The 64,550-nt window shown below is 42.0% G+C and overlaps 1 protein-coding gene and 1 pseudogene across 2 annotated transcripts; one reads left to right on the top strand and one right to left on the bottom strand.

Annotated features, from left to right (window-relative positions):
- Positions 1–11,953: 11,953 nt before the first annotated feature.
- On the bottom strand, positions 11,954–28,709 carry LOC139461172 (transmembrane emp24 domain-containing protein 7-like). Of its 2 annotated transcripts, none has more exons than XM_071242751.1 (3): positions 28,458–28,709; positions 26,904–27,152; positions 11,954–14,360 (listed from the first exon to the last, which is right to left on the bottom strand). In XM_071242751.1, the coding sequence occupies exons 1-3, from the start codon at positions 28,608–28,610 to the stop codon at positions 14,124–14,126; spliced, it is 639 nt and encodes a 212-aa protein (XP_071098852.1). In that variant the 5' UTR covers positions 28,611–28,709; the 3' UTR covers positions 11,954–14,123. The 2 variants fall into 2 exon arrangements, with proteins under 2 accessions (XP_071098852.1, XP_071098853.1); XM_071242752.1 differs by lacking the exon at positions 11,954–14,360 and adding an exon at positions 19,122–20,183.
- A 9,510-nt stretch (positions 28,710–38,219) lies between these two features.
- LOC139460701 (pyruvate kinase PKM-like) lies at positions 38,220–62,247 on the top strand (annotated as a pseudogene).
- The last annotated feature ends 2,303 nt before the right edge of the window (positions 62,248–64,550 follow it).

The following is a 64,550-nucleotide window of genomic DNA, read 5'->3' as shown; positions in this document are numbered from 1 at the left end:
TGCGTAATTTTGTTGTTTTTCTGAGTGGTTGTTGTCAGCACGATGCTAAACAATGCCTGTGGAATCCCGTTAAAGCACATGTTTTTATACCCATTCTTGGGTAGTGAAATGCGTGGGGCTTGCATAAAAGTCACCTTATGCATGGAATGCATGCTTTTCTGTAGCAGTTGCGTTTTTGTGACTTGATTCCATACATGTACATGTACTACAATATTGAGAACCAAACTTTACTTGTTTGAAAAATACACTAAAATAGTGGTGTCACAGGAACTTTTGTTGTTGAATATACAAACAAACAAACAGACAAACAAAATACTCCGTTCAAAATCATATTACTCATGCTAATGATTTGTTTGTTTGTTGCAACGCCGCACTCAGGAATATTCCAGCGATATAACGGCGATCTGTAAATAATCGCCTCTTACGACATGCTTAGTCGCCTTTTCCGGCAAGCATGGGTCGCTGAAGACCTATTCTACCCCGGATGTTCACGGATCCTCATGTTTATGAATAGATATACTACTCAAAAGATGTTAAAGAACAGCCGTTTTTACATGACTTCAGTTGACCTGTCATGGCTAGTTTGTATTAAAAAACAGCCTTGAAGTTGGTGATCTTAGACTTGTTTTTAGTTGTAAGTGAACAGAACATTTACACACGTGCGTAACCGTTAAAATACTATGGGTTTCCATTATCACTGTTTAGCATAACAAGCAGAAATATTTTATTATGTATATGCCTCCGCACGGAGAGCGGAAGGTCCCCGGTCGCGTCATACCAAAAGACGTTAAAAGATGGTACTTGTTGTAACCCTGTCTGGCGCTCGGCATTAAGGGGCTAAAACAAGGACTGGTCGGCTCGGAGTCAGTATACTGTGTCTGTCGGGTATTCATGTTAAACTGTGGCATGGTATCTCAGTGAGCTAGCACTATACATCGGCATCAATCCTGACTAGTACAAGCAGCCACACAAACACACACACGTACATGCACGTCGGTATATAAGTGCAAAAATCTTGGACGCGACGCAAACCCCATTTCACCTCCCCTTACCTCACCTCACCTCACCTCACCTAGTGCATATGCCATGCAATATCAAGGCAGGGGGTTCGAATCCCGGTTCGCCCTGATCATGTTTCTAGGTTTATCTGCACCATATCCGTGCTCGTGGGTGTCACCAAAGTGGTAAACGTCTAATTTCTACACTGCGGTGGGGTAGCCTGGTGGTTAAAGCGTTCGCACGTCACGCCGAAGACCCGGGTTCGATTCCCCACATGGGTACAGTGTGTGAAGCCCACTTCTGGTGTCCCCTGTCGTGATATTGCTTGGACTATTGCTAAAAGCGGCGTAAAACCATAATCATTCATTCATTCACTCTAATTATCTACATCGTTCGTATTTACCTCCCATGCTGATACGCTGTGCCTGTCTAGGGCGGCGTTAAACCAAACTGGCTCAACGCAGGTTTGAAGTTTTTTCATAACTCTCTTCAGGTCATATGACAATATGGTAGCCCGATATTGTTTCAACGGGCGACCTAGGTGCTCATGCCATCATCCACTGGTTTGCCTGGCTCGGATTCGATCATAAACCTGAAATATTACTATCGCAGGGGCGGTGGGGTAGCCTAGTGGTTAAAGCGTTCGCTCGTCACGCCGAAGACCCGGGTTCGATTACCCACATGGGTACAATGTGTGAAGCCCATTTCTGGTGTCCAATGTCGTGATATTGCTGGAATATTGCTACAGGCGGCGCAAAACCCAAGTCACTCACTAACGACTTGTATAAGACTTGCAAGGACAGCTAATTGACCAAGACACATCTCCGCGTTTCACCAGATATTTCGCCTATACCGATATTGTTGGTACAACGAGAGGAGTAGGGTGACCTAGCGTCATGCGTGCAGCACGCATGTCTGACACACATTATGTAATTGTTATGAGACGTCAAATCATATGTTCTTCCACTGCACTGCAGGGTCTTGACGACGGTCGCAAAATTACACGATAATAATGAAGAGTAAGTGAGTTGGGTTTAACGCCGCTTTTAACAGTATTACAGTTATATCACGGCGTGTCAGCTTAATGTGGGAGGAAAGCCCAAAGTGATGCAGGCCTCAGACGTTTACCACTTAGGTGAAACTCACGAGCACGGGTATGGTGCTGACAAACCTAGAAACAATCGGGGTGAACCGGGATTCGAACCCACAATCATAGGTTTCTGGCGTGCCCAAGGGACGCAACTCTGCATACCGAATCGCGGCGCCTTTGACGAATGGGCCACCCATGCCTCCTAATAACGAAGAAAATATTGTTAGTGGGACATGCATTATCAAAAAACTGGTACTTGTAGTAAGGTGAAAGGTCATTATTAGACAATAACCAACTTTCGTCGATAACGGATCGTGTAATTAATGCTTAATTGAAAACATGTTTTTTTGTTTGGCAACACCGTACCTGTTAAGTTTTAAGTCACATCGGCAATATTTCAGCCATATCATGACTATCAAAGGTCAAAGATTATAAATAATTTGAAACGCATAAAAAAACTGCCAACGATGGGCAGTAAAACTAGACCTATCACACAGGAAAGTATGGAATCATATAATGGACATTACAATAAATGACAATATATACCTCGTCATAAATATCGCCTCACCCACTTTTTTTCACTAAGTAAAACTGGATCTTCAACCTCATAAATTGGTGCTTAGAAAAGCACATTAAACTGTTTATATGGCCTCATGTGAGCGCTCAGTCAGAAGATTGACAACACAAGACCGAATTTGAGCACTAATTGAGGGTTTAATTGTAGCAAACTAAAGTTCACTAAAATCACCGTGAAATAAGGTGAATTAAGAATGGCTGTCGGAGTCGTTACACAGACACACAACACAGTTCACATTTCATTAATGTCGAACACACTAGTAAGCTCCACAATGACTGGCTAACTCAGTATCTGGTGTAACCGACTCGCACTTGGATAACATGTTCTACACGCCGTCTCATGCTGGTCACCAGACGTCTGAATCTCTGTTGGGGGATCTGCTGCCACTCATCATGCAATGCATGGGCCAATTCCCGAAGGTTCTGAACTGGAGGATCCCTCCCTCTCACCCTACGTCCCAAAATGTCCCACAAATGCTCAATAGGATTAATGTCTGGACTTCTGGCAGGCCAGGGTAGTGTCTCAATGGCGTTGTGTTGGAGATGCTGAACAACAGCTCGATTACGATGTGGTCTGGCATTATCTTCCATGAAGACTGGACGTGTGTCGAGAACATGGTTATCGAAATGAGGCACGACAGCACCGTCCAGGATCAAGTTCTGGTACCTCTGTCCATTCAGTGTTCCGGGAACTGTGATGAGGTCAAGTTTACAATCGTAGGAACAACACCCCCACACCATGACGGATCCACCCCCAAATGGAACATCAGCTTGAATGTTCCTCTGATCATATGCTGTGCCTCTCTGCCTCCAAACTCGTGCACCCTGACTGTATGATGCAGCAAAAATCTGCTTTCATCGGACCAGTGGACCCTTCTCCATGTCCTCAGGTTCCAGCGAGCACGTTCTTGGCACCAGGCTAAACGGGCATGGCGGTGCTGATTTGAGGAGTGGACGTCTGATTGGTCTTTTTGCTCTCAATCCAGCAGAATTTAGGCGTCGTCTGATGGTGCTGATGGACACTCTGTTGTATGGATGCCATCCATGTCGCAGCTGTGTACAAGTAGACTTTGGGCTTCGTCTGGCTTGGCGTACGAGAGCACGATCTTCCCTGTCATTGTTTTTTCTGGGACGTCCAGACCTCGGTGCATCCTTCACTTCACCGGAAGCAGTATGCTTACGTATTAGCCTGCTGATGACAGTGTGATTAATGTTCAGTTGTGCTCCAATATCACGACATGACATACCAGTCTGTTGCATACCAAAAATTTGCCATCTTTGGTTCAGAGGCACTGGACGCTTGGGCATTTCACTAGTTGGTCAAAATAAAGCTTAATTTATGCCTAATACTAAATTTTAGCTGTGTCTGCCAACATAACATACGCCAAAAGAGGCTATGTGCATACTGCATGTTTAGCAAACCGACCCCCGGTACAAGCATGCTCAACGCAAGCATGCACGCGGAGCTCGGAAAAGGGTGTGTTTGTGATATTATGTTCATAGATGGTGTAGTATATGAAATATGTACTTGTTAATTTAGTTTTTAAAAAACGAAAATTATTTTCTAGTTTTACTTTAAAAAATGGGGTGGGATATTTATGACGAGGTGTATATTATAAAACAGGCTATTAATCTCCAACAACTGAAAGTAGATCACCATACTGGGGACCATGGGGACTTACAGTACTTTTGCTACCTGCATGGACCCAAGCCAGATTTACATAATCCCTTCAGGTGTTGGAGATTATCAACACAGTTAGCCTTATTAAAACAACATATATTCTACGGTTAAAGAATGCGGTAAGAATAAATCTACTTTGAATGACGTGGTCTTACATACCCTCACCAGGGGACAATAATTTTACACAACTTCATCCCCCTTTGAGGATACAGCCACTAACAATCTCAGTTATTGTATTTATTCTGCCAATTTTAAAAAACACTAGATTATATACACAACATATTAATAAAAAATTATGGAACAATTCAATTTATTTTAAAAACACCAATAACTAAATGAGAATTGATATTAAAAAAGATCTTTCATAGATGTTACCTTGAAATATTTATCCCTTGTGATGGAAAAATCAACACAGTCAAGCAGGACCGTGATTCTTTCATAATATCAGTCAACCTTAGTTTTGGAATCGTAAGGATACAACAGGAATTTGACAGCGTCATTCCTTCTCAGATTTTAAAGTCTTAAAGATAATCTTGGACTGGCAGTCACCTTTTATTCAAACAACAAATGCTAAACACATGAACATTTTAGGTGTATGCTTGATGTCGGGAAATGTTCATTTGATAACATTTTGATAGCTTAATTCAAATGCAGCAATATTTGTGAACTGACAATATAATATGCCATTGAACGAAAGACTGAATTCTGACTGAGGAAACACATGCATGTTATTAAACAGCAGGACAAAGGAAAATATAAACTTTCTAAAAGATAAAACAAACAAGAAATGGTTATGCGATAGTGTTGTATATGAAAAGGTATCTTATCATCCCAAACTGGTTCCCACGTGATATATCGCTTGGGTGAGATCAAGCGATATCTACATTGTTATAAATCACTGATTTTCTATCCCGCGTATTTCGATTTAAGAATGATATTGGATGATAAATATAATTTCACCAACACGTCGAGTTGATATCAAAAGACACTCGGGTGAGATTCTCTACATATAGTTGTGTTTTGGACCTCAAGGGTGAGCAGGGATTTTTGCGAATGTTTTTAGCATGAAAAACGTTTTGATAACGTTTGTAATGTTTTGATCAAATCCAATTTTCAAGTGTATACTTTCTTTTGGCCGGCAGTTTAGTTGATGACGATACGAGCCTTTACTCTGTTGCCAAATGAATCAGAAACAACTATGTTAGCCGACATTTAGCCGAAAATATTTCTGTGTCGTAAACAATATATAGTTAATTAGGAAAATATAAATTGTACTATGCGACCTTTTGGCAAGTATTATACATATTTATTAGACCCGTGAGGATCCGGGGTAGTATAGGTCTCCAGCAACCCATGCTTGCCGTAAAAGGCGACTATGCCTGTCGTAAGAGGCGACTAACGGGATCGGGTGGTTTGGCTCGCTGACTTGGTTGATGCATGTCATCGTATCCCAATTGCGTGGATCGATGCTCATGACGTCAATCACTGGATTGTCTGGTCCGGACTCAATTATTTACAGACCGCCATCATATAGCTGGAATATTGCTGAGTGCGGCGTTAAACAACAAACCAAACAAACAAAAAAGCATATATGTGAGGTTAACTGCTTTCCTTTCGTAAACGAAATCCGAATAATATGAAACAATGCTCAAAAGAAGATTAATAGTTAGTAATTTTCCTCAAAACAATATATGAAGAATACTTTTGTAAGCGTTACTTAGCTCACCTGGTCACACTTCACATGGCATTTGGGTTTGCATTATAAGATGTTGTTGCATGATAAGGTCAGCTTCAATGCCGCGACGAATTGGTTTGCGCACGATGGTGCAAATATCATTTTATTGTCATGTAGTCCATAAAATTCCAAGCACAAAACTGATTCAATAAAATGTACGAAAATAATCGCAATTCCAAATTGAATCGTATACTGGTTATTCAAAGCCATGCGTGCAAATATTTCAGATGAAAGCGACCTTTCACGCTTGTGAGTCATTGAGTTCGATCTTGTTGTTCTATTTATATGCAAGCCGTGAAGAAATGGTCGATACAGTCTTTATAGGTCGAGAGTCTCACCGATAAACAGTCCCACTGTGACTAAGCCACTAAGAGTACTCTCCCTTTAGCTATCCCGCTGTACACGATAGAATGCACAACCGTTCACAGACTGACATCTAGTCTCTGAGATGAAACTATTTTACAGAAAAAAACGTTATATTATCTAATACAAAATAACATAAAGGAGCCCAGAGACTCTCTTCATTTTCAGAAATTGCAGTAATCTAGACTTGCCAACTTTTACACACCCGTGAAGATCCGGGTACTATAGGTCTTCAGCAAACCATGCTTGCCGTAAAAGGCGACTATGCTTGTCGTAAAAGGCGACTAACGGGACCGGGTGGTCAGGCTCGCTGACTTGGTTGATGCATGTCATCGATCCCAATTGCATGGATCGATGCTCATGATATCAATCACTGTATTGTCTGCTCCAGACTTGATTAATTTACAGCTGGAATATTGCTGAGAGCGGCGTTAAACAACAAATAAACAAACCAAATATTATAGACTTGCATGAGCTGTATTGGATATATTTGTTTCAGGATTTGTATGGCAGACGAAATCGTTCATTCACCATGTATTGTAATTGGCGCCGCTGATCTCTAAATATGACGGCGGGCCGACCAGTCTTCGAATTTTCCCCTTAATGCCGAGCGCCAGACAGGGTAACAACAAGTACAATATCTTAACGTCTTTTGGTATGACACGGCTGGGGATCGAACCACTGGCCTTCCGTTCTACGGGCAGACACTCTATCCACTAGACCACGGAGGCGGTCACCCTCCATGTAAATTGGTGTTGTACTCAGTGTAATCTTCAGCCATCCAGTAAACAAAGGTTTATCGTTACAGGAAACAAGCCAATCTCATTAAAATCAAATCTTAGTTCTCGCTACCGCTAAACAAAGCTTTGTTTAGCGGTAGCGAGAACTTAGATCTGATTTTAATGAGATTGGAAACACCAAAATATACAATGAAGATGCAACACTTCATAGACACGTCCATGTGTATGTTTATAAACATACGTGTTAATGAAAATGCAGGTGCGCTTAAAATTAAATCCATGTTAAGACGTTAATGAATAAACACAAAAACATGTTTACAGATTTGAAGTCATTATTGACAGTAAGACATTCGGGATATATTCTCTACATCAAAATTTGTCCCCTTTTTGGTCCTGTTGAATAAACAAAAATAAAACTTGAAATTTCCAACTTATAGTTCTTTATCAAGAAACATCTAACCTTAAGAAATAGTTGCGTAAATTAAGCCAACACAAAGAAACACAAATTTACAAATTTTAAATTACCGGAGCAACAGTAGAAATTTATTGTCGTTGGTGGAACCATTATAGTTACCAATATTCAGAAATAAATATAATATTTCTGTCAGTGTTTATTTGAAAAACTAATACTTTCCTCTGCCAGAGAAAAACTCACTTGTAATTCCACCACGTTTTCTCTCTGTACCACTTAACCAAAATGATTAGTTTCGATATTATTTATTTCTTGAACATGGTCTTTGCACTTATTGAAAATCATGTATGCAGTGTGTGTTTATCTGAATTTGTTTTAAGAATTTCCTCTGGCAACACAGGACAAAACAGTTACACCAAAGACAAGGTGGTAACATCGAGAACATTACTCACCTCGGCTTTTCATTTCACGTCACAATAACCAGTCAGTAGGAAGTGAGGTGAAATGGGGTTTAACGTCGCGTCCAAGATTATTGCACTTATATAGCGACGTGCATGTACGTATGGGTGTTTGTGTGGCTGCTTGTACTAGTCCGGACTGATGCTGATTTATAGTGCTAGCTCACTGAGATACCATGCCGCAGTTTAACATGAATACCCCACTCAGACATAGTATACTGACTCCGAGCCGACCAGTCCTTGTTTTAGCCCCTTAATGCCGAGCGCCAGACAGGGTAACAACAAGTACCATCTGTTAACGTCTTTTGGTATGACGCGGCCGGGGATCGAACCCCGGACCTTCCGCTCTCAGGGCGGACGCTCTACCACTAGACCACAGAGGCGGTCTCAGTCAGTAGGAAATGATGCACTATGATTGGTGTAGCATAATTACAATGACACAAGGCAGCTGGGGGTGCAGCTGGGACTTTTTCGAAAACAATAAATTGTTCCAGAAAAGTATTGTCTGCCACAAAAATACCTTGTTTGAGGGCAGTGTCTGAAACTCTGCAGAGTTAACCGAGAGCCTTCAGGGCCAGCACATTTTAAAAACTGTGGAACTAGTGGAAAAACTGGCTTAAGCAATTTAGCTGAAGCAGGGAGACATGCCCTTGCAATGTATATTACAAAACACAACCAGTCAACCAGAAGCTTTTACTGCTATCAAACCGAGTTCCCAGAGATTCTGTGGCGATAGATGGAGCCTACATTTATCAGGGAATGACCAGCTTGTAAAACATCTTTGCGACTCCATGTTATTTGAAGGTCTAATCCTACTGATTATAAATTTGAAGGTTATGTTCATCTCATTACTTAAATAATACTTCATAAATAATTACTTAAACAAACTGCATGGGCCTGCTGAAATTTAAAATTATCAGCCCGAGAACAAATCTGTCGACCTCGGGCCTACGGGCCGATGTCTATTTCGAACACTGTTGGAGTGTGTTTAATGGGATCATAGTTTTTATTAAAAACATACCTGGTTTTGCAGCTGCAGCTGAAACATATCTCCATTTCCAGATTTTCACCCATAACTGAGATGATAATTGAAAACGGTAACAAGAACATTATTGCACTTCAGAATATTTTGTTGTTGTTAAAGTTCGATTGCAGGGATATGGTTGGCTGCTAGCATACAATCCTACCTGAACAATCTCCTTAGTAAGCTATTATGATCAATAGCATACCGTTCACATTATATGCTAGAACTAGATATCCTTCCGGCGTTAATTAAAACTCACTCACTCACTTACCCACTCACAAATAATAGTAAACCAGGCATGACGTATATTGCATTATCCCCGTGCATGAATGGGTAACTATTAGCATATGCAAATATCATTTTGTTATATTTCTTTTGTCTTAAAGAGCGCCGTTTTACACAATATATTCCCATTCTCGTCCTATGGAGGGTGTTTTATAGGCTCATGGTTTTGATTAAAAACATACCTGGTTTTGCACTTCCAGCATAACAATGGTCGGCTCCTTATGTAAACACGGATACTTACGTAATTTGTGCAGGCACACCAAGGACTCTACGGCGAGAGCCACTTCTGACAGGCGCGTCCTAATAGTTGTAAACACACCATCTTCCCGAGGCAAGGGAGATAACTGCTTATAACACCACCACCACCACCAGTTTCAACTGGAATTTTATAGTCAGTTAGGGACCGACTATTATCGGGGCGGAGGGGAGGGGGCATTTTTATTTATTTTTAACTATGAGCCTGTTTTTTTTTAAGCATAAATTTGTATTTCAAGAATTTTCGGGGACAATGCTTTTTGGGATAAAAATCCCAACACACAAACATAATCAGTTCGATCCGGGATTTGAACCCACTGTCATTGTTTTCTGGCATGACAAAGGGACGCAACTCTGCACGGCAAATTCCAGCGCCCAAGACAACTAGGCCAGCCATGCTCATGCAAAGATTAGGGGATACCCTTCCGCTGTCAAAACCTTATTAAATAGTTCATAGTCACGATCACCAGACACTATTATGTGATGCAATTATGCTGGATAAAAGCTTTGTTCTTATATAAACTATCAATTAGTGTGACGTCATAGAAGTGCTTTGGACAGAGCCATGAGAGTTTGCTGTAATAGGACAATTGTGTAGCGTGTTTCATGTTTCTTTCCAAACTGTTCTATTTTTGGTTGGCATCAATTCATTTTGTCTCATTCTACAGTTTCAACCAATCAGAACTATGACAGCACACTTGTCCACTACAGTGATGTGTGTCCCTCATAACTACAGGTGTAACACGTCCAAGCTGATGTGTCACTGATTACTACAGGTGTAACACGCCCAAGCTGATGTGTGTCACTGATTACTACAGGTGTAACACGTCCAAGCTAAAGTGTCACTGATTACTACAGGTGTAACACCTCCAAGCTGATGTGTCACTGATTACTACAGGTGTAACACGTCCAAGCTGATGTGTGTCACTGATAACTACAGGTGTAACACCTCTAAGCTGATGTGTGTCACTGATAACTACAGGTGTAACACATCCAAGCTGATGTGTCACTGATTACTACAGGTGTAACACCTCCAAGTTGATGTGTCACTGATTACTACAGGTGTAACACGTCCAAGCTGATGTGTCACTGATTACTTCGGGTGTAACACGTCCAAGCTGATGTGTCACTGATTACTTCGGGTGTAACACGTCCAAGCTGATGTGTGTCACTGATTACTAAAGGTGTAACACGTCCAAGCTGATGTGTGTCACTGATTACTACAGGTGTAACAGGCCCAAGATGATGTGTTACTGATTACTGCAGGTGTAACACGTCCAAGCTGATGCATGTCATTGATTACTACAGGTGTAACACGTCCAAGCTGATGTGTGTCACTGATTACTACAGGTGTAACACCTCCAAGCTGATGTGTCACTGATTACTTCGGGTGTAACACGCCCTAGCGGATGTGTCACTGATTACTACAGGTGTAACACGCCCTAGCGGATGTGTCACTGATTACTACAGGTGTAACACGCCCTAGCTGATGTGGCACTGATTACTACAGGTGTAACACGTCCAAGCTGCTGTGTATTGACATCAAGACTTTTCTGAAATCACTTCCCAACCATGTCCTTTAATCTATGTGATGGCGGTATGTAATCAAGTCTGGACCAGACAATCCAGTGATTGACATCATGAGCATCTATCCACACCATTGGGATACGATGACATGCATCAGCAAGCCTGACCATCCGATCCCGTTAGTCGCCTCTTAAACAAGCATAGTCGCCTTTAACGGCAAGCATGGTTGCTGAAGACCTATTCTACCCCGGATTGAACAGTATTCCAGTTGGTATATATATTCCAGCTTGAGGAGCGCTCAAGGTAGTGCAGGTTTCAGACAATTACCACTTTGGCGAAACTCATGAGCACTGGTGTGGAGATGACAAACCCAGAAACATAATCGAGCGAATCAGGATCATAGGTTTTGGGCGTGCCCAAGGGACACAACTCTGACAGTGAATTGAGGCGCACGAGACGACTGGGCTATCGATGACCCCCTGGAGGTGTAGATACAAGCTTTTTAATTGAACATTTTATTTCTCTTTGGTAGGGAGTTGACTTGATCTTTAATCAGACTGTTCAAAAGTTATCTCAAAAGGTATAGTTGGTCGTTTTAAGAAGAAAAATTCTTTTTCTTTGAAAGTCAAGGCATCACTTCTGTTAGAAAATGGCAAATCCACAAACCAAGAAATAAAAAACACCGGGATTTGAACCCACGATTAGAAGTTCCTGGTGTGCACAGGGCATGCAACTCTGCACGGAGAGGTGGCGCCTTAGATAACTGGCTACCTCCTCTCTCATGCAGAAAGAATTCGAAAACAAAATGGCCATGTTTATAATGTTTTATTTACAAGACATTTGATTGGATGGTTCTTTGTACAAAAACGTGACAGTGACAAACAAATGCTTGATCAATGACTCCAAACAAACTCCAGCATTCCAGAACGTTAAACTTGAACAGATCTCGTGCAGACAGGTCACACATGTTGCTGTGGGATGTTTTTCAAACATCGAACTGAAAGAAGCTGATGTGGTTCTGATTCTACTACTCTCCATATCACAGCTCGAATACATCTCTTTGGACATGTTGTAACTTCATTCTACAAATTCTGTTGAAATACATGACCAGGGCCCACTTGCACAAAGCGATCTTAGCACTACGACTATTGTAAGCCTATGTTAAAGTATGGGAGTTACGATCATCTTAGCGCTAAGATTACTTTGTACATGTGGGCCCAGGTCACTTGTTCAAGCCACACATGAGGCAAGGTCACATTTTATTAGATGGTGTATGGATTTTAGCTTGGGTTGGCCGAAATTAAAACAATTCGGTGCAGCTCAATGATTTCATATATAATAAATATAACAAATACTGATACTTTTGAAATTGTGAGTGAGTATGGTTTTACGCCGCTTTTAGCAATATTCCAGCAATATCACTGCGGGGGACACCAGAAATGGGCTTCACACATTGCACCCATGTCGGGAATGGAACCCGGGTCTTCGGCGTGACGAGCGAACGCTTCAACCACTAGGCTACCCAACTGCCCTTTGAAATAGTAAAATGTATACTACTCAAAACAAGTTAAAGAACACCCACAATTGGAAGGATGTGTGTTGTAGTGAGTGAGTGAGTAAGTGAGTGAGTGTTGTTTTACGCCGCTTTTAGCAATATTCCAGCAATATCACAATGGGGGACACCAGAAATGGGCTTCATACACTGTACCCATGTGAGGAATCAAACCAGGATCTTTGGCGCGAAATCTGGCCACTCGTCTACCCCGCAATGTGTTCCAATACCCACCAGACATCACAGATTAACTGTTGTCATATGAAAACTTCAGATGTTCTTGAAGGTGAAGTGAGGTGAAATTAACGTCGCGTCCAAGATTATTGCACTTATATAGCGACGTCGGATGTTCTTAAACATCTTTTAAGGAGTATATATGTATTTACTGAATCATTGTTCTCTTAACATGAGGACTGGAGTGGAATGAGAGTCTACATACTATGCTTCCTAAAGTTATTAAAAACAACCTTTATCGTTTCCTTAATTTTGTAATGATTTAAGTAGCATCTTTTTGTTTTTACTTTCCATCAAAGATTGCGCCACTAGGATTTATTTTTTTAATAAATATTTTATTCTGACTTCTGACTGTGATTTTTGGATCTGGTTGGTGGAATCTGTAAACCAAAAAATAAAAGCGTCCCGTTGGATACGAGAGTAGGAGAGCTACAGAACCTTCTGACAGGACTCAGAATATTGTACAATTTATGTCCGAACAGTATGTTTAATGCTTTTCAACAAAGTTGAAAATATATAACCCAACACATCAAAAGAAAACAACAGTCTAAAGAATATTATCCAAAATTATATACATCAAAAGAAATTTGGATTTACAACAGTACCATACTAAAGATATAATACCACTTTTGATTGAAAAGGTAGGATAGGGTTTTCCAAAATTAACAGGTGGCAAAACACATCTTTTCCATCAGAAATATATTCAGTTCGTAAATAGTGTCCAAATACTACTGCAATCCTTTTCATGTATACTGATGGAAATAAATAAGGGAACATTTAGCTTAAGACAGTAAAATGATATGCTATCGTGGGTTCCCAGCCTCGTCTACGAAAAAAGCCTTAGAAACAGTGCACACAAACACACCTCAACAATTGATTCTCACATGAGTGGAATTTGTACGCACGCTATTTCAAATGTACTGACAAAGCTTACTTTCCAATATTTTTCAATGTTCCCTTATTTGTTTCCATCAGTACACATAACTGAGATTTATGGCTTCACGGTATCAAAGTTATATCACAAAAATCTTTCTCCTCTGAAAACACTACCATTTCTACAGAGCAGACTCCCCTGAGAAAAAGGGAGACAACTGTGTTCAAGGGAGGTAATTTCCAAATGTTGTTTTCAGACTGATAGAAAATGAAGTTGTTTTGCCGCCCATTCAAACACCAACAATAATCTCAATTCCTATTATGACATCACAGACATTGAAGATGGCTTCTTGTCCGTGAAGAAGCTACGTAGGACGGCCACCTGTCCGACTCCTATAAGGAGAATAATGACAGCCTGTCCCACAGACCAATAGGAGACTCGATCGTTCAGAGACTCGGCGTACAGGCGACCCGTGGCTTCACGCAGCTTGAAGCGGTTCTGTTCGTTACTGATATATTTGAGAGACTCGTGGATAGAGTAAGCTGATGATTCCATCTAGAAGAAGAGAGTCCATGGCTTTAGTAGAAGTACATTTAGACCACAACACCCTCACCATATCATGCATGCTAGAACTATGGCAACTTGACGGATTAGTTTTACATCTCACTATTGGAAAAATTCAACAGGGTTGCAGACAGACATTGTCTTGATTATCTCTCATCACTCTCCTTTGATATTTTGATATTGAAATGTTTTCCACAATGGCTTTTGACAGGTTCTGAAGTCGGGTATTGGACACAAGTCCATTTTAAAGGAGTTGACTAAGTAAGGGAGACAACTCTAATGGCAATTGAGAAGGACAGCTTTAGCAAAACCCTTAAAAATGGCAAATTTCAACTAGTCCATATGATACCTCTTACTATTGGGCAGTATGGCAAGGATTCAGGTCTATTGCCAATTTCTAACGATGCTTAGAAATGCCTATCAGATAATTCGATTCTCAATGCTTCAGTTTTATAACAAACTGGAACTGAATTAAAATGCCTAAAACTGACAATACATGTAAACATGAGGAAGAGAATATATGGAGGTCAACTTCTTTAATATGAGGACTAAACATTTCGGAGTAGATGCTTACTCCTTCATCAGGTGAATGAATGCCATGAGGCAGAGAGCATGTATATGTACATGAAAGGACAACAAAATTAATAAGATAACAAAAGGTGGAAACTAACAAAAGTACAAGCTAACAAAGGAAGCCAACATATGATTGGCGCTGATAAGGTGATTAGCAATAGACAATGGAAGCCAACACTTAAGTAATCATAGCTAAGTAATCATAGCCTCATGGCATTAATTCACCTGATGAAGGAGTAAGTATATACTCTGAAATGTTGTGTTCCTCATAATAAAGAAGTTGACATCCATATATTCTCTTCCTTATGTGAATCACTTCTAAATGCCTTTCAAAGACAAGTAAACATGGTGAGTGAGTGAGTTGGGTTTAATGCCGCTTTTAACAGTTTTCCAGTTATATTGCGGCGTGTCAGCTTAATGTGGGAGGAAAGCCCGAAGTGATGCAGGTCTCAGATGTTTATCACTTCGGTGAAACCCACTAGCCCGGGTATGGTGCTGACAAACCTAGAAACATAATCGGGGCGAACCGGGATTCGGACCCACAATCATAGGTTTCTGTCATGCCCAAGGGACGTAACTCTGCATAGCGAATCAGGGCACCTTAGACGACTGGGCCACCCGTGCCCCCACAAATAAACATGGTAAACAGTTTTGTCTTTTCAAGCACTACCAGCTACAAACTCTGGGGACACCTGAAATAAACGGTTTACCTGGAACAGAGACTTGCTTTCTCACAAACTCCGGTTACCGAGTCTAACATAATCCATATCTCATTAAAATCAGGTCTTAGTTCTTGCTACCACTAAACAAAGATCTGAGGACATCCCATTACGGGTCACTTCAGAAATACCTTTTGCGAACTTTGACCAACCAATGGAATGGCCGACAAGAACATTCGTCACCACTCACCCCTTTCCGTAACCTGCAAGAAGACTTATCCTCCTATCGATGAATGTTATGTGCGAAGTTATGACAAACCAATCGGAATGTGCGTATGACTCTATTACTTCGGTCAAAGAATCCCTGAGGAATAATGTTTGATTTTACATGTCTTGCACCTAAAAATATACCAAAGATAAATTTAAATGCGTTCAACCATACTGTATGTATGAAAGTTATGATGTGTTTTCAATAGCATCTGGAATATGTATTTTATATGGGGGAAATATACCTGAATCATTACGCAACGATTATTTCACAATTATTTTACCTATGCCCATTTGCACTTAGATGGAACCCAGATGCAAAGATGGCCACAATAGGGGCACGAGTGGCTTTTTGGCTTGTCCCGGAATAACTCTAGTTAGGACACGATTGTGACTAGAAGTCGACATTAGCCAATCTGAAGGCAGCTTTCTTGTGCTTTAAGGCACTGGTTTCAAACTGGTGACTACACTTCGAAAACATTTTTTGACAAATTTTTGATTAAAACTTTGAAAACAGAACAAAAGAACATTCTAGAATGGCTAACAGATGGCCTTGATGGTATGGATTCAGTCAAAGCCTGCAACTGTCGTTAGGAATACCCGGGGTTGCATGATCAGAAAACTCATTCTGACTGTCACTTTCCTGATCTGGTAAGCAACTCTCTGATTGGTCAGGTCATTCTGTCGTGACCCGTAATGCAAGAACTGAGCTAGAACTAAGACCTGATTTGAATGAGATCGAAATGATCCACCTCTTGCTCTGTGTGACCATCTTGCACAAATCTGTATAATATATTATTCTAAACTGAGGGATAATCGGCAATGGAATAGGTTTTTTTTGCAAGTTTTTCCTATCCAAATAACACATTTAATACAAGTATAATTTAGCTGCATAACACACAAAACAAAATCCACTTTCAGTGGTGTTTAAATAATACAGTGATAGACTTGTTCATATGGATTTACTTCTCCATGATCAGCACAAACAGTAACACTAATATTCCCTAGAGAAAGAGTCCATGAACTTAAAGATGGAAAAAAAACACCAATAAATTATTCAACAAAATGTTTATAACCTTTCAAATACTTTGTACAAAATGACACAACTAATGAAAATTTTACAAATGAGGAGACAATTGCATTAGAAATAATGTTCTAAGCTTGGGAATGCTAATTCAGATCAGCTGATTCTTTGAGGGGGAGGTCTGTCTACATAGATCAGTCAACTCTGCTAGGGAGGTCTGTTCATTTAGATCAGCCCACTCAGTGAGGGAGGTCTGTTCATTTAGATCAGTCAACTCCGTGAGATTGAAGCGAGCAAGCACCTTTGATGCTGCACAGCCAAATCACTCCCTAAATCTCAATGATCTAATAAACATTGTTTGAAGTGCAGTTGAATATAATGCCAGATTTTACCAAGGCCAAATTTAATTACCGTATACGACGAATAAGCGCCCAGAGCGCTCTCAAAATTAGAAATAGTTGGCTCTTATTAGAATATTATTTTGGTGGAAAAAACAGAGTTGAAAGATAAATTTCGTGATTTATGCTGACAGCCTGAAATGTTTCATATGACAGATATATTTTTCCTGGACTTAATTGCCAATAATTAAGGGTGCATATAACACACGAGTGCGTATTATACACGAATAAATAAGTCTTGTATACATTGATCGATCAGAAGGGGTGCTAATTGAGATTGTTCAATAGCCAATATATTAGCAAATATCGCTGTGATCGCTTATTAGAACAGGGCGCTTATTACGTCCAATATGGTAGTTGTTTTGCAGATGCTTTTTCTTTTCCACATTGCATGAAAAACATCTGCACTTAACGATACGTAATGTTTCTTGACTACAAAATCCACATCTACCTTAATTTCAAACTGTCTCAACAAGTAATTGTTTCAGTGATAAGATCAGACATTATTTCTATCCGTGTATTACTCTACACTCTAACCATACAAACTCCATTCTAGAGTGCACACCTATATACAACGTTGAACTATCCATGGCAACTCACTTGTAGCAGGGGCAACTTAACCAATCTATAAAACCATGCACAGTTTAACGTGAACAAACCACTTAGATGCAGTATACAGTCCAGTCTCATCCTGCTAAATGCCGAGCGCCAGGCAGGGTAACAACAAGTACCATGTCTGAACATCTTTTGGCATGACTCAGACAGGGAACTGAACCATCTACCTTACGCTAGTGGGGTAAATTTGTTAAAACAGCCCTTTAATTTGAAAACACAGTAGTATTAACTCCTAAATAATGGATAGTGAGGTTCAACATGCCAAATTTATTTTTAGAGGGATAAATTTAACATTAGGCCTTTAATTTGAAAACAGAGGACCACCGTATTCGACGTAATAACCGCTCAGGGCGCTCTCAAAATTAGAAATAGGGGGCTCTTATTAGAATATAATTTTGGTGAAAAAAAACAACAGAGTTGAAAGACCGTAAATTTCTAGGTTTATGTACCTGAAATGATACACAAAAAAAGTCAGTGCGTATTATACACAAAAGATATATTTTTCCAGAATTTAGTTGCCCATAATTAAGGGTGCACATAAAACACGAGTGCATATTATACACAAATAAATAAGTCTTGTGTACATTGATCAATCGGAAGAGGTGCTAATTGGGATTAATTGCTAGCCAATATATTAGCAAATGTTGCTGTGGGCGTTTATTAGAGTGGGGCGCTTATTACATCGAATACGGTATCACCCAATTATTAACCTTTGTGTTTTTATTCTGCATTTACAATACTGTCATTTATATAGAGATATCATGAGTGACGATGGGAAGGTGGTTATACGTCATTTAGTCTCTGACCAAAATCTGCACTAACAGTAGTTGCCTCCATCACAATAATGAGTTGTCACAGAGCGAATGAAACAATCTGACCAAAATACACAACTAACATACAAAGTGTCAGCTCCCCCATAATACGCCATTGGTATATATACTACCCACTAGACCACACCTCCAATATGTGTGTGTGTGTGTGTGTGTGTGTGTGTGTGTGTGTGCGTGTGCGTGTGTGTGTGTGTGTGCGCGTGTGTGCGCGTGTGCGCGCGCAGGCATGCGTCCATATGCATGTGTGTGAAACACATGACAACAGATAACAGCTGACTGATCAAAGATCAGATTCAGACTGAAATAAGGGATTTGATTGTTTCCTGACAACAAAGGGACACAACTCTGCACTGCACTGCAAGTTGTGTTCACTACTTTGACGATGGGAAGGTGGTTATACGTCATTTAGTCTCTGACCAAAATCTGCACTAACAGTAGTTGCCTCCATCACAATAATGAGTTGTCACAGAGCGAATGAAACAATCTGACCAAAATACACAACTAACATACAAAGTGTCAGCTCCCCCATAATACGCCATTGGTATATATACTACCCACTAGACCACACCTCCAATATGTGTGTGTGTGTGTGTGCGTGTGCGTGTGTGTGTGTGTGTGTGTGTGCGTGTGCGTGTGTGTGTGTGTGTGCGCGTGTGCGCGCGCAGGCATGCGTCCATATGCATGTGTGTGAAACACATGACAACAGATAACAGCTGACTGATCAAAGATCAGATTCAGACTGAAATAAGGGATTTGATTGTTTCCTGACAACAAAGGGACACAACTCTGCACTGCACTGCAAGTTGTGTTCACTACCATCACCAGGTCACTCCACCCTAGGTAAGTCAGTACTCTTAGAAAGGTTTTCACAATACATGTAGTAACATTAGCAGTGCTACAGAACCCATACAAAAAGTAACAAATGTTTTAAATTAAATAAAACACTTTGAAATCTTCATATGACAAAGATCCAAACTTATCCTTCAAGCTGCTGCAAGAAAACGTGTTTAATCTTTAACGGTTGGAACATTTGTATTTCGTAAAATAGTTCCTGTATGTATATAATAAATAGCAGCAGGAACATCATTCTTAAAAGTCCAACGTAAGACGATCCGAAAGTCTTAAGGTAACCATGGCAACACCACCGTCGTATATTTCAATCAGATTGCAAAAGATGAGCGATGAAAATGTGTGAACATCCTAGCATCCATACAACATTATGTGGCTGTTGTCCCCCTGTGTTTGTCTGTAAAGAAACTCCGGAGAACAAGGATTTGTCCGATTCCGATAATAACAACAACAACCGACTCTCCGATCGACCAAAACATGACCCTTTCATTGAGGTCCTCGGCGAAAGCACGGCCCTGAGACTCTCGCAGACGGAAATGAGTTTGATAATCATCAATCGTTTTCAAGTCTTCGTGGATATTTACGGCCGAAGTTTCCATCTAGAAAAGGAAAAGAACGAAAGAGTTGTAACGACTATCACGACCAGATTCCAGGATCTTACTGGTATCTGGTGTGAGAAACGGTAATACAAGCAGAACATTAAAATAACAGCACCAAACCTCAATCACCAAAATGTCTCAACACCCTCTCCCTCTAAGACAAGCAAACCTGAGGACACAGATGTGATGCACGCGGGACGATTCCATGAAAAGATGGCGCCATGCAATCCTCGATTATCCAACATATTAATCTCTTTTCTGCTAGGACATATCTCCATTCTATTAGGACAAATCAACAAGTTAATTAAATACCGTAAAGCGAAATTTTGTAAATTGCACCCTAATTCTCCAAATTTGTGATTTGATTGGGAAAAACATGCATAAAAAATTTGTAGTCCACTGGCCATAACCCCTGTCGAATATTCAAAAGTGTTTTGTGTAATATATACTACTAAAAAGAAGTTAAGGACCAGGATGCTTTGATATCACCATACTTCATCTGTCATGGCATATCAAATTAACCATAGTAAGATGAGTGAGTTGAGTGAGTATGGTTTTTACGCCGCTTTTAGCAATATTCCAACAATATCACGGCAGGGGTCACCAGAAATGGGCTTCACACATTGTACCCATGTCGAGAATCGAACCCGGGTCTTGAGCGTGACGAGTGAACGTCTAGTGAACCACTAGGCGACCCAATCGCCCCCATAGTAATATGAAAGAATCAGGTGGTCCTTAACTTCTTTTGTGTAGTATAGTTAATGCAAAGGGTCATGTTCTACAGAGAAAGAGGGGGATCATTTTAGACTACGTAATTTTTGGGAAAAACATTTTTTACAATATGACCATGACCATTTTCGATAGCTTTTTGAGTCTGAATAGAATGATGGGAGGTAAAAAATAACTGAGAATTATCTCATGAGGGAAAACAATTCTGTGACATGGAGATGGTGGCGGTATTCTTGGACCAAAGTTGTGCATGGTGCCTGTAAGGGGTAATAATTACAGTGGGTGGGGTCGTTGTTTAACGCCGCACTCAGCAGTATTCCAGCTATATGACGGCGATCTGTAAATAATCGAGTCTGGACCAGACAATCCAGTGATTGACATCATGAGCATCGATCAGCCCAATTGGCATATAATTACATTCACCAACCAAGTCAGCAAGTTTGGCCACCCGATCCCGTTAGTCGCCTCTTACGACAAGCATGGGTTGCTGAAGACCTGTTCTACCCCGGATCTTCACGGGTGGCTCTCTTCATTGTCACCTCTTACAGCAAGAATGGGTTGCTGAAAACCTATGCATAATCAGGGCAAATCTGGGATTCAAACCAATGATTAGCAGATCCTGGCATGACTAAGGGACACAACTCCCACCACCCTTGTTATTTTACAGTTTTCCTTGAGCATAAGTTTGTATTTTTAACAGTACATAATTCAGACGAGTGTTGAGGAAAACGAGTCCTAATTCCTACAAAGTACTGGAATGTTTATAAGATTCTTGATACAGCCCTTCCACTGGAGTATTGACTGTTGTTGACGGGTGTCATTCCATAATGTGGGTTATTAGTAACTCTTTGGGGTTTTCCACATTGCCCTGAACAAGTATAATATTTATTATTCTGGATACAGCCCTTCCGCTGGAGCATTGACTGTTGTTTATGGGTGTCATTTCATAACATGTAGAACCCTGGGTTATTTATAACGCTTTGGGTTTTTCCACATTGCCCTGATCAAGTATTACAGGTGATCTGATAGTCATGCCTCTTCACTCCAAGGTTTTAAAGCTATTAATTTTCACACACACAAAATTTCAAAATTTGGAAAATTTTGAGTTAAACCATTTGGGCTATCAGGCTAAATAAATTAATTACAGTTTCTGATAATACTGGATATGAGAATCAAATACAGTGTGAATGTGACTTGTGAAGTCCTTTATTTGAAATTCTAATAATCCTGTACTTAGAGAGAGAGGTTCTCAGCAGAAAAGAGTAATAATATTTATAAATAAATGTTCTGAACATCAAATAATAGTCTAAAAATCAAAGAAATTAAATTATCAGAAATACATCATTGAACAGACATGCTAGCATGCAGTTGTAACATACACCTGTATTCTGTATAAACTATGTCCAAGTAAAATAGACAACAGCATGGTCTCATTTTTAACTCTGAAGCTAATATACAACATAATACAAGGCCAATTAAAATATATTTCTTGATTCTCAGCATGTTCAAGATTTCTTAAAAAGAACACGAGAATGGGGGAATTTTTATTTCATCATGTTCATACGGTTTGTGTATGAGAAAATCAAACCACTTAGCTCAAATCATATACACTCAATCACAGGGACATGTATTTGTAATTCTCAACATATCATGCCCAAAGATTACGGGGTACTGTACAATATTTGTTCCATGGATTTCTAACCAAACCAAAAGTCATCACATTATGTGGTAACTATGGCAACAGTAAAGCAAAGTAAATATGTCAAACTTGAACGGTGCTTTAATTTCAAAATTAAACAAAATACAGTAAACAGCCACAACTAGGTTGGGTTTCAACCAAAAACCAAAAAATTACTTGAATTGGCCTGAGAACACAAGCAGTTAATACAGTGGACAAACAAGGCAAGCATGTTAGATTAGATTAGTGGCAGTTATACATGCAGAGTTCACATACTAAACTAGAAGTAGAAGACAGTCTCACACCGCACATGCAGAAGAAGGCCGAGTGTTTTAAGCAATAGGTGTGAAGGTGTTTAATTTCAAAATCGCAGGGTACGTAGTTGAAATATAAGTGATCTCAATTGTTGGGTGTAACCATGGTAACCAGAAATAGATATGAATATGCTTTCTGAAAACCACAGAGGATTTTTCGGTTCCATTAGCATAGTTGTGGTTAACACATTCTACATGGACCAAACCAAGTTCTCAGAGTTTTAAATAATTCCAAATTTATCAAGTATCTGGTCAACAATTGGTAACCATGGTAACTAGGTTATGCTTAAACTTCAGACAGGAAAGAAATATCTACTTGCTATCTTAAATAAGGGATATGTGGACATGCTTGGGGGTACTGTATGCCAATGCATTGATTTGTTTACTTATTTGTTTTTTGTTTGACGCTGCACTCAGCAATATTCCAGCTATATGACGGCGGTCTGTAAATAATCAAGTCTGGACCAGACAATCCAGTGATTGACATCATGCACACCAATCCACACAATTGGGATACGATGACATGCATCAACCAAGTCAGCGAGTCTGACCACCCGATCCTGTTAGTCACCTCTTACGACAAGCATGGTCGCCTTTTACGGCAAGCATGGGTTGCTGAAGACCTATTCTACCCCGAGTCTTCACGGATCAGGTATGTATTCACTCAAGGAGGAAAGTACCAGTATAAACCTGGGATGTATTGACTAAGACAGATGGTGAACACAGTGATGAAGCCAGCATCAGGCAAGCTGAGATGAACAAGAGTTTGGTGAAGCATCCATGGTTGATTGATGAAGAGAAAGGAGGGCAAGGGGAGATAACTTCATGCCATTTTTAAATTTTCACCCATAATTTCAGATGCTGTTGTTACATCTGCTGGGACGATACACCAACTGTGTGATCCGTTACATTGTTCACGATCCGATATGTATCACGATACTTGCACATGCTCTTGCCAGTGGTGTGTAAGCCACCTTCTTCATAGAGAGGGTCGTCAAATACCTGGCACACTGACGATTTACAGTTGGCAGTGTCAAGTATGGCACAATGGATGAAAATATTTACTTTTTCACAACTAATTTTCACTACTAATTAGTGTTTGGTATGTATCCAAAATATTTTTTAGTGTGCCACTGTGATCGATACTTGTATCGGGAAATTAAATACCACGATCCACCAATGTATCGTCCCATCACCAGTTACTGTTATCACAAGGAACCTTTGACTTAATGTCAAACACTGCAAGACAAAATACTAGGAGACATTCACGACAATCAAATAATATCAGAATTTGCCCTAGTGCATAGCCATGACAGCAGTAGAGGTGTAACGATACAGTGGGGTTGAGTTACGATACGTATCCCAATACTATGTGTGCGATATGATTCTCATCCCAATACATTATTTCTTTTTGTAGGTGAATCACAACCCTGAATTATTTGATATCAATTTCAGAGATCGAAATAATAATAATGTAAGGCACAAACATATAGGCTAGAATCCACTGTAAATTGTCATCTATAGCCAAATGGGAAATACTTGAGAATCAGTGTAAACTAGTTGGTTAAAAGTTTCATTTAGCATATTAAATCTGTTAGTATTTATATGTCTTTACATCAATATAACTTGTAATGAAATGCATCATATGTACCATGATACAGGGGTTGTAAATTGATTTATCATACCTCAATGTCAGAATGAAGAGATCTGATTGGTCCATGTGATCTTGATAAAATACTGTGTAACCCGCCTTGGAGGGTAATAAATTCCTTAGTAGGGAAAATAATCTCTTATACCCCACCATGAGCAACGCAGGATATCTGAGAGGCTGAATAAATCCTGCTTCATTGCAAAAAACGCTTTTTCCAAAGTCAGTGGAAGTCAGGTGACACAGCACAAGTTAACCTCAGCTCAATCAAACAGCTGTTTGCTATCAATTTTGAATTTGTGTTAATTCTTTTACAATGTCACATTAAAACATATCGGTTAGATAAATTCGTTGTAGCAGCATCGCGAGAGGGTACATGGAGTTTTATGCATTCCGCGTTAGGTTTTGTGCCACGAGCCAGAGATTCCGTGTACCCCTTGTGGAATAAAACCTAATGTAGGACGCATAAAACCCCATGTACCCTTCATGACAACTTATAGTATTGACCGTGTATCGTTACACCACTAATAACTAAATATTAGTAGACACCATGCCCCACAAGCCACCAATCTATATTAATGTCCTGCCTGTATACGTAAACTAACACACTGCACGCGCATTCCTTGCTGAAGATAATTCTGTAACACAGCCAGCCCGTTACTAAACATGTAAACCAGGCGGCAGATGTAACCATGGCGAAGAGCCGGTAGCCATGGCAACTAGCTGCTAAACATGCAGTTGAAAACGCCACAAAATAAATCAAGAGAGAAGTTAGGTGTAGGTAAATGGTTTATGTCACTTTACAAATCAATCCTGAAAGAAATCATTAAATGTGAGTGAGTCTAATCATGCTAAGGAACCAGCCTTTTAATATTGTGGTTGGGGGGTTAGGGTGGGCAATGGACTTTTATTGCAGACAGAATAGTTGTTGTGTCACAGATTTTCTCTGAACATCTGCTGACAGGTGGGACCAAACACATTATTTTTCAGGACATCAATCTAGCTTGTCTAATAAATATTTATTGTTAGTATTTATTTATTATCCACAACATTACTTTGGGAAACAGTGCCAGTAGGGGTGTAACCATGGTAACAACCAAACAAGACAATAAAACTATTGCAACCATATTCACATAATAATCTGGTAATATTTTGTGAGAATATATTTTATGTGATGACATTGAAGACTCAGAAAATAGCTCCGTTGAGAGGCCTTTGGAAGTTGGAGTACCAAGTAATGATAAGAAATATGGATGAGTGAGTGAGTGAGTTGGGTTTAACGCCGCTTTTAACAGTATTCCAGTTACATCACAGCGTGTCAGCTTAATGTGGGAGGAAAGCCCAAAGTGATGCAGGTCTCAGACGTTTACCACTTCGGTGAAACACACGAGCACGGGTATGGAGCTGACAAACCTAGAAACATAATCGGGACGAATCAGGATTCAAACCCACAATCATAGGTTTCTGGAGTGCCCAAGGGACGCAACTCTGCACAGCGAATCGCAGTGCCTTAGACGACTTGGCCACCCGTGCCCCCAAGAAATATGGATGAACAACTTCTTTATTACAATTACGAGCAACGTTTTGGTGTAGGTTCTAACACTGTTATCAAGCAGTGTGATCTGAGGATGTACAGAGTATGGTTGACAAGTATTTGTACAGGTAGGAGGCAGTGTTTAGATAGAGTAGATATCAGATGTAGTTACACTTAAGTGGAGAAGCATGTTATGTGCACAAAAGGGTAAAACATACTGGCTGGTGAAGTCAGTAGTATAAGCAAAAGGGTGAAACCAGTAATATAAACAAAAGGATTCTGACTGATTGGGTTCTTTGATGAGTTGATGGTACACCGGGGTATGTAATAACCATGTATCTTATCCTTACTTAGGACTCAGAAAATATTCAAATAAAGAACCTGAAAAAAGGCTAGAGATTAGACACATGTTAACAATACAGTTTGTCAACAATTATTAGGAATACTGTATTCGACGTAATAAGTGCCCAGGGCGCTCTCAAAATTAGAAATAGGGGGCTCTTATTAGAATGTTATTTTGGTGAAAAAACATTTGAAAGATAAATTTCATGGTTTATGCTAACGACCTGACAGTTTATATACGACAGATATATTTTTCCAGAATTTAATTGCCCATAATTAAGGGTGCATATAACACACGAGTGCGTATTATACATGAATAAATTAGTCTTGTGTACATTGATCAATCGGAAGGGGTGCTAATTGGGATTGTTCACTAGCAAATATCTTAGCAAATGTCGCCGTGGGACTTATTAGAGCGGGGCGCTCATTACGTCGAATACGGTATATGATATAAGCATTGAGGAATTAAACTTACCAAAGTCATGGCAGTAGCATGAGCATTCGAGTCCTCAACAATGGGCTTCTCATCCCCGACCTCGAGGTCAAAGTATACAACTTTGTGCGAGAAGGTAGAGAATTCGTTACTGAAGCAGAACTTGTAGATGCCACCAAGGTCGGGGGTCCAGGTGAAGCTGTCATACTGTTTCTTCACATCCTTGTAGAGAATCTGACCGTTTGGGGCCGTTAGCTCCATGTCCACGTCATACTGACCACCTGTGATTACCTGTATAGGACAGTGGGTATCAAATTTAGATGTAATTAACATTTATATCATTTTGTTTGTTTGTTGTTTAACGCCTCACTCAGCAATATTCCAGCCATATAACAGTGGTCTGTAAAATAATGGAGTCTGGACCAGACAATCCAGTGACTGACATCATGAGCATCGAGCCACGCAATTGATATCCAAGTCAGCGACCCTGACCACCCAATCCTGTTAGTCACCTTTTACGACAAGCAAAGTCGCCTTTTACGGCAAGCATGGGTTGACGAAGACCTATTCTACCCCGGAATCTTCACGGGTCACATTTATAACAAGAAAGGATATAGACATTATTTAATTACAGTCTACAGGTATCACAATTGTTACACGATGATATGCATCAACCAAGTCACCGAGGCTGACCACTCTATCATGTTAGTCGCCTCTTACGACAAGCATGGTTTGCTGAAGACCTAGTCCAACCCGAAATTTTCACGGGTAGCATTTAATCTGAGAGTTGCATGATAGTGCAGATGATAGTTGGTTTGTGTCTTGTTTGACGTCGCATCTAGCTATGTTCCAGCCATGTGACTGCATCCTGTAAATATGGATCAGGTAATCCAGGGATTGATATCATGAGCAATGAACCACGCTGTCAGGGTACAAAGATATACAAGCAACCCAGTCGCCAAGTCTGACCATTCGATCCATTTACAGGTTTATTTGCCACTAACATGCTTATACGACCAGGTTGATGGGACCAGTTATAATAACCCAGAATCCACACCTGGCTTGTGCAGATGAGCTGAGCAAGATCATTAGCAATATCACAAGAAGCAGGTTCTCAATCATCTATTGTTAACCACACTACATTCTGGAGAATTAGTATAATCATTAATATCTTTTCCTACATGTCTGCATCATATTGTTGTGATAATGCCGACAGTCTGGTTAACCATGTTAACTAGGCAAATATCATTTTGCTGCTACATGGTTATAATGATTGGACTAATCTAGTACCATGAGTCCTATCAATTATAATGTAGCAGCAAATTGATATCTGCCTAGTTAACCAGACTATCAGCATTCCCACAACAATATGCTGCAAACATGAAGGAAAAGATCTTAATGATTATACTAATTCTCAAGAATGTAGTGCGGTTAACGTGTATAGACAAGAACTGACAGCTGTTGTAGTTGACACCTGAGGCGAGGCACCTTAAATGTCTCCGACTATTATCCTCTCAATCGAGATAAATAATGAACGTAAGCTCTTCCTAATGTACCGACATGGGACTTCTACACCATAGTGCACCTATACCCTACCTGGAATTCTAGTGTGCTTTTCACGCCTTTGTCGATTTTTTCGAAAAAGCACTGTCGTTCGTTGTCGGGGAGTTCAAAAGTCAACTCCGTGCCTAGGACGACATTGATGAGGACGGCAACAAGAACGGATATTGTCTTGAGATATTCCATCATTCAGAAAATAATTTAAGCTTCTATTAACAAGTCAGAATCTTCTTCGCTCTATCCACAACCCGGCCTGTTGATGAAAATGGCGACACTCAACGTGGCCGGAAGTTCCGCTTTACCAGGAAGTGACTTAAAATCCGGACAAACATAAATACATTTCTAAAAATGTTCGATATCTATTGCGCTTTAAAGAAACAGAATCCGGTTAAGGGTTTTACATAATAATACAGTTAATAAAGCATTGATAATTTGATTTACAAAATGTCCATGTGTATTTAAACTCCTTATTTGAGAAACATAACTAAACGGCTCCGTTCGGTTATGGATAAATGACGTGTTCGTTTCTCACGATCTGATTTCGGCGAATAAATAAAACTATAACTGCATCTGTAAATTACATCTACAGTTTAAATACAATTCTGATCTAATACAAACATGTGGTTATGTAAATAGATATGCCCGAAGTGAAAGCGGGGGGGGGGGGGGGGGGGGGGAGGGGCATTCCCGACAAGGGTACAATGTGTGAAGTACATTTCTGGCGTCCCCCGCCTTGATATTGCTGGAATATTGCTAAAAGCGGCGTAAAACCATACTCACTCACTATTGGTTAGGGATATTCTTTACGCAGCAATGGACCACACTATCATCACGAAAATGATGAGTGATTATGTAGCTCCGGACCGTCTCCGTGGAGTAGTGGTAGAGTGGCCGACCGTGTAAATTTTATTGACGTCTTTCAAGCACCACGTGTAGGTCTTTGTGAGCCAGTACAAACTTTGTGATGGTTAACAACCTGTTACCATGACATGCACACGCATGCAATAGATACTGATCTACGATTTCTATTTCCCATTGTATTTATCTATTAAAAATTTTAATAAAAATATGTCTACAATAAGAGGATTCGCTCCGGCAATTGCTTTGATAATGGTAAAGAATACAACTCTTGTACAACAGTCTACACTCAACGCAAGAAAAGGGACGAGATGTTTTCTAGGGGGACAAGTCTCTAAAGGGCGACTTTCTATATGGCAACTCTGGAAGGCACGCGTGCATGTGTGAATGTCAACTCTCATGGACACTACTCGTTGACTATAGAAAGTGAGATTCATTGTGTTGTTAGAACAAGTACGCTTAAGTCCTTAGTGAAGATTATACTGTTTGTGGCGAATGTGTGTTTGGTCATATAGGTGATAGGACAGATGGGTAGATGGATGTGGTGTATGGACCACATTATCATCACGAAAATGATGAGTGATTATGTAGCTCCGGACCGTCTCCGTGGAGTAGTGGTAGAGTGGCCGACCGTGTAATACCAAATTAAAGACGTTAAAAGATGGTACTTGTTGTTACCCTGTCTGGCGCTCGGCATTAACGGGCTAAAACAAGGTCTGGTCGGCTCGGAGTCAGTATACTGTGTCTGTGTGGGGTATTCATGTTAAACTGCGGCATGGTATCTCAGTGGGCTAGCACTATAAAATCGGCATTAGTTCGGACTAATACTAACACACACGCACACACGCACGCACGCACGCACGCATGCACACACACACACACACATTGGAGGTGTGATTTACTGGATAGTATACGAGTGGTTTTATAATTGCAATTATCTTGGACGCGACGTTAAACCCCATTTTTCACTTCACCTCAACTTATTTTATAAAACCGGCATAGGCCCGGACGTTGACCTTGCCCTCACACATAGACCAACATGATCCTTGTAAATGGCGTGATCCGTAAAGATCCGGAGTAGAATAGGTCTTCAGCAACCCATGCTTGCCGTAAGAGACGACTATGCTTGTCTTAGGAGGCGCATCGGGATCGGGTGGTCAGACTCGCTGAATGGTTGATGCATGTCATCGTATCCCGATTGCGTGAATTGATGCTCATGATGTCAATCACCGGTTTGTCTGGTCCAGATTCGATTATTTACAGACCGCCGTCATATAGCTGGAATATTGCTGAGTGAAGATTTAAAAAACAAACAGACAAACCAAAGATGGCGTGGAAGAACATAATGTTGATGAAAAGGGATTTGGGGGTTTAAACCAAGGTTCGTAATCAGGGACAACTTGGGATGCTAACACGGCCATGACCATCGAATCCTGTAACGCCGAAGGGAGGCAACTCCGAACAACAGCGAAATTGCTGTCTTATGCCCCCTTTCACTGTCAAAATATGCATGTGGCAATACATAGAGGGTTACAGCAGAGAGAGAGGGTTAAATGTTTCCCCACAATTAACGCGCCTATATGTACACATGGACATAAAACGTCCATATCTATTTCTCAAACTGGTGATGTAGTTATTGGGCTGTCATGCGGCACGACGATGTAAGAAAGCCCGTGAAGCATACAAACAATACGCAACTGTCTACTGAAAGGTTATGTAATATTTCCACTAGTTCAAATACTTCATATTATCTTCGACCATGTCTCGGGAACAAAATAGGAGCATGTACACAATAACGTGATACAGTGTTCCGGTGTAATAAACACCCCAAGCAAAGTTACAGAAAAACCGATTCTTTCATATTACCATGGTCAATATTAATTGGTCATGACATGCAGTGTCCTGGCCAGAGAAAATGTTTAACTTTTTTTCAGTAGTATACAATCATTTTTGGCAAAGTAAAATTTCAAAAGCAACTGCAGACTCGGGTAAATTTGATTGGCGTCTTTCAAGTACCACGTGTAGGTCTTTGTGAGCCAGTACAAACGTTGTGATGGTAAACAACCTGTTACCATGACATCCACACGCATACAATAGATAATGATCTACGATTTCTATTTCCCGTTGTATTTATCTATTAAAAAAATAAATAAAAATATGTCTACAATAAGAAGATTCGCTCTGGCAAATGCTTTGATAATGGTAAAGAATACAACTCTTGTACAACAGTCTACACTCAACGCAAGAAAAAGGACGAGAAGTTTTCTAGGGGGACAAGTCTCTAAAGGGCGACTTTCTATATGGCAACTCTGGAAGGCACGCGTGCATGTGTGAATGTCAACTCTCATGGACACTACTCGTTGACTATAGAAGGTGAGATTCATTGTGTTGTTAGAACAAGTACGCTTAAGTCCTTAGTGAAGATTATAATGTTTGTGGCGAATGTGTGTTTGATCATATAGGTGATAGGACAGATGGGTAGATGGATGCGGTGTATGGTTGGTTGTACGTCTGATTGTTGTTGTGATGTCAGTGTGACGTGCTGTCGTTTTACTGTTGGTAAATAGTTCCATCATACACACACACCCAGAAACAAACACGCACTCAGACACACACAGATAGAAAGACACACACACAGAAATACAGACAGACACACACACACACACACAAACACCGACAAACACAGTCAAACACGCACACGCACACACACACACAGAGATAGACAGACACACACACGTACCCAGAGACAAACACGCACACAGACACACACACACACACAGCTAGAAAGACACACACACAGAAATAGACAGACACACACAAACACAGACAAACACACACACACACAAGCACAGTCAAACACGCACACACAGACACACACGCAGGTAGACAGAACACACACACACATATACACACACTCACACCCACACAGACACACACAGAACGACAAACATGCACATAGACAAACAAACAAATACACACACAGACACAGAAACAGACACACACAGATAGACAGACATAGACACACAAACAGACACACACAGAGAAAGACACACAAACACACACAGATAGACACATAAATATACACACACACAGAGAAACACACACACACTGATAGACAGACACACACACAGACACAGACAAACACAAAATACAGATAGACAGACGCACACACACAGACACATACACAAATAGACAGACACATACACACACAGATACACACACACACACTCACACACAAATAGACAGACAGCGACACACACAGATAGACACACACAGACATACATAAGACAGTCACACACTGAGATAGACAGACAGACACAACAAAGACACACACACACACAAACAGTATATGTTAACACCCACGTCTGATTCTTGTTGTGATGTCAGTGTGATAATGATGTCGTTTTACTGTTGGTAAATAGTTCCATCACACGCACGCACGCACGCACGCACACACGCACACACACACAGGTAGGAAGACACACACACAGAGACACAGAGAAAGACATACACACAGGTAGGAAGACACACACACAGACACACACAGAGAGAAAGACATACACACAGGTAGGAAGACAGACACACACAGATACACACAGAGAAACACACACACAGATAGACAGACAGACAGACACACACAGACAAACACGCACACAGACGCACACACAAAAATGTAGACAGATAGACACACACACACACACACACACACACACACAGTAGCTTTGTGTTAAGCTTCAGAGATCGCAATGTTAGAAAACACATTCCGCTAACAATGTAACATAGCTATATGAAACTTCTTTTTCCTTTTTTATTTTATTATTTATTTTCATTTTATTTATTATTTATTGTATCGTTATCTTTTATTTAGTTGTTCGATTTTCGATCACCAACGTTAATGCTGCTTAATTTCGTTTATCCGACATACTCGTTAATTCGACATAATCATATGCAATCAACCATGTCGGATTAACGGGACTTGGCTGTATAAGGACAAGATAGAAGGGAACATGATATAGTTGGGGACTGAGAGACAGACCACTCGAGTGTTCAGTGAGGCTTGCTGTATACCCAGCATAACAGTAGCAGCATGTTTTTGTGGTTACCTATCGCCCGGATGATTCCAAGTTTGTTTGTTGTTAAACGCCGCACTCAGCAATATTCCAGCTGCATGACGGCGGTTTGTAAATAGTCGAGTCTGGACCTGACAATCCTGGATTGACATCATAAGCAACGATCCACATAAATGGGATACGATGACATGCACCAACAAGTTAGACGCCTATAACGATAAGCACGGGTTGCTGAGTATCTATTCTGACCCGTATGTTCACGGGTGTAGTCATTGTGAATAAAAATGGTAATGAATACATTTTTCAATATGTTACGAAAATGTAATCCTCGTTTGAAATTGTTTAAGTTAAGTGGAATATCCTTCATCTTGCATTAATAAATAAAATATTTGGCAAATAATATCATGAAGTCCAAGACTGTCAGTGTCAACAGTATTTTCACAACTAATTAATATAAACTCCGGGTCATGTATATTAAGGTACCGTATTCGACGTAATAAGCGCCCCCGCTCTAATAAGCGCCCACGGCGACAATTGCTAATATATTGGCTAGTGAACAATCCCAATTAGCACCCCTTCCGATTTATCAATGTACACAAGACTTATTTATTCGTGTATAATACGCACTCGTGTGTTATATGCACCCTTAATTATGGGCAATTAAATTCTGGAAAAATATATCTGTCGTACATAAACACTTCAGGCTGTCAGCATAAGCCACGAAACTTATCTTTCAACTCTGTTTTTTTCTAATAATATTCTAATAAGAGCCCCCTATTTCTAATTTTGAGAGCGTCCTGGGCGCTTATTACGTCGAATACGGTAATATATATATATATATATATATATATATATATATATATATATATATATATATATATATATATATATATATATATATATGAGAACATTTACCTTTCAACCAATCCGTCAGGGATTCCCAAAATGCTTCACACTCACAGAACAAATGTACAGTAGATTCGGTTTCTGACATGCAAAAAGTACATAGATCATTTGATCGCATTTTGATTTTACGAAAAAAGGCTGGTTTTGAGAATTCTATGAATAATTCTGTATTGAAACGGCCCCAGCCTTTTATCTCTAGTTGTTGAAAAAGTATTCCAATATATCTCTTCTCAGTCTAGTTTCATCGAAATGTATATTCCATTTGTTTTGCGAAGTTGGTGTAGTTTCCTTGGACATCAGTATAAAAAATAAACGTTGGAACCATTTTTAACACTAAATATTTTGTCTAACATAATTATTGTCATCCAAGTTTAAAAACTTTTCAAAGTTTAAAAGTGATAAAGATTTCAAATATGTCTTAATAGCTTGTATAACTCCAAAGTACTGAGAAAAGGAAATCTCAATACCAAACCTTTCTTTAAAATCAGCTTAGCGGAGGTAATCTCCTTGATTATTTAAAGCATCCATGATTTGACTGATCAAACCAGTGCGCGTGAAAGAAAGATATTCTGACAACTGTTATATTAGGATTATAAAATATTGGTCAGCAATAAACTTGGCAACGTTATATTGTGTACTTTGGAAGAAAACTTACCAAATGACACTGAACAGTCCTTCCAAAAGTTATTTTTGATCTTTCTAGCCTTTTTTTTTCTTAAAATCAGATCTTTTTTGAGAAATGAGACGAAAATAAAAGATTTTTCCATATGTTACGAAGATTAACACCCGCCAATCATCTCATCCAATTATCTCATCCATGTCAATATCAATCATACTTCCCTCTTTGACAGATTTACATATTGCATTTTGACTTTATCTATTTTTTCAATCTACAATTTAAACAATTTTTTAATGTAACTGCTTCAGAAAATCTCCTTTGGGGTTTTGTTCTCATAATAAGATAAATCAACATGGAAACAAGCAATGATTTTATAACAGCAAGCCCACCACGTTGTGTCGTAATTCTCCCCATCCATCTACAGTAAACTACGGTTATAACGAACTCAAAGGGGCGACTAAGTTTAGTTCCCTATAATCGTAGTTCGTTATAAACATATATCAGCATATATACAACAAATGGACGGGACTAAAAGTAAGTTCGTTATATCGGTCAGTTCGTTATAAGCGTGTTCGTTATAAGCGTAGTTTACTGTATTAATTGTGTGTTCATTTTAGTGTGAGTGAGTTGGGTTTAACACCGCTTTTAACAGTATTCCAGTTATATCACGGCGTGTCAGCTTAATGTGGGAGGAAAGCCCGAAGTGATGCAGGTCTCAGGCGTTTACCACTTCGGTGAAACCCAAGAGCATGGGTATGGTGCTGACAAACCTAGAAACTCAATCGGGACGAACAGGGATTCGAACCCACAATCATATGTTTCTGGCGTGCCCAAGGGTCGCAACTCTGCACAGCGAATCGTGGCGCCTTAGACGACTGGGCGACCCGTGCCCCTGTTCAATTTCAAATAACGTTCCAGAAAAGTTAGATGAGGAATTTCTATTATATTAGTGGATAACTTTATACCCAAAACCTTGGGTATAGATGCAAGTGAGGTAAAACATTTGTGGGATTTTTCTGAGACCCAATCCAAACAACTTGGGATTTTTCAAAGTTATTCTTTTATACTGACATTTTAGCAAATACGTTAACTGTATCTACAGTTGCCTCAAAGGACGTTTGAGAGCGATCAAGAATAAACTCTGTATTGTCAGCATATAGTTACTGTGTCATAACTGTGTTCTTATAAATATCTTAATTTTTCCTCATCAACCCTGCAAGAATCTCAGCACAAAATAGAAATATATATGGAGACAAAGGATCACCTTGACGACAACCTCTTTCAACATTAAACCATGCAGATGTTTTACCAATAACAATACAAGATTTGATATCATTATAAAGTGTAGAAATCCATCTCCGTGTATATTCACCAAAATTGAAAAATGTAATTTTAAAAAATAAATGAGTGAGGGAGTGAGTTGGGTTTAACGCTGCAAAACAGAAGTATTTCTTTTTGACTTCCACTTATAAGCTTCATCAACCGCCGAGAAGGAGACGATATTAGTATGGTGAATTTAGCTTTGTGAGTGAGTGAGTTGGGTTTAACGCTGCTCTTAACAGTATTACAGTTATATCACGGCTTGTCAGCTTAATGTGGGAGGAAAGCCCGAAGTGATGCAGGTCTCAGACGTTTACCACTCCGGTGAAACCCACGAGCACGGGTATAGTGCTGACAAACCTAGAAACATAATCGGGGCGAACCGGGATTCGAACCCACAATCATAGGTTTCTGGCGTGCCCAAGTATAGAAATCCATCTCCTTATATATTCACAAAAATGAAAAATGTAATTTTTAAAAAGTGAATGACCAACTAATAGAATCAAAAACTTTTTCAAAATCTACCATACAAAATATACCAGGAATATCATTTACTGCAATAATTGACACATTTAATAATGAAAAAGGACACCAGTTTTTCAAAAAAAGATTTTGACTTGGAATGCAAATTATTGCACCATATCTCTGTGATACAGATCTCTCCATGGAGGAAACAATGATTAATTCGTGAGAGTCGTAAGAGGAGACTAACGGGGTCGGGTGGTCAGACTCGCTGACTTGGTTGATGCATGTCATCGTATCCCAATATTGCGTAGATCGATGCTCATGATATCAATCACTGGATTCTCTGGTCCAGAGTCGATTATTTACAGACCGCCGTTATATAGCTGCATGGAATATTGCTGAGTGCAGCGTCAAACAAACAAACCACAAACATTTACCAGCCCACGACAATCCTGTTTAGTCGAGGAATCACGTAACCATGGCGTTTTCAGTGCTTTCCTTCTATCGTCTCGGCACAATGTCTGGGCTAAAACCTAGTGGAACCTGATAGCACCGAGTCGGTCCACCGAACACAACTTCATTAAGACACACAGACATATTGTTTATGAACCGTTGCATGTAGATCAATGGCCGCTTCACGTCACGGTGTTTTGTTGTATCTCATTGTTCATTTCTATACCGTATTTCCCTCAAGTGAACACACGGGTGAATATTTCTTTCACAAAGTTAATTACAGTAAACTACGGTTATAACGAACACGCTTATAACGAACTGACGGATATAACTAACTATTTTTTGGTCCTGTCTATTTGCTATATATATTCCGTACATTTGCTTATAACGAACTACGGTTATAACGAATTAAAATTAGTGGTCCCTTTGAGTTCGTTATAACCGTAGTTTACTGTATGGGTAGAATTCCGTGCATACAAACTACCCGGCTTTTAATCGAGGAACGGCGTTTAATTGAGGCCCGGAATGTGTTCGATTCCCGGCGTTTAATGAGGGAAAACGGTATGTAGAGTTCATCTGAAACCCGGTTCCTAGGCGCCGACATGACACACCCGTTGGGTGCTCGTTGCACACGCGAGAATCCCGTTTGCAACCCGAGAGCACCCGTGTCACCTGCGTTTTCAGTGCTTGTAAAGGGAATAATCTTCTGGGCAGTGCGCATGCGTCCGTGCGTGTCTTTTTACAATATTAACGCATATGACGGCGGCCTGTAAAATAATCAATGATTGATATCATGAGCAACGATCCACGCCGTCAGGGATGATGACACGACACCAACCGTTGAGCCACCGAGCCCGACCTCCCCAGTCATTAAGTCGGCTTGTACGTCCATCATCGGTTGCTATGGGTACCAAATCTATCCCGGAATCCCCGCGGATTTCCTTTGCAATAGCTTAATCACAATGCAACGGGGGATTTATTTAGGCGATACATAATCATATGTCACTGCCAATGATAAAACATATTCCCAATAGACACAGCCGGTATATGTCATCGCAACACAACCCTGTAACCTTGACCGACAAGTGACCTCCAGGGTCACGGAATATGAGAGCTTCAGTCAGCATGGGAGAAACTCGATTATGTTGACGTGCATGAAACGGCAGCTAATCTATTCCATCAGAGGAATCTATCAAAGACAGTGTTAATAGTAGCGATAGTCAGGTAGGTTTTGTGACGAGAGCTGTCATAGGCCGATAAGTGCATGCGCAGCATTTAATGTTTATACATAGATGTTCATTGGCCGTGTTTACTTGCAAATTTCACAGCTGATTCCCGTCACGTACACAGCGTCGTTTGAATAACTTCCTCGTTCAGCATTGTTAATTAAACCGTAATATGCTGTTATATGTGTCGAATATATTATTGACTGATTATACAGCCTACATTATTGAAAACTCGAATATTGTTTAGTATTTGTACTGTTTGTGACTGCACTTGTCTGTGTGACGTGACCTGTGCCGTGAACATCGGCGCGTCAGTGGATTTTGCACGGGCGGAATGAGGAAAAGGTTCGTCGTTGATAGATCACGGTTACATACTTGAATAATAGATAAGAATTCATGGCGTAACGTGCACAGTAGGTATTGATCTGAAGTACGAATAATGAGATTACGAAATCAATTTTAAGATGTTATTAGGTTGGTTGATTTACGCCGCACTCAGAAATATTCCAGCTTTCTGACGGGGGTCTGTAAATAATCGAGTCAGGACCAGCCAATCTAGTGATTGACATCATGAGCATCAATCCACGCAATTGTGCTACGATGACATGCATCAACCAAGTCAGCGAGCCTGACCACCCGATCCTGTCAGTCGCCTCTTATGACAAGCATAGTCACCTTTTATAGCAAGCACGGGTTGCTGAAGACCTATTCTCTTTCTCCATTTATATAATTTCCACAGTTAAAAATTTGCCCTTGACGCCAAGTGGAATCTGTTTCGGCAGAATATCTAGCCTGGTTATTTCTTGCATTGACAATTTATATTTAAATTAGGATTGATATCATAACATTTTAATATTGATATCATCAATTTTATTTTTAGATATCAATACTTCAATTTGTGATAATTAAAATATGTGACAAAAAAATGTATTTTTTGAAATAAAACAAATCAAATCTGAAGTATTTATTGTATCACAAATTCAATTCGGAGAAGTCAATTTAGTTTTTAATGATAAATTTAATTTATGATAGTTCATAAATGAATTTGTGATATCTTAACATTCATGAATTTGATAAATTTAATATATTAACTCATTAATTTCATGATTTACAGTAAGTATTGGCGACATAGTAATTAGCCTTTATTCATTCCGACAAAGATAGCCCTTACTGGTTGCTATGACAAAATGTACCCTTCTAGTTAATTATCACACCTAAATTCAAAGGACACTTGGGGGTCGGGTAGCATAGTGGTTAAAGCCTTCGCTCATCACGCCGAGGACCCGGGTTCGATTCCTGACATGGGTACAATGTGTGAAGCCCATTTCTGGTGTCCCCCGCCGTACAGTTGAAAATGAAACCATTTTGATCCTTGTTTGTTTGTTGCATATTCACTTTGACAAGGGCAATGAAAATAAAATCTATATGCATGCATATTGACGTTCTACTGCACTGTAGCCCATTGCGTAGTAACAGTATTGATTATGGCGATGTGTAGAATTCAGATAAATTCCAGCCATGCAGCTAGACGGCAAAACTGGAAAGTCTAATAAATCTATTTGTCTATTGTCTAAATAAATAAACCCAGTTGAAATATGCTAGTTAGAATATGCCAGTTAAAATTAATGGGAGTTATTAGGATGCTGGTCATGATATACCGTTGGTTGGTTGGTTTTTTGTTTAATGCCGCACTCAGCAATATTCCAGCTATATGACGACGGTCTGTAAATAATCGAGTCTGGACCAGACAATCCAGTTATTAATATCATGAGCATCGATCAACGCAACTGGGACCGATGACATGTATCAACCAAGTCAGCGAGCCTGACCACCCGATCCCGTTAGTCGCCTTTTACGACAAGCATAGTCACCTTTTACGGCAAGTATGGGTTGCTGAAGACCTATTTTACCCCGGAATCTTCACGGGTCCAAGTTAGTGAAAGTCAAATTAACCTCAGCTCAATCGAACAGCTGTTTTCTATCAATTTTGAATTTGTTTTAATTCTTTTACAATGTCATAATAAAACTTGTTGGTAATATAAATTCGTCAACCAAGACAGTGAACCTAGTTGATGCATGACATCATATCCCAGTTGCTTAGATCTTTGCTCATGATGTCAATCACTGGATTGTCTGGTTCAGACTCAATTATTAACAGACCACCGTCATATACCTTAAAAAAAATATATTGCTGAGTTCAGCGTTTAACAACCAACAAACATAATCTTATGATTATGTAGCGGCCATAAAATTTCTGAGTCCCGTGACGGGATTTGAAACCAAGGACATTCTGATCATAGGTCAGACGCCTTGTCCACATGACCAAAGAGGTTAACCCTGTCAGCAAGCTGACAAGGTAAGGATGTCATCTGTGGGATGACTCCACACCCTGCTACAATTACATTTCTTGTTCACATTATTTGGATTTTAGTAATGGGTCCCATCTTCAGTATCTGTGCAGAAAATACTTGAATGTCAATTTTGACAGCTTAACCGTTGTTAATTGACTGTTAGTGTTGACACATGAAATCTGCTATTTAGCTGCCCCCTTAAGCTTGAGGCTGCACATTTGGATAGTCTGTATAAAAACATTGTATTTGAAGTCATCCTTTGACGTAGTTGAAAAGGTGAGGTTTAACAACGCGTTGGTCGGTCTGACATTGATTAATGAATAATTTGCATTCTCGTATATGCAAGGGGCCGACGTATGGTTCTCAGTAGGAAGTGACAACTTGGAGATGATGGCTTGCGGTATATACAGTTTTACTTTATATATTTACATATATACATACAAAAGACACTATGTGCCAGGTCAGCACATAGTGGTAGTGGTTGTTGTCTAGGTGCCCCGGAGCACCCAGCCTAACCCTAGCTAGGCTAAGGGTAAGACCTTTCTTTTTCTCCTCTTTTTCAATCTCTCTGGGCCAAGGCTTATATAGCCAAGATCACCTGACATTTAGTAAGTAATAAATATAAATGTAAACAGTAATTCATCAGTGACATTCCTAAAAAAAATCGTTCAGGATGGCAGATGGTCGATGTACACAAAAATGGGGATTAAAAATTAGGATTAGCATCTTATAAATAACAGCAATTAAGTGTTTCAAGGCTTATAGATGTCATGGCTCCAGGGTAATGAGCCTTTGCAATTAAATGTTATTCAGACAATGGGTGTCGTAAATCAGTTGCTATGACAGGTGACCTAAGAGTCGTGTGACATGACCCAAGCTCTGGTGGTGAACATGACCTCCGATGCTGACTTACAAACAGCGGGATGCCTCGTTGTGAATGTGTTTGCTTGTCTTGAAAAGGGTGCGGGTTGTATTTTACCCACAATGCAGTGTATGTTTGTTAGAAACACTCAGCACGGTTTAGGCACACTCTTAAACAACAGATGGTCAGGTAAACACTTGAGACGCTTCTCATTTGTGAGAGGTTTATTCAAACCACGAGAGCTTCAAATAACGTTTTGAGCAATTAAGTTTTTACTCGAAGGTTTCTATTTTAATTAGGTTATTACATTTTCATTGGGTAATCAATATTTTTTCACTCATCTATTCATCACTCTATTGGGTTTCATTTTGAGATTTAAAAAAAAGAAGATAATGTTTTAGAATTATATATCTGTACTAAATATATTGGCTTGACACGGAAAGAAAATTAGCTCGTAATTGTGTTTCGGAAATTAGCTCCTTTGTGCACATGCTGAAAAAGCTTCCTTGGGTATTTACGTGTGCTGTTTTTGTACATGATGTAAAATTAAACGAAAAAGGCTGGGATCACCTTTAAGGGTGCTAACTCTACGTTATGTAGAAATATTGAAATTTCCTCTGATTATGTAGGATAGATGGTAGCATTTACGTGGTTAATAGCTCCTCACCGATATGTAGTTCGCTTGGGACAGCACGTTTCAGATCTTGCCCCACGTGCGGGCACGTGCATTGTCGGATGCATGCCGATGTAGTGTTTACAGTCGTGGGTCGTATGGTAAGAGCACTCCGATTGGTTGGTGACAGGCTGGATTAGCCAGTGGCTGCACCGTTAAGACGTGTTGACCCAGAGGTTACATGTCCTTGCGAGTATATAAGAGATAGGTGCGAATGCTCTCATTGTCTTGCATGATCGAGAAGATCAGTACAGGTGAGGGAGACCACACCAAATTACCGTGTTCGGAGGACGAACAATTCCCCAATCCCTAGTGATTTTAGGCAATAAAGATCTAAATTCTGTTACAATTTTAGAATTATTGGGTAAATTGTTAGAAAGCTGGGTTGGACGGGTGGATTTAATCAGGAAATAATGTCAGCTATGTGATGTAGCTACATAGCCCAATTGTGTTTGGAGGTTTGAAAGGGTGGTTTGTTTTCAAAGACTGTGTTAAGGATGTTGTAGGGATTAAAGTGGGTTAGTGAGGGGTTTGCTTTAGGCTGCTTTTGAGTTTTATTTGGAGGGTATAAGTAGGACTTTTGATTAGGATTGATTGATTGATTGATTGATTTGTAATTGTTGTTGAGTTCCTATTTATATTTTGATACAGTTGGTTTTTTTCGTTTTGTTTATTTTTCTGTAATAAACTGTTGAAACTTGATTATATTTTGTTGTGAATCACCTCCCTACATCCAACGAACTGAGGTTGTAAAGGACAGACAGAGGGACCATAGACACTTTATTTTAGTACTTTCGGCATTAATATCTTCTGAATAAAAGAAACACAACGCAAAGTCATTGTGTCTTAAAGTGCCCAAAGCCTGTCCTGTTACAGTTACAAGTAGTATAGACAATGGGGTACAGCAACACCCCATTCTGGACCAAGTCCTGGACCAGAAAATGCTCTCATGCTTTTTAGGAAAATGTATCAAACTGCTTAGGAAAATGTAGCAAGAAGACATGAAGATCCGGATAAGAATTGGTCTTTAAAGCATCCCACGCTTGCCGTAAAAGGCGACTATGCTTGTCATAAGATGTGACTGACGGGATCGGGTGGTCAGGCTCGCTGACTTGGTTGATGCATGTCATCATATCCCAATTGCTCATGATGCCAATCACTGGATTGTCAGGTCCAGACTCGATTATTTACAGACCGCCTTCATATAGCTGGAATATTTCTGAGTGCGGCGTTAAACAACAAACCAACCAACAAACCAAAGATTAAAAAATTGCTTCTGAGCACTGTCAATGTGGATAGGGTTAATGGCCATGTGGCAGCCACTTTGGGGTGAGACCATGATCATTGTTGTAAACTTATTTTATTCATCATAAATAATAAAATCTCTCACATTAATACCTACTGTTTTTGTCTTGTTGAATACAGAATGATCCAGTCCATAATGCACAAAGGGTAGTCTTGTGATCATATCTACATGACCACTACACCATAACTTGTTATAACACTGGAGACAAAGTAGAGTGTGGGCGATATGATTTTTCTTATCTGTCACTAGCATCAACTTCACTGCCACGACTATTTGTCGATCCATTACTGCTCGTTTCCCTTAACGCTACAACCTCTGTGGTCTAATGGATAGAGCGTCTGCCCAGAAGCAGATGGTCAGTGGTTCGAAACATTGTTTAGACAATGCTTTTAATAGAAACTTGAAAAGGAGACGGTTTTAATGCATTCAGAAAATGCCAGGGCAGATGTCTGTCTGTCTGTCTGTCTGTCTGTCCATCCATCTGTCGTCTGTCCGTCCGCCCGTCCGCCCGCCCGCCCGCCTGCCTGCCTGCCTGCCTGCCTGCCTGCCTGCCTGCCTGTCTGTCTATATGTCTATGTGTCTATCTGTCTGTCTGTCTGTCTGTTCAAATAAACATTAATCCCAACCTCCTCTTTCAGGACCAGGCAAAATGTCGGAGAGTCGGCTCCAGCACATGTGTCGGCTGGATGTGGATGCGGAATGCCACAAGCTGAAGAGGACCAGTGTCATATGCACCATTGGTATGCTGTAGGAGAAACTTCTCTATGTCATTAAACTCAGAGCCTATACTCCTACTCTAAACCTCCCTGTGTGAAGACTGGAGGATACCTCCATCACATAGTCCATAGAGTTATCTCCCCTGGTGAATAGAGTTATCTCCCCTGACGAATAGAGTAATCTCCCCTGATGAATGAAGTAATCTCCCCTAACGAATAGAGTATCTCCCCTAACGAATAGAGTAATCTCCCCTGACGAATAGAATGATCTCCCCTAACCAATAGAGTAATCTCCCCTGACAAATAGAATAATCTCGCCTGACGAATAGAGTAATCTCCCCGTTTGAATAGAGTAATCTCCCCTGAGGAATAGAGTAATCTCCCCTGAATAAGTACGCAAGTACTGCTGGAACCAAATTTCCAGTGAAGGATCAGGTGGTCAGCCTTGCTGACTTCGTTGAAAGCATGTCAATGTACAATGGCTCAGATCGATGCTCATGATGTCAGTCACTGGTTGAAAGCATGTCAATGCACAATGGCTCAGATCGATGCTCATGATGTCAGTCACTGGTTGAAAGCATGTCAATGCACAATGGCTCAGATCGATGCTCATGATGTCAGTTACTGGTTGAAAGCATGTCAATGCACAATGGCTCAGATCGATGCTCATGATGTCAGTCACTGGTTGAAAGCATGTCAATGCACAATGGCTCAGATCGATGCTCATGATGTCAGTCACTGGTTGAAAGCATGTCAATGCACAATGGCTCAGATCGATGCTCATGATGTCAGTCACTGGTTGAAAGCATGTCAATGCACATTGGCTCAGATCGATGCTCATGATGTCAGTCACTGGTTGAAAGCATGTCAGTATACAATGGCTCAGATCGATACTCATGATGTCTGACACTGGCTGAAAGCATGTCAGTATACAATGGTTCAGAACATTGCTCATGATGTCAGTCACTGGTTTGTTTGGTCCAGACTTGATTATTTACAGATTGCTGTTATGGCTAAAATATTGCTGAGTGCACACTAAACAACAAAAAATCAATCTGTTAAAACACAAACAAATATACAAACTACCAGTCATTAAAAATACCAGTCCTGATTTCACCAGTCAAAACACAATATATATTATATATACAATGGAATATAATACAGTAACCATTCTCCTATATCACATTGCACGGGTGGCCCAGTTGTCTAAGACGCCGCGTTTCACTGTGCAGAGTTGCGTCCCTTGGGAACGCCTGAAACCTATGATTGTGGGTTGGTATCCCGGTTCTCCCCGACTATGTTTCTAGGTTTGTCAGCACCATACCCGTGCTCATGGGTTTCACCAAAGTGGTAAACGTCTGAGACCTGCATCACTTCGGGCTTTCCTCCCACACCATGACATAACTGGAATACTGTTAAAGCAGGGTTAAATCCAACTCACTCACTCACTGACTCAAAACTATTTGAAACAACAGGTGTACAACAGCATTCTCGCTTAGCTTCAAGCAACAACTGTGTTGCCGGCTCTCCTCCCACATTAAAACACTTTTATTGTTTTATACCAGCCAAATTGTAGTGAAGGAGAAAACTAAAATAAAAATTGAATTGCTATTTTTAAAACAAATTTCCCACAGGTATTTTCCTGTAATGATCTGTGAAGCAAGTAAATAAGATTTTCGTTTATCCCAGGAATGGGAAATATTTTGATTTTGTTAATGAGATCTCACCAACATTATATAACAAGCCTTCACAAAAACTGTTCTTTCATTTTTCTTGGCAGGCCCATCATGTGATTCAGTTGACATTTTACAACAACTATTTGTAAAAGGGGGTGAACATATGCTGCATCAATATGGCACACGGATCTCAACAAGTAAGTTACAAGGGAGGTAATTTGTCTTATTTTTTGTATTGCATACCTGTAATATTTTGTATAATATAACTCCAAAATCAAGCTTGATCTTTGAGAGTTATCTGCCCTTGGAAGGTCAAGGACAAGGATGGCCACTTAGCAGGTGCTTGTTGAACATTGTGGGGATTAGGTGAGATGAGGTGAAATGAGTATTCAAGATAATCACAAATAATTGCACTTTTGACCCAGGTTGCAATAGCGATAGACATAACAAGACCTGTCATACCCATATGTTAAGATTGGTGAGAGGGGAAGGAATGGTGAGGTGCGGTGAGGTGAGGTGACATGTGGGTTTAATGTCGCGTCGAAGATTATTGCACTTATATAGCGACGGCAATCCAGTGAAGTCAGTAAGGGACAACCATTGAATGTTCTGGGAGGAGGAGAGGAGACCAGACAATCCAGTGATTAATATCATGAGCATGGATCCATGTAATTGGCATAGTAGCCTTTTACGGCAAGCATGGGTTGCTGAAGACCTTGCTGTTCCGGCGGGCGGGCGGGCAAATAGGTCTTCAGCAACCCATGCTTGCGTTTTTTATATTTGGGATATTATCATGGTGTCATTTTGAGGATGGGTGGTCAGGTAGCTTTGTGGTTAAAGCGTTCGCTCGTCACGCCGAAGACCCGGGTTCGATTCCTGACAAAGGTACAATGTGTGAAGCCCATTTCTGGTGTCCCCCACTGTGATATTGCTGGAATATTGCTAAAAGTGGCGTAAAACCATACTCACTCACTCATTTTGAGGATGAATATTTAATTTCATATATATTTAAAAAAGATTGTCGGAGGAACCTATGTCTTCATTTGAAATCATTTTTTCCTTTTCAGCAACACCGTGCTACAGTAGACAAAATAAGGGAGGCCGAAACCCTTGCCAATAAGAAACTACCGACTCAGGTTGCCATAGCGATAGACATATCAGGACCTGCCATACACATAGGCCAGTTAAGATCGGTGAGAGGGGAGGGAATGGTGAGGTGAGGTGAGGTGAGGTGAGGAGAAATGTCGTTTAACATTGCGTCCAAGACTATTGCACTTCATACCGCCGTGCATGCTTGGGTGCTTCCGTGCGTGTCAGATGCCGATTTATAGTGCTAGCCCACTAGATACCATCCTGCAGTTTAACATGAATACCCCACTTAGGCACAGTATACGGAACCAGTCCTTGTTTTAGTCCCTTAATGCCAAGCACCAGGCAGGGTAACAACAAGTGCCATCTTTTAATGTCTTTTGGTATGACGCGGCCAGGGATCGATCATGTTCAATATGTTCAAATCTTTAAATATTTAGTGTTAGATTATAGTGGGCTTCTGCATCTCTGAAACACTGGTTATGTGTATAGAGCCCAATATTTGTCGTTGGGTTGGACTTGGTGTAAGAATACATCCTACCAACTGTATCATGAATGACATAATTCATGACCCTTGGAGATCCGGAGTAGAACAGGTCTTCAGCAACCCATGCTTGCCGTAAAAAGCGACTATGCTTTTCGGGGGGTCAGGCTTGCTGACTTGGTTGATGCATGTCATCGTATCCCAAATTCGTGGATCGATGCTCATGATGTCAATCACTGGATTGTCTGGTCCAGGCTAGATTATTTACAGACCACCGTCATATAGCTGGAATATTGCTGAATGCGGCGTTACTCAATAAACAAACAAACAACTTGGAAACGGCAGAGGTTTCATTCACATATCATTCTTATGATCAGGAACTTGGAGGGTCGATCGTTCTGAAGGATGGAGACAACGTAAGGCTGACTAGGGATGCCACATACAAGAACATCTGTGACAAGGAGCACATCTACGTCAACAGGGACGAGTTGATCAGGAAGACTGTCGTGGGAGACACCATCTACCTGGAAGACGGGCCCCTCAGTATCACAGTCAAACACAAAGGTACTACTTGAAAATAACAATGACTCTTTGAGGAGTAGGAGTGAGTGTGAGTGTGTTTTACAACGCTTTTAGCAATATTCCAGCAATATCACGACAGGGGACACAAGAAATGGGCTTCACACATTGTACCAATGTCGGGAATCAAAACCTTGGTCTTCAGGGTGACGAGCGAAAGCTTTAACCACTAGGCTACCCGACCACCCCTTTTGAGGAGTGGGAACTTTCTCTGGTAAGCCTTCTCTGGTAGGCATTCTCTGGTAGACCTTCTCTGGTGGACCTTCTCTGGTAGGCCTTCACTGGTGGACCTTCTCTGGTGGACCTTCTCTGGTAGGCCTTCACTGGTGGACCTTCTCTGGTTTACCTTCTCTGGTTTACCTTCTCTGGTAGACCTTCTCTGGTGGACCTTCTCTGGTAGGCCTTCTCTGGTAGGCCTTCACTGGTGGACCTTCTCTGGTAGACCTTCTCTGGTAGGCCTTCACTGGTGGACCTTCTCTGGTTTACCTTCTCTGGTAGACCTTCTCTGGTGGACCTTCTCTGGTAGGCCTTCACTGGTGGACCTTCTCTGGTTTACCTTCTCAAATAGACCTTCTCTGGTAGACCTTCTCTGGTAGGCCTTCACTGGTGGACCTTCACTGGTAGGCTCTCTCTTGTCTGGCAGGCCATCTCTAGTAAACTTTCTCTGGTAAGCCTTCTCTGGTAGACCTTCTCTGGTAGGTCTTCACTGGTGGACCTTCTCTGGTTTACCTTCTCTGGTGGACCTTCTCTGGTAGATCTTCTCTGGTAGGCCATCTCTGGTAGGCATTGTCTGGTAGGCCATCTCTGGTAGGCATTGTCTGGTAGGCAATCTCTGGTAGGCCATCTCTGGTAGGCCTTCACTGGTGGACCTTCACTGGTAGGCCTTCACTGGTGGACCTTCTCTGGTAGACCTTCTCTGGTAGACCTTCTCTGGTAGGCCTTCTCTTGTGGACCTTCTCTGGTAGACCTTCTCTGGTAGGCCTTCACTGGTGGACCTTCTCTGGTGGACCATCTCTGGTAGGCCTTCACTGGTGGACCTTCTCTAGTGGACCTTCTCTGGTGGACCTTCTCTGGTAGGCCTTCACTGGTGGACCTTCTCTGGTGGACCTTCTCTGGTAGGCCTTCATTGGTGGACCTTCTCTGGTGGACCTTCTCTGGTAGGCCTTCACTGGTGGACCTTCTCTGGTAGGCCTTCACTGGTGGACCTTCTCTGGTTTACCTTCTCTGGTTTACCTTCTCTGGTTTACCTTCTCTGGTAGGCCTTCACTGGTGGACCTTCTCTGGTGGATCTTCTCTGGTGGACCCTCTCTGGTAAACCTTCTCTGGTAGAGCTTCTCTGTAGGGAATTCTCTTTCTACGGCTGCTTTGCAATATAGTTGATATTTTAGCGAGTCAAGACACTTGCCCAGTCCCAGTGAGAGGGAAAGCATGTAGGCGTAAGGTGTCCATGGGTGGAGGAGGAACAGAGTGTATACAAATCTGGGAAGTATTGATGATGTGTGGATGTGTTCTTCTTCATCACCTGTACTTTTCCCAGACCCTGATTACCTGAACTGTGTTGTGGAGACAGAGGGCGTGTTGCGGAACTATGACGAGTGCCACGTCCCGGGGATGTTGTCAGGGAAACAGAAGTTGACAGACAAAGATGTCAATGACATTGTATTTGCACTGAGGAACGAGGTGAGAAGATTTGTTGATGTATTTTCATAAATTATGAATTAATAATAAGGCTGACATGATTCTACATTGTAGCTGTGTTTCATGGGGGTGGAGCTCCGGTTAACATGTAATAAAACCTTTATACCCCAGATAGATATGATCTTCGTATCGTGGGTGTGGAGCTTCTATTAACATGTTATAAAATCTTTATACCCCAGATAGATATGATCTTCATATCGTGGGTGTGGAGCTCAAGTTAACATGTAATAAAACCTTTATTCCCCAGATAGATATGATCTTCGTATCGTGGGTGTGGAGCTCCAGTTAACATGTAATAAAACCTTTATTCCCCAGATAGATATGATCTTCATATTGTGGGTGTGGAGCTTCAGTTAACATGTAATAAAACCTTTATCCCCCAGATAGATATGATCTTCATATCGTGGGCGTGGAGCTCCAGTTAACATGTAATAAAACCTTTATTCCCCAGATAGATATGATCTTCATATCGTGGGCGTGGAGCTCCAGTTAACATGTAATATAACCTTTATAGCCCAGATAGATATGATCTTCGTATTGTGGGTGTGGAGCTTCAGTTAACATGTAATAAAACCTTTATTCCCCAGATAGATATGATCTTCATATCGTGGGCGTGGAGCTCCAGTTAACATGTAATATAACCTTTATACCCCAGATAGATATGATCTTCGTATCGTGGTTGTGGAGCTCCAGTTAACATGTAATAAAACCTTTATTCCCCAGATAGATATGATCTTCATATCGTGGGCGTGGCGCTCCAGTTAACATGTAATATAACCTTCATAGCCCAGATAGATATGATCTTCGTATCGTGGTTGTGGAGCTCCAGTTAACATGTAATAAAACCTTTATTCCCCAGATAGATATGATCTTCATATCGTTGGTGTGGAGCTCCAGTTAACATGTAATAAAACCTTTATACCCCAGATAGATATGATCTTGGTATCGTGGGTGTGGAGCTCCAGTTAACATGTAATAAAACCTTTATTCCCCAGATAGATATAATCTTCGTATCGTGGGTGTGGAGCTCAAGTTAACATGTAATAAACCTTTATTCCCCAGATAGATATGATCTTCGTATCGTGGGTGTGGAGCTTCAGTTAACATGTAATAAAACCTTTATACCCCAGATAGATATGATCTTCGTATCGTGGGTGTGGAGCTCAAGTTAACATGTAATAAAACCTTTATACCCCAGATAGATATGATCTTCGTATCGTGGGTGTGGAGCTCCAGTTAACATGTAATAAAACCTTTATACCCCAGATAGATATGATCTTCGTATCGTGGGTGTGGAGCTTCAGTTAACATGTAATAAAACCTTTATCCCCCAGATAGATATGATCTTCGTATCGTGGGTGTGGAGCTTCAGTTAACATGTAATAAAACCTTTATTCCCCAGATAGATATGATCTTCGTATCGTGGGTGTGGAGCTCTGGTATTGTACAGCTGGTGAGAAGAGAGCTAGGAATCAAGGCTGATCAGGTCAAGGTCATTGCTAAAATTGAAAACCATGAGGGCGTGAAGAGGTAAGCTGAAGGGGAACAACTCTGTATACCCCCAATACTTTAAATCATCATTTACTTGTTTTTCTTAAGAAAAAGTTTGGAAACTGGATGTATAATATATTAGTTTCCACACTATCTCATTTTCTGTGATTCAAAGGGAATCTTCTTATTGGACTAAAGAGTGAAAATGTCAAGGCTGACTGTCCTCCAAATAGCGACCATTTTGGTCACCATTGCAACTTAAATCTATGATTGCGACCTAAATTTATCTACAGCTCGCCACATGGCAACCTAAAAGTAAACATACTGTATTTGACGTAATAAGCGCCCTGCTCTAATAAGTGCCCACGGCGATATTTGCCAATATATTGGCTAGTGAACAATCCCAACTAGCACCCCTTCCGATTGATCAATGTACACAAGACTTATTTATTTGTGTATAATACATGTGTTATATGCATCCATAGTTATGGGAAATTAAATTCTGGAAAAATATATCTGTCGTATATAAACATTTCAGGCTGTCAGCATAAACCACGAAATTTACAATCTTTCAACTCTGTTGTTTTTCACCAAAATAATATTATAATAAGAGCCCCCTATGTTTAAATTTTGAAAGTGCCCTGGGCGCTTATTATGTTGATTACGGTAACTGGCTACAGTATCTGTTTTAGGCTAAAAAAATAATACTTTTAGTTCTCAGGCACCGTCAACATCCTCATAAAGTCAGCCGCATGTTTTTTTTTCCATTTTATTTTTTTTACAAAAATCTTTAAATATTTTGCATCTTGAACACACGACCCCGGAAATGCTACAGTACTTAAGAATAAAATGATTTCGCTGAAATTATTGTAAACAAAATTTGGTTACATACCAGCTTGAACAACCAAAAAAAAGAAAGAAAAACTACCGCCCGCCCGCACAATATTTTCAAAAGCCATTGCCTGAGAACCAATTCTTTTATTTTTTAAAGCCTAAGATATGAATAGACAGTAATTGCAAATCTTATGAACAAACTTGTTTGCAAGGCCAATGTGGTATACATAATTACTTATGAATGTTTGATATGATGATGTTTATTTATTTAATGTTAATACAACTACAGGGGTTTCATTTATAGCTTGGTTATTGTACCCTGTTGCATTTGCATAAAATAACTGTTTGACAGGCTTTCTAGAAGTTGGCAAAATAAGTTAGAAAAGCATACAACTTTATGGACAACAAATTCTGACATATTGCATACAGCGACATTTCGATGTAGATTCTTACATCGCTATCAAGCAGGAGTGCTATATGCAATAAACCAGAAATTGTTATCCATAAAGTTGTACGTTTTACTTGCATGAACGTAAGTGATATTTTACCACACGTGCCTAAAGGAAATATTTACATTATTATTTAATGTATCTGTCTATTACAACTGGCCCGTGAAGATCCGGGGTAGAATAGGTCTTCAGCAACCCATGCGTGCCGTAAAAGGTGACTATGCTTGTCGTAAAAGGAGACTAACGGGATTGGGTGGTCAGGCTCGCTGACTTGGTTGATGCATGTCATTGGTCCCAATTGCGTGTATTGATGCTCATGATGTCAACCACTGGATAGTCTGGTCCAGGCTCGATTATTTACAGACCGCCGTCATACAGCTGGAATATTGCTGAGTGCGGCTTTAAACAACAAACCAACCAACCAACCAACAACTAAACTATCTTTAGACTTCACACGATGAAGCTCCTGCAAAAGTGTCCGATCTCAATTGAAACCTATGAGCACATGGCCTATCCCAGATTCTCAGTCTGGCTCCTTGGAAAAATAGTTGGCTCCAAAGAACTTAGATTTGGCTCATAAAATATTCATGTTACGAGCCACTTGTCTCCCGAATAAACAAGTGATCTCAGAGGGCTGGCTGAACATTGTGGAAGACTCGATTATGGTGTGCAGTTCCCCCACTCAGTGCACCTGTGCAGAGTTGTGTCCCTTAGGCATGCCAGGATCATGTTCACCCTAATTATATGTTAAGGTTTGTCAGCACCATACCCATACCACTGGGTTTCACCAAAGTGGAAAACGTCTGATGTCGCCAGGGGGCACGCTTGGCCAAGTCGTTTAAGGCGCCACAATTCGCTGTGAAGAGTTGCATCCCTTAGACACACCAGGATCATGGTTCACCCTTATTACGTGTCAAAGTTTGTCGGCACCATACCCGTACCACTGGGTTTCACCAAAGTGGTAAACGTCTGATTTCGCCAGGGGGCACGGGTGGCCCAGTTATTTAGGGCGCCACAATTCGCTTAGTAGGATTGCCTCCCTTAGGCATACCAGAATCCTGGTTCACCCTGATTATGTTTCTAGGTTTGTCAGCGCCATACCCGAACTACTGGTTTCACCACAGTGGTAATTTCCACCTCTCTCAGACTTTGAGAGAGAACTGTCTGACAAGCATTATGTAAGTGATGATAATGTCACATCTACTGCAGAGGACATTTGACATCACCAGGAACGGCCCAGTGGAAAAACTGCAGGCCCAAACATTTTTACATAAGCAGGGAGACGTACTCTTGCAACGTATATTACAAAACACAACCAGTCAACCAGAAGCTTTTACTGCTATCACACCGAGTTCCCAGAGACTCGGTGGTGATAGATGAAGCTTACATTTATCCGGAAATTATCAGCTTGTAAAACTTCTTTGTGACTCCATGTTATTTGAAAGGTCTAATTCTACTGTTTATAAATATGAAAGTATGATTTTCATGTTACTTAAATAATGCTTAATAAATAATCACTTAAATAAAATGCAGGCCATACGGGCATGCTGAAATTTAAGACTATCAGCCCGAGAACAAATCTGTCAGCCTCGGGCCTCGGGGCTCGGGCCTACGGGCCGATGTCTACTTCGAACACTGCTGCTACATCAGTGGGGTCCAGGGACTCCAGCAGCGTTGGCAGAATGGTGTCGACCTCGCACAGGATTGTGTTGAAAAATAATTAACGCATCCATCAACACAGTCCATCATAGTTAGACTCAGACTTTTTCACCTTACCCTCGTATACCATCTACATATACCAAGTGAGTAAGAGAAGAGTCCCAAAATTAAGACATGAAAGGAACAGTGTCCGTAACATTGTTAGTAATAATTACTCCATTTTTTAGTCTCCAATGGATTTTTACAGATGTGTTTCCCATCTCTCGTAGGTATGATGAGATCTTGAGAGTTTCTGATGGCACCATTGTTGCTCGGGGCAACCTTGGTGTAGATCTACCGCCAGAGAAGGTATTCCTTGCACAGAAGCTTATGATTGGGCGATCTCGTCGCGCAGGGAAACCAGTCATCTGTGCTTCACAGGTAATAAATATGCATGGAATTGAAAGGTTAAGGGTCAGCAATTTGACTCTGGATTCAAACTCAGGACAGTCAACGGGAACTGCAATGTCTCGGGGTCTCCATCCTCTGTCATCCAGGGTTTTATATATGTGTCATATTATTAACACCCTGGACCCATTTCTGCCATAACTTCCCTTTAGAAGTGTTTTAGGTTGGTGAGGTAGCCTAGTGGTTAAAGCGTTTGCTCGTCACGCAGAGTATCCGGGTTCGACTCCTGACAGGGGTACAATGTGTGAAGCCCATTTCTGGTGTCCCCTGCAGTTATATTGCTGGAATATTGCTAAAAGTGGTGTTAAACCATACTCACACTCACTCACTCACTCACTCACTCACTCACTCAGAAGTTTGTTTGTTGAATGCCTCACTCAGCAATAGTCAAGCTCTATGATGGCGGACTCGAAATAATCAAATCTGGACCAGACAATTCAGTGATTGATATTGTGAGCAACGATCCACGCTGTCAAGGTACACCGATCCATTAGTGAGTGAGTATGGTTTTACGCCGCTTTAAGCAATATTCCAGCAATATCACGGCGGGGGACACCAGAAATGGGCTTCACACATTGTACCCATGTGGGGAATCGAACCCGGGTCTTCGGCATGACGAGCATACGCTTTAACCACTAGGCTACCCGTCCGCCTCCCGATCCATTAAGTTGTCTCTTACGACCAGCAAAGGTGGCTGAGGACAATTCTAACCTAAAGTCCCCTCTGTGTCCTTCACGAGTGACATCACCATATCAGGTTTTCTGACTTGGCTGAGAATTTCTCTTGTTCGTGAGTTTAAAACGTAAATTTGGCATAAATCTGCATTCAAAATTATTGGCTCATATTAGCCAGCACTCCATATGAGTTCACAGTGAATCAGAAGACTGTATAAATATACTTTTAGATGTAAAAACTTGGTGGGAAATGGTCAAGCACCAAGACATTCCCAGTTGTATTTTGACCCGTGAAGATTCCGGGGTAGAAAAGGTCTTCAGCAACCCATGCTTGCCTTAAAAGGCGACTATGCTTGTCATAAAAGGCGACTAACGGGATCGGGTGGTCAGACTCGCTGACTTGGTTCATGCATGTCATCATATCCCAATTGCATGGATCGATGCTCATCATATTAATCACTAGATTTTCTGGTTCAGACTCGATTATTTTCAGACCGCCGTTATATAGCTGGAATAATGCTGAGTGCGGTGTTAAACAACCAACCAACCAACCATTTTAGTTCACAGTGAATCAGAAGACTGTATAAATATGCTTATAGATGTAAAGACTTGGTGGGAAATGGTCATGCTATTTGATAAGGTATGCAGATGCTTCGTTGTAGATGTTGCAGAGCATGGTGCGTAATCCTCGACCTACACGCGCTGAAGCGGGGGACGTTGCCAACGCCATCCTTGACGGTGTAGACTGCTTGATGTTGTCTGGCGAGACTGCCTTCGGGAAGCATCCAATCAAAGCTGTCGAGACACTGGTTGCTGTAAGAACTGAACTTTGGAATGGCGCCATGTTTAATAGCAGGATGGAAAGCTTGAACAATTGGTCCCGGGTTGGACATGTTTGTTGTACATTGCCATCTTCCTGAGGCAAGGGTGTTAACTGACTATAAAAGTCCAGTTACCACCCTTGCCGAACTAGGCTGGAATTTTTAAATTCAATCGTAGCTCGGCTGGAACCATGGAGTTATATTTTGACCTAACTAACGAGTCTATGCATAGCCCAGTCAAGATTGCGTAATGGAATCAACATCAGGTTCGTAAACTGCCGTGCAGATTTTGGTTGTGGAATTTGCAAAGCATGTGAACCGTCATCTCAGCGTCAACAGATATTTTCCAAATCTTTTCATGTTTAATCACGGTGCTCTCGTGATTTGATGCACTTCCCGAAGTTTCACCCGTTTTATTACAATATAGATCTTGATTATTGATCAGATCGTCTTCACTGGGCGCCGCCATTTTGTTTGAAGCAAATGCATGTGATAAGAGAGGTGGAATCTGATTGGTCAATGGGAATGACATAGAAGGGACTTAACTCGTAATACCCACTGATGAGCTATGATTGAATTTGAAAATTCCAGCCTAGTTTGGCAAGGGTGGAAACTGGACTTTTACAGTCAGTTAACTCCCTTGCCTCGGGAAGATGGTATTTCCCCTGCCATGATATGGCTGAAATATTACTATTATTGTTGTCTTCGTTTCAAGCAATGTTTTCTCCAACATGAAGTGCCTTATAAAGTTTGGGAACCCTCAACATTCATTGAATCAAACCTGAAGCCTGGATTATGGAGATGAAGCTATTGCTTAGTTCATAGAAGGCAGATGGTCTCTGTTGGTCAATGGCTTGCAGCAATTAGCTACTTGTTCAATCTGTTCCAGGTGTGTCAGGAGTCTGAAGCAGCACTAGCCACGGACACATTGTTCCGCATCCTGCGTCAAGTTACAATACTGCAGTATGATCACACAGAAACTGTTGCCATGACAGCAGTGGAGAGTGCCATCCGGGCGGAAGCAGCAGCCATCTTAATTCTCACTAGCTCTGGGCGGTAAGTCTGTAGTCAGTCCATCTTCCGATCAGTCCATCTGCCCACCAGTCAATCTGCCCACCAGTCCATCTGCCCACCAGTCTGTCTGCCCACCAGTCTGTCTGCCCACCAATATGTCTGCCCACCAGTCCATCTGCCCACCAGTCCGTCTGCCCACCAGTCCATCTGCCCACCAGTCCATCTGCCTACTAGTCCATCTGCCTACCAGTCCATCTGGCCACCAGTCCATCTGCCCACCAGTCCATCTGCCTACTAGTCCATCTGCCTACCAGTCCATCTGGCCACCAGTCTATCTGCCCACCAGTCCGTCTGCCCACCAGTCCATCTGGCCACCAGTCCAACTGCCCACCAGTCCGTCTGCCCACCAGTCCATCTGCCCACCAGTCCAACTGCCCACCAGTCTGTCTGGCCACCAGTCCATCTGCCCACCAGTCCGTCTGGCCACCAGTCTGTCTGCCCACCAGTCCATCTGGCCACCAGTCCGTCTGCCCACCAGTCCGTCTGGCCACCAGTCCATCTGGCCACCAGTCCATCTGGCCACCAGTCCATCTGGCCACCAGTCCGTCTGCCCACCAGTCCATCTGGCCACCAGTCCATCTGGCCACCAGTCCATCTAGCCACCAGTCCATATGGCCACCAGTCTGTCTGGCCACCAGTCCGTCTGGCCACCAGTCTGTCTGGCCACCAGTCCATCTGGCCACCAGTCTGTCTGGCCACCAGTCCATCTGGCCACCAGTCTGTCTGGCCACCAGTCTGTCTGGCCACCAGTCCATTTGGCCACAAGTCCATCTGCCCACCAGTCCATCTGGCCACCAGTCCATCTGCCCATCAGTCTGTCTGCCCACCAGTCCATCTGGCCACCAGTCTGTCTGCCCACCAGTCCATCTGCCCACCAGTCCCTCTGGCCACCAGTCTGTCTGCCCACCAGTCCATCTGGCCACCAGTCTGTCTGCCCACCAGTCCATCTGCCCACCAGTCCATCTGCCCACCAGTCCATCTGGCCACCAGTCTGTCTGCCCACCAGTCCATCTGGCCACGTCTGCCTGCCCACCAGTCCATCTGGCCACCAGTCCATCTGGCCACCAGTCTGTCTGCCCACCAGTCCATCTGGCCACGTCTGTCTGCCCACCAGTCCATCTGGCCACGTCTGTCTGCTCACCAGTCCATCTGGCCACCAGTCCATCTGGCCACCAGTCCATCTGGCCACCAGTCTGTCTGCCCACCAGTCCATCTGGCCACCAGTCCGTCTGCCCACCAGTCCATCTGGCCACCAGTCTGTCTGGCCACCAGTCCATCTGGCCACCAGTCTGTCTGGCCACCAGTCCATCTGCCATTCAGTCCATCTGGCCACAAGTCCATCTGTCCACCAGTCCATCTGGCCACCAATCTGTCTGTCCACCAGTCCATCTGGCCACCAATCTGTCTGTCCACCAGTCCATCTGGCCACCAATCTGTCTGTCCACCAGTCCATCTGGCCACCAGTCTGTCTGCCCACCAGTCCGTCTGCCCATCAGTCTGTCTGCCCACCAGTCCGTCTGGCCACCAGTCCATCTGCCCACCAGTCCATCTGCCCATCAGTCCATCTGCCCACCAGTCTGTCTGCCCACCAGTCCATCTGGCCACCAGTCTGTCTGCCCACCAGTCCATCTGGCCACCAGTCTGTCTGCCCACCAGTCCATCTGGCCACGTCTGTCTGCCCACCAGTCCATCTGGCCACGTCTGTCTGCTCACCAGTCCATCTGGCCACCAGTCCATCTGGCCACCAGTCTGTCTGCCCACCAGTCCATCTGGCCACCAGTCCGTCTGCCCACCAGTCCATCTGGCCACCAGTCTGTCTGGCCACCAGTCCATCTGGCCACCAGTCTGTCTGGCCACCAGTCCATCTGCCATTCAGTCCATCTGGCCACAAGTCCATCTGTCCACCAGTCCATCTGGCCACCAATCTGTCTGTCCACCAGTCCATCTGGCCACCAATCTGTCTGTCCACCAGTCCATCTGGCCACCAATCTGTCTGTCCACCAGTCCATCTGGCCACCAGTCTGTCTGCCCACCAGTCCGTCTGCCCATCAGTCTGTCTGCCCACCAGTCCGTCTGGCCACCAGTCCATCTGCCCACCAGTCCATCTGCCCATCAGTCCATCTGCCCACCAGTCTGTCTGCCCACCAGTCCATCTGGCCACCAGTCTGTCTGCCCACCAGTCCATCTGGCCACCAGTCTGTCTGCCCACCAGTCCGTCTGCCCATCAGTCTGTCTGCCCACCAGTCCGTCTGGCCACCAGTCCATCTGCCCACCAGTCCATCTGCCCATCAGTCCATCTGCCCACCAGTCGGTCTGCCCACAAGTCCATCTGGCCACAAGTCCATCTGTCCACCAGTCCATCTGCCCACCAGTCCATCTGCCCATCAGTCTGTCTGCCCACCAGTCCATCTGGCCACCAGTCCATCTGGCCACCAGTCTGTCTGCCCACCAGTCCATCTGGCCACCAGTCTGTCTGCCCATCAGTCCATCTGCCCACCAGTCTGTCTGCACACCACTCCATCTGCCCACCAGTCTGTCTGCCCACCAGTCTGTCTGCCCATCAGTCCATCTGCCCACCAGTCTGTCTGCCCACAAGTCTGTCTGCCCATCAGCTCATCGGCCTATTACCCACTTGTTTTTGTTTCTAATTGTTTACAGTGGCAGATGGAATACACCGTAGTGTAAATGTACACATTCTCACTTGTACTTCAGATCAGCAGGCCTTGTATCCCACTACCGTCCACCCTGCCATATTGTGGCCATCACACGTGTGCCCCAAGTAGCCCGATGTCTGCATCTACACCGGGGCACGCTGCCCATCCTCTATGAAGGTGAGATTATACACGTCTTATGCCCCATGTAGCCCGATGTCTGCACCTTCTATGAAGGTGAGATTGTACACGTCTTGTGCCCCACGTCGCCCGATGTCTGCCCCTTCTATGAAGGGGAGATTATACACATCATGTGCCCCACACAGCCCGATGTCTGCACCTTCTATGAAGGTGAGATTTTACACGTCTTGTGCCCCACGCAGCCCGATGTCTGCACCTTCTCTAAAGATGAGATTCTACACGTCTTGTGCCCCACACAGCCCGATGTCTGCACCTTCTATGAAGGTGAGATTTTACACGTCTTGTGCCCCACACAGCCCGATGTCTGCACCTTCTATGAAGGTGAGATTATACACATCCTGTGCCCCAAGTAGCCCGATATCTGAATCTTCTATAAAGGTGAGATTATACACGTCTTGTGCCCCACGTAGCCCGATGTCTGCAGCTGCTATGAAGGTGAGATTATACACGTCTTGTGCCCCAAGCAGCCCGATGTCTGCACCTTCTATAAAGATGAGATTATACACGTCTTGTGCCCCACATAGCCCAATGTCTGCACCTTCTATAAAGATGAGATTATACACGTCTTGGGTCCCACGCAGCCCGATATCTGCACCTTCTATGAAGATGAGATTATACACGTCTTGTGCCCCACGCAGCCCGATGTCTGCACCTTCTATGAAGGTGAGATTATACACGTCTTGTGCCCCACACAGCCCGATGTCTGCACCTTCTATGAAGGGGAGATAATACACGTCTTGTGCCCCAGGTAGCCCGATGTCTGCATCTACACCGGGGCACGCTGCCCATCCTCTATGAAGGTGAGATTATACACGTCTTGTGCCCCACGCAGCCCGATGTCTGCAGCTTCTATGAAAGTGAGATTATACACATCATGTGTCCCAAGTAGCCCGATGTCTGCACCTTCTATGAAGGTGAGATTATACACATCCTGTGCCCCATGTAGCCCGATGTCTGAGATTAAACATTTAGGTTTAGGTAAAACTGGGCAATGAATACTGTCGGTCATGTTTATTTTTTTGGGTTCGCCGAAATCAGAACCCATTAAAGATACCTGCATGCAACTTTTCACACCCACTGACTAATGCTGTGAACCAGGTGTCACTTTGGGTAGAGTATTTGTAAACATCTGTTTTAAATATATTTATCGTTGTACTGCTAATATATACTTTCAGAGGAACTCGCTGACAGCTGGGGTGAAGACATGGATCGCAGGTTCCATCATGGGATTCTCGTATCTGCCGAATGTGGTATAATCAAGGCAGGAGATACTGTTGTCTTGGTAACTGGGATGAGTCCAGGAACTGGCTTCACAAACACGGTCAGGCTCCTTGTTGTTCCAGACCTGGACAAACTTCAGCCAATCACAAACATGCAATTCTGACTCTATCCTGAATGTATGGTAGTTGATCTAACCAGAGAGTTTGTTTGTTTGTTTGTTGTTTAACCCCGCACTCAGCAATATTCCAGCTTTATGACGGCAGTCTGTAAACAATCGAGTCTGGACCAGACAATAGTGTGATTGACAACGTGAGCATCGACCAACGCAATTGGGATACGATGACATGCATCAACCAAGTCAGCGAGCCGGACCACCCGATCCCGTTAGTTGCATCTTACGACAAGCACAGTCACCTTTTACGGGAAGCATGGGTTGCTGAAGGCCTATTCTACCCCAGATCTCAGTGAGTGAGTGAGTGAGTGAGTGAGCGAGCCAGTGACTTTTACGTCAAGTGTGTGAGTGAGTGTTCTTTTACACTACAATCAATAATACTCAGACTGTATCACGCTGACCAGTAAAATCAGGACCAAACAAACCAGTGGCCGATATTATGAGCAACATCCCGAGTTTTCAGGTACGTCAGCACACAATTAACCTAACCACCCGTCGCACTGAACAACATTCTTAGGTTTTTGAGACCAATTCTACCCTGGAATTTCATCGAGAGGTGGTGTTTGTTTCTTTGTTGCATTTATGCCTTACTCAGCAATATTCTAGCTGTATGACAGCAGCCTGACATAAACATGTCTGGACCAGATCATGCAGTGATTGATATTTTGACCAACGATCCATCTCATCAGGGCACAGTGACACGCTATTGGCCGAGTCAGCGAGCCTGACCAACCGACCAATCAAATCATCTATTATGACCAGTATGGGTTCCTGGGGAACTATTCTAACCTGGAATCCCCATGGTACAACAGCATAGGTTGCTGGGGAACTATTCTAACCTGGAATCCCCACGGTATGACCAGGATAGGTTGCTGGGGAACTATTCTAACCCGGAATCCCCATGGTACGACCAGCATAGGTTGCTGGGGAACTATTCTAACCCGGAATCCCCATGGTACGACCAGCATAGGTTGCTGGGGAACTATTCTAACCTGGAATCCCCACGGTATGACCAGGATAGGTTGCTGGGGAACTATTCTAACCCGGAATCCCCATGGTACGACCAGCATAGGTTTCTGGGGAACTATTCTAACCCGGAATCCCCATGGTACGACCAGCACAGGTTGCTGGGGAACTATTCTAACCCGGAATCCCCACGGTACGACCAGCATAGGTTGCTGGGGAACTATTCTAACCTGGAAACCCCACGGTATGACCATCATAGGTTGCTGGGGAACTTTTCTAACCTGGAATCCCCATGGTATGACCAGCATAGGTTGCTGGGGAACTATTCTAACCTGGAATCTCCACGGTACGACCAGCATAGGTTGCTGGGGAACTATTCTAACCCGGAATCCCCACGGTACGACCAGCATAGGTTGCTGGGGAACTATTCTAACCTGGAATCCCCACGGTACGACCAGCATAGGTTGCTGGGGAACTATTCTAACCCGGAATCCCCACGGTACGACCAGCATAGGTTGCTGGGGAACTATTCTAACCTGGAATCCCCACGGTACGACCAGCATAGGTTGCTGGGGAACTATTCTAACCTGGAATCCCCATGGTACGACCAGCATAGGTTGCTGGAGAACTATTCTAACCTGGAATACCCATGGTACAACAGCATAGGTTGCTGGGGAACTATTCTAACCTGGAATCCCCACGGTACGACCAGCATAGGTTGCTGGGGAACTATTCTAACCTGGAATCCCCATGGTACGACCAGCATAGGTTGCTGGGGAACTATTCTAACCTGGAATCCCTACGGTACGACCAGCATAGGTTGCTGGGGAACTATTCTAACCTGGAATCCCTAAGGTACGACCAGCATAGGTTGCTGGGGAACTATTCTAACCCGGAATCCCCACGGTACGACCAGCATAGGTTGCTGGGGAACTATTCTAACCTGGAATCCCCATGGTACGACCAGCATAGGTTGCTGGGGAACTATTCTAACCCGGAATCCCCACGGTACGACCAGCATAGGTTGCTGGGGAACTATTCTAACCTGGAATCCCCAGGGTGAAAGCATGGAACTGTCCTTAAATGTGTGCAGAAGAATGATGATCGTATATTTATTTTCTCGTCCTTTATATATCTATGTTACAGTGTTTGTTGTGATGTTTACATTTCAGTTAGGGACCGGTCATATATTGTAGGGGAGGGGGAGCCCCTGAGATTCAATTGGGGGTCCTTAAAAAATGACACGGCTAAGGAGAGGGGGAGGGGTGTCAGAACTATAAGAAGTGGGTCATGAAAAAATTACACAGTTCTATTTTTTCAAATATTGTTTTGTTATATTTTTATAATATGTTTTACTTTATATAACAATTGCTAATTTTTTTAGGCGTGGGGTGGGGTGTGTGTGAGGTCAGTCTTTTATTTATCTGTTTTTTGTGAAGTTGACATTTCAGTCAGTGGGGGGCTGCTGGGTTCAGTGTTTGTTGCACCTGGTTGTTGTGAGTTATGTCCCTTGGGCCCCAAAACACTTCGTGTTACGTGTACTGATTTAAGGGTTTGTTCTACAGTCACAGGGGCGGTCGGGTAGCCTAGTGGTTAAAGCGTTCGCTCGTCACGCAGAAGACCCGGGTTCGATTCCCGACATGGGAACAATGTGTGAAGCCCATTTCTGGTGTCCCCCCCCCCCCCCCCCCCGTGTTATTACTGGAATATTTCTAAAAGCGGCGTAAAACCATACTCACTCACTCGCTCACTACAGTCACAAGATTTTTGGGTATATTGTTGAGCATATCAATACTGGTTTAAATAGCTTACAAGTATCTTAGGACGGACACTACATGCCTTGTTACTGTTTTGCTGTGGGGGTGGCTCTTGGTTTAAATCTCTAATTAATTGAAGTCCGCTGGAGGTTGAAAGTGACAAGGGTAGAAGATAAAAAGGCGAGTTTTTTTCTTCCCTTTTTATTTTCTAAGGTCCGTCTGCATCCTTTTTGTGGTTGTCTCAGACCAGCACAATCTTATCAAAACCAGATCTTCATTCTCGCTGCCGCTTAAGAAAAATCTGAGGACATCTATTCACGGGTCACGTCAGAATGACCTTTTGCAAATTTTGACCGACCAA

This window comes from Haliotis cracherodii, unplaced genomic scaffold, assembly GCF_022045235.1.
Source record: "Haliotis cracherodii isolate W230 unplaced genomic scaffold, xgHalCrac1.p SCAF_14, whole genome shotgun sequence".
Taxonomy (NCBI): domain Eukaryota; kingdom Metazoa; phylum Mollusca; class Gastropoda; order Lepetellida; family Haliotidae; genus Haliotis; species Haliotis cracherodii.
The sequence above is the reverse complement of the archived record's forward strand: the minus strand, read 5'-3'. Positions and strand labels throughout refer to the sequence as shown.

Excerpts from the sequence above, each read along its gene's own strand:
- LOC139461172 (XM_071242751.1), bottom strand. The coding sequence starts at position 28,610 with ATGATGGAATATCTCAAGACAATATCCGTTCTTGTTGCCGTCCTCATC. Across the intron at positions 27,153-28,457 it reads AAAGCACACTAGAATTCCAG|GTAATCACAGGTGGTCAGTA; the intron begins GTAGGGTATAGG and ends TGTCCTATACAG. Across the intron at positions 14,361-26,903 it reads ATGCTACTGCCATGACTTTG|ATGGAATCATCAGCTTACTC; the intron begins GTAAGTTTAATT and ends CTCTTCTTCTAG.